General features: G+C 36.8%; 2 protein-coding genes and 1 long non-coding RNA gene across 6 annotated transcripts; 2 read left to right on the plus strand and 1 right to left on the minus strand.

Moving 5' to 3' along the window:
* Positions 1-11249: 11249 nt before the first annotated feature.
* Positions 11250-47616, plus strand: LOC149804264 (uncharacterized). 4 transcript variants are annotated; one of them, XM_089938205.1, is made up of 2 exons: positions 11250-11336; positions 30912-47616. In XM_089938205.1, the coding sequence occupies exons 1-2, from the start codon at positions 11290-11292 to the stop codon at positions 32932-32934; spliced, it is 2070 nt and encodes a 689-aa protein (XP_089794331.1). In that variant the 5' UTR covers positions 11250-11289; the 3' UTR covers positions 32935-47616. The 4 variants fall into 4 exon arrangements, with proteins under 4 accessions (XP_089794331.1, XP_089794332.1, XP_089794334.1 ...); XM_089938206.1 differs by lacking the exon at positions 11250-11336 and adding an exon at positions 12332-12583; XM_089938208.1 differs by lacking the exon at positions 11250-11336 and adding an exon at positions 12588-12728.
* LOC149804265 (uncharacterized) lies at positions 17868-22418 on the minus strand. Its single transcript, XM_089938203.1, has 2 exons — positions 19073-22418; positions 17868-19016 (listed from the first exon to the last, which is right to left on the minus strand). Exon 1 carries the CDS (start codon positions 22408-22410, stop codon positions 20446-20448), a length of 1965 nt encoding a protein of 654 aa, XP_089794329.1. The 5' UTR covers positions 22411-22418; the 3' UTR covers positions 17868-19016; positions 19073-20445.
* Positions 47617-59500: 11884 nt separating the features above from the next.
* Positions 59501-60821, plus strand: LOC149804266 (uncharacterized). Its single transcript, XR_016413850.1, has 2 exons — positions 59501-59836; positions 60477-60821. It is a non-coding gene; the product is annotated as an uncharacterized LOC149804266 (long non-coding RNA).
* Positions 60822-72089: the final 11268 nt, after the last annotated feature.

Consider the following 72089-nt stretch of genomic DNA (forward strand, 5'->3'; position numbering starts at 1 on the left):
TCAGAATGTGAGCTAAAGCATTTAGTGCTTGATACGGCCTGTTGATATTAGATTATTCACACTAAACAGTCATTGACACTGGATATGAAAAATACTGATGGTGATTCCTCAATGTTAACACTGTTTAAGAAAGCCATAACAGTGTACGATGATAAAATTAAGGTCAGCTTATACTGGGTACATTTTACTGTGATATACTGATGTACCTTATAGTAAAGAACCATTCTGTCAGTATCTTTAAAAGTTAAACAAAAATGTTTCATCTTGTTGGACATTTTGAGAAATTTAGCATTTTGACAGTAATATCTACAAATTTGCAGAGATATCATTTAATTAAATAAAAATGCCCAACATGTTAATTCAAGCAAAAACTTGTCTGCCAGCTGTAGCTGTATATTTTGGATATGTTGGCATCTGTAACAGCACACTGCTCATGGCAGAGGTGGCATCAGAGCTCTGATCTTCCTGACTGGAGTGTAATTACTGATGAATATTGTTAACCTTGTGGGAGGGAGAAATGCCACAAGAAAGTAAAAATACTTAGCAAAATACCATGGTAAGATGCTTGCCCTTCACGCCTTTGGTGCTCACATTCCACAGTCAAACTGGTGCCTAGATGCATGGAAATGCCACATTCATGTTTATTTTTTAAGCAAGACTTTGTTTTTTTAGCTGAAACTCTCAAATGTGATACTTTGCTTTTTTGTGCATTGTTCAGTTTTTGACCTTTTCTTCTAAGCATTATATGGTATACTTGTAAAATTTGTCGAAGACAATCACGTTTTGAGCCAGAATAGTAACTGGCAATCATTGTATTATGGAGTAATTTATAAGATGACTACAGCTGCTTGATGCACGAGCCAAACAGCTGACTAAACTGGTGAAAACAAGTCAAGCCCAACATATTTTATTTTTGGATCATCTATATATTTGAACAGTTCATGAATATTGAAGGAGAAAATTAAGAAAGAGAAAGTAGGTCTGTGATTGTTCACTTGTGAATTATAAGTGACTAAATTTCCATATTTCTGCATTATGTCCTTGAGGTTATATTAAGCTGAACTTGACTTCTTTAGCGCTACTGATCATCGACCATAAAAGTTTATGGGATGTTCTTTTGTCTGTTGTCGATACATTAGCAGTTTGTTATCGCCACCCCTCCTAAATTATTTGGGAGGTTTGCAATGAAACTTTGTACACACATTCATCCCATGATCTAGTTGGTGTAGAAAGAAAATAATGCTGCTAAGACTTCCAATAGGGCCACCACATTTGTCATCTTGAAAATATTGTTTTCACTTCTTTTTCAGGATGAATAGTCATATTGACATTGAGTGTTCGCCAAAATGTTTCTTACTATGTCAGGTTGGTACTAAATAAAACTGGTACAAATTTGTTATTAAATATGGCCACCTGTCTTGAAAATGTTGTTATTGTTCAAAACGGAAAGCCATTTCAGCATGGAATTTCTACCAAAACACTTCTTATTATGACATTTTGGTCCTAAATTAAAATGGTGCCAAGTTGACATCCAGTATATCCACCATAGCAGTTATCTTTGAAGAACATCAAAGATGGTTTCAACACTCCGCAGCTTGAATGAAGAAATGGTCTTATGTTATAGTCCCAGAACACAAATTTTGTTACATTTGGTCTTCATGTATAACAGATGTTTAAGGAAATTTACATACTAGGACAGATCAAACTGATCGTATGGTTTGAGTTTTATTTGGTGCATTATGGCACAGAAGAATTAAGTTATTTAGTGCCAAGGCAATTGGTGTAAAGTGCTTTGCCCAAGGACACACCATTATAGCTCTCCGGCTGGTCCAATAGTAGGATTCAAACCCATACCTATATAATGGTGTGTCTGGCACTCAAACCACTGAATCACTGTGGCTCAGCTGAGTATGGAAGGACAAGTTTGAGTCTTGCTTTATAACATTTGACACATTCGTTAGTACCATGAGTCAGACCATACTCCATAATATATCCTGCCTTGCTAAATTTTCTAGCTGAGGCTAACAGTATATAATTCTATCAAGAAGTAACCATTTTTGTGGAAAATATTTATTTTTGAACTTAAATAAGAAGACTCTTAATATCTTTAAGGACAACTATTTGTGTTCTGGCAAGCAAATAGATTAATCACATTCAGACATAATTGTTTTATGTGCTGAATGGTTGTGTAAATTTCTGCATTTTTTTAAAACATGGCAGCCTTAATTACTACCCCTGTGGGGTTTTGGAACTCCGACTACCAGGGTGTGAGTCTGCCATATTTCCTTTTCAGACTGTGATGCATAAAGTTCATTTTATATGCTTAGAAAATTCAACAAGATCTTTGGGGAACTTTGAGGAACAGTACCATCCAGTTCCTTTAAAACTTGGTAAATGGATTTATATCATCAAGATCTTGGATGACTTAGTTACAAGTAAAAGCGAGAAACAGTGCTTTCATCTTAAAAAAAGAATTTTATGGTTAACTATTAAGCTGTTTAAGCTAGATGATTGATACCCTCTTGGGCCTTATGTTGTACTACAGTCACCATGTTGGTATGAATGTCAGGTAAAGATCTGCATCATATGTATTGAACATGCCATGAAGGTAAATGATTATGATGAAAAATAACTTTATTGTAACAATTTAAATCACTGATAATGAAAAATGTGTATACTAGTATTGGCATGAAAAAGGTAATATTCCAGGCTTTTCTAATTGTTATTTGTCCTTGACTTCACTAGCTTCCTGCTTCCTTGTTGAATTTCCGGACATTTTCTTTAATCAATACCAGACTAGATACCATCAGAATAATGGAATGTGTTGTAGTGTAGTGAGTCTGCTATGGGGTGGCAAAGGAATTCTATCAGTCAGATACTTGTGATGTCTCATTGGTGTGAGGAAGAACATCACAGAATTTTGCACGATGTCAGTCTCATTGCGCGAGTTTTATTATAGAAATGTAAAGGTTCCAGGCTGATTTTATGTGTGATATATTTGGACCCAACGTAACACATTTCCATAATGAGATAAAACTGTAAGATGGAAAGCAACCAGAATCAGTTTCACTTTTCATTCATGACTGTGTACATATTCCATTTTGTGATAAAATATGAAACCCATCAAATGGAAATATTTCCTCAATTTCCTTAAAAGGAGATGACCTTTAAAAAATCAGATATCACAGGGTTTACTCAAATCTCACAGAATATTTTGTCAGATCTACTGGTCTAGTTCTGTGCCATTCTTATAGGTTTGCATTCCTTAAACCTTAGGTGTCACTACAACACCTGAGTACATGACAATCCCATTTTTAATGGAGGTGTGTTTATGGATCTCATTTCATTATTTATTATTTATAAATAAAATACCTCGGTACAAGACAACCTTACCTTCAAAATGGTCCACTTTTCATTGTTCTTATGAACAGCTTTACTGTGAAAGAATACTGTGGTTTTTTTTAAAGCAAACCCCAATATGTTTGCACAAGATACATTTACAATATGTAACACTTATATAAAGGACACTCAAAGGATCAGGTACGTCCTTTATTGATAGGTGTCCTTTATACATGGATTTAACATGGTCTATATATACCATATGTCATGGGCTAGTGTCCTTTATATTGAGGTGTCAGCTATAGCAGGTTTTATTGCAACATCCAAATACTATTTATGAATCATCTTTTCTATTTCATACCCATTTAATCTTACACGGTTCATCTGGCAATACAGATGTTTAATCCATAATTCAGTATCACACACCCATATTTCCATATCATAAATCCAAGTATGTTTTGAATTTAATTCATAATGTATTGCTAAAAGTATTTAGAAAGCATAAAATGTGGCATATATAATATTTATGCATTCTTGTTTTGTTTTGAGTTGGAAGGGAGAACTCATTTCATTTGGCTCATGAATACATATCAGCCTGATGGTCTCAATGTATCCATTTGCCATTTCAAATTTCTTCTTCCAACTGGCTGTCTATGTCTATCATGCACATATGTGCCAGCCATCTAATCAGTCTTTGTGTGTTTTGAGACTCAGAAAGTATGTTTGACAGTCTCTTTGTGTGGGCTTCATGTGGTCTTGCATCCCCCAAAATAGATGTCGTACAATTGAGAATAAGTTATGACTGGAAATTCAGATTTTGAACAACACAAATATGTTTTCTTTGAAGAATTAAACACATTTTCAAAGAGAAATAAGTTGGTAGACAAAATATTGTCAAATATTATCACCACACATACACAGAAACCTAATGTGTACATACTCAAATAATAACAACAATACAGACATATAAAAAAATATGTGAAGTTTTAAAATCCATTAGATAGAGGAATCATTTTTTTTTGGTACCTTTGCTGCTGTCATTAATTCATTGGTGGGGGGGCACCAAGGTAATGCAAGCATCATTAAAGTTCGCCTTTGAACTCATTAGAGACTTAATGGTTTGTTATTCAGACTTACCCGAATATCTTGTTGAATTGTTCTCAGCATAAAAAAATAACTTTCTGCAGCTGTGTTGTTGTGAGTAGGTATCAAACATACAATGGCCACAGTAGTTTGGGAATGACAATTTAATTTTCAAGGGGAGTGGGGCTTGGGACTTCATTGAGAAAGAATGTCTGACACTTAAAAATATATTCTTGGTCTTTTCTGTAGAAAAGAACCTCATAAATCCATTATACTAATTAAAGAAAAAATGTTCTTGAGCTAAAAGGAATCTAATTTAGGCTCAAAAGAAAATCCCAAGCCAGTTCCTTAGAATTTTTAAACGTTGGTTACTTTTGGCATTGAGCTTTGCATTTACGCATTGTCCTAATGGTGGGCAATGTTTATATGACGACAGATGTCATACAACCGAGAGTGACAGATGTTAATATGGTGTCTGCAGTATGTGCAAAGGTATAAAATGCTATCCCGTGCTGCTTCTCTGCACAAAGCCATACTGCATCATCCAGGAGTATTAAAATTTAGTTTGTCAGGCTTTGTTTGCATCCTGCTTCACAAGTAGCTCATCCCAAGCTTCATTCTTCAATGAATCACAGCTGCATTTCAACATTTTACCTTTCAAAATTAATCACATTTCTGCACTATTCCAGTTCCAGAATGATGTTAGGAGTAGAATTTGTTTTCAAAGAAACATCACTGTTGATCATGATCTAATCTTTAATAAAGATGGCTTCAACATTATCATTCAAGATAATGAAGAGCAATAACTTTTGTTTCTTCTACACACTTTTCTTTCATTTACCTATCTTCAGATGGATTCATTCCTCCACTTCATATAGTTTATATATGCAGATTAGCTTAATGAGTTCTTCCACAAAGGATTCTTGTTATAGGATGACCCTAATTGTTTTGAGGTTAACAGTATTAGCAACATACTGATTTACCATGGTATTTTGACCCAGTGCTATGTACCACAGTATTTTTTGACCATGCTGTTTCCATTACTATGGAATATTTGGACATTCCTGAGTAATCTTGTTACGAATTATATTAAATTATATTTAATTATATTAAATTATATTTAATTATATTAATTCGTAACAAGATTACTTTGGAATATCCTTGGTACCTACATTTTTGGGGGCACCAGGTGGCAGGGTGGTCAAAGGCGCTCACCATTACCAGTCACTGCCATCTCACCTCTTTCCACATGGGTTCGAGTCTTGAGTCAGCCATTTTGGGTGTGTGAGAAAGCTTGCTAGTAGCTTCCCATGGGTCAGTGGTACATACTAGGGTTATCTCAAGTTTTTCCTCCATCAGTTATACTCCTATGAAAACAAATTCATGACTTCATGAACAAACATGAATTATTCATGAAAGTTCCTCAAGTGACTGGCCATATTGTATAGCCTATCATGTACTGAAAAATGGTCTTAAACCCAAAACAACTAATATTTTTTATGTACCATCTTGCCAGCTGTTAATCTATTACGTAATCTGTGACATGAGGTTGTTAATCTCAGACAGACTAACATTTTAATGACCTACATGACAGTCCACTATATTAACATCCCCAAGGTGATAGTATTCCATTTGCATTTAGTACCCCTTTTTGTACTATTTATATATGTTAGGGGTATATGTCATGGAGTCCAAAAAAAGTCTGGGTTTTTATTTTAATGCTAAGACTGCAAATCATGTTTTACTAAACAAGACCATGTAAGAGAGAGGGGAAGCAAAAGGTGTTTCTCAAATTACTGTTTTTGTATCCTAATGTTATGGCTCCCATTTATGTTTGTAGTGTCCAGCATCTATATGTATAGTGAACCCATCTGTTGGAGACAACCCATATCATATTATTGTGCTAGGTTGTTGGCCTATTGCGACACCTTGACCTGATTTCTCTAAAGCGTAAATTGAAGTGAATTCATGGTATGTCAGGTTTTCTGCATTCTTTACTTAAAAGTGTGACAATATCGCTTAAGGAATAGCATCATAGGTGAATTTTGAGTCATATATCTTCATGTAAAAGAAAATGACGGTCTGTCCAAGGTACAGATTAAACCACACACAATTTTAAACCCTTATAGTTTTCATTATCAGAGTAATCTGAAAAGGAAGAGAGATTTGACACAGAAAATTATTTTACAGAACAGAAAGGTAGAGTGCTTTGTTATTTTTTAATTCAAAGCCCAGACAGCTATTACCGTTTTTCCTGGACAGAAAGAGAGTGTGTGTTTTGGATTTTTAATGTAGCTTTAACGATTTTCATCATGTTGCCATTATGTCTGCAGTGTGGCAGTTTATAGTAATGTTAGCACTGTGGCATCACGCCACAGACATGTACCATCATGTTTCATCCAGTCACATTATCCTGAAACCAGTCCGACCAGTTCTAACACTAACCTCTTAATGCTGAGTACCAGGTGAGGCCTTTGGTATGACTTGGCCCAGGTTTGAATCTGTAACTTCCCGCATCCGAAGTGGACATTAGCCACTTAGGCCACTAGAGCAATGCTGAACAATAAGAGACCTGGCTTGGAAAAAGGACAAAGAATTCATTGTTCTTAATGCAGCCTGTTAGGAAAAGATGTGATCAACGTCTGATTTTAATGCCATTAATATAAAACTGGTTTCTATTGTGTAAGTGATACTTAGTGAGTGGAAAATGCCCCAGCTGTATGAGAATTCATCTTTGCATTTGGTGAGCCAGAAGATTTCTCTACGCCAAACCATTCTCTGTTCCAGCTTTGGGTGATAGAGTTGTTTGAAGGTTAAACAACAAGCTCTCAGTTTTTGTTTCTCTAGTTACACTGCAGAGGACTTGGGCAGTGGAAGCTTTCAGTTTGCAGTGGGTTATTTGTTTACTTATGCCTTCCCATCCTTCAGAATCAACTCTCTGGTACTTTAAAAGTAAGGAACTCCACTGCAAAATTCATTTTGTTGGCCCCTACGTGGACCCAGTAATAATGGTTCAGTGATCTGCTGGCGGACAATCTCAGGAAATTGCCCCAGAGGAGGGAACTCGTGTCACAGCACAGGTTCGGTATCCCGTGCAACAACCCACAAATTCTCCCCCTTTCTTTTCTTTGGTTCATCTCACAGGATCTAAACATATTGCCAAGTTCATTATTCAGTTAAGAAGACAATCTGCATCAAGATTTTTTATGTCAAGTGAAGAATCTTTGGAGATTGATACAGTAGCAGGGTTCATACGGTCTTTGACAGTTTGGGAAAAATGAGGTAGCATTTTCTAGACCTTGAAAGTTTGTGAAAATCTAGCAGATTACCATGAGGTCTTTGAAAATTGAAAAAAAACTAAAGATTTTAATTTTTTTCTAGCATAACCACAAATAAGATTGTCCAAGCTTGTTAGATTCGGATGTAGTCAAGTTTTCATGGTTTCTTTCTTTTGAAATAAGGAAATTATTTATAGTTTGAATTTCATCATTAAACAATACTGTAGTATTTTGAATTCATCGTTTTTTCATATAACATAACTTGTATACAAAATATTAGCGAAAATAGGTCTTGGAAATCTATGTGGTTTTTGAAAGTTTAGGAAAAGACTTTGAATTTATCATTCATAATTCTGATTGAACCCTGATTAGGAAACTTGTCAGTCCTAACTATCCATTTATGAACACAGTTGCTGATTTTCTTCTCTTCCCTTTTGAAGAAAAACCATCATCAAAACTTTCATATCTCTTGGATCTTGTGATCTCAAAGAAAATGCCACTATGAACCACTGGATGAAGCTTTCTTCAAAAACCTTGCCCTTGTTTTCTTGCTCCCATTAGTGTGAGATGAATTTGCAAGCTACATGCTCTATTCTTGCATCCACGTGGTGTGAGGTTCAGTGGAATTATGAGTCCACATCTCTCTTTTGTCAACCAGGTTTTTAACAAACCTCAGCTTCCATTGATTGCCCCAGATCCCCACTCTCAGTCGTATGTCAGCAGGGGATGATCCAGCTAGACGTCTTGTCCAGCTTCCATTGATTGCCCCAGATCCGCACTCTCAGTCGTATGTCAGCAGGGGATGATCCAGCTAGACGTCTTGTCCAGCTTCCATTGATTGCCCAAGATCCCCACTCTCAGTCATATGTCAGCAGGGGATGATCCAGCTAGACATCTTGTCCAGCTTCCATTGATTGCCCAAGATCCCCCCTCTCAGTCGTAAGTCAGCAGGGGATGATCCAGCTAGATATCTTGTCCATTTCAAGCTTGATGCTTTTATTTGGCAGCTTCTAAAGGGAGACGAAAGGGTAGGAAATGACTTTTCCTCCCCTGAAAGGGTTCAACTGATCTTTATGTTTCCACCATTTGAGGTGGATTGCTTTTCCTATCGAGAGAGCTTATAAGACCCTTCCTAAAAGGGATCTTTCATTAATGAAATTAAACACATGAGGCTTAAGCAATTGCTACCTCATGTACCTGTTAAACACATTTTCTCACTCTACCTTCTCTATTTACCTTCACTCTACAGCTGTACCCCTAATACCTACATAGTTTTTAACATCATACAAATTATGCCACACAAATCTTCATGGCTGTGCATAACATTTGGTCAGCATTGGCTATTTAGGGAACAATGCTTTGGTTGAGTTCACCATGGCAGAAGATTGAGATGGATTACTCTAGGCTCAGTCTAAGTTTTTAACCTTCCCTTGATTTCATTACCTTTATATCTCACCCTCTTTGTATTTGTAATGTAACTTCAGTATGAATTGATCATTATGTTTATTCGGGTTCAAGGATCATCCATTGGATTGATGATTTTTCCATTTTTTTGCACAGTGAAAGCAGATTAAACTTAAGGGATTAACCTTGATGTTCAAGTTGTTACTTTGCTTGTACTTTGTAGCATGGTCAGTGTCTCAAGTACAGTTGGCCACTGAGAGTCGTGTTACTTCGTATATTGAAACATTTTGGTACAGCACCAGTTTATCAAAGTATGTCACTAGTGACCAGCATTTCACACTGCATGACTTCGGTTCAATTTCTACACCAGAAGAGCTTATGTGATGCCTTTTAATCCATCATCCATTGCCATAAGATTTGTTATCGTTACTTGTCCTAAATTTAGTAGATTGCCACCCAATTTTAAATACTGGGTCTGGTTTGTCTTGAATAACAGTGGTGCCCCTCCGACATCCTGTATGGCCATCACATCCACCATTTTGAAAATCACGTTTTTGATAGTACTAAGGTTACGCTTCAGTTTTTGGAGCACCATCGAAAGTGGGCATGGCACAGGGAAAAGTTGTTTGCAACTCAAATAATGTAGAGAAAGTTAATATCTATTTACGTGTAATTCACATACTTGGACTGAAATTCAACAAGTTTTTATATTTCAATATTACGTTTTTTTTCTTTGTCCATGTTTATTGTCAATGCTGGTCCCCACCCCCACCACCACTGCCCTCTCAGAATATTGTTCATTGAGGGACCACATAGGTTATGACACTGTATTACAACCCCAGTGGATTGGGATACCTTTATACTTGGTATCAAAATTGCTGCTGGTTATGGATAAGTTGCTTGAAATTTCACCACGCGAGAAATTATATTTCTGACCCATTTTTAATCATATCTGGAAAATATGTTTATATGATCAACATATTGGATTATAAAGCATTATAAAATTAAAAAGTTTGTATCACTGCTGAACAAGAATCATCTCCCTTCTATTGTACTTTCCACTACCCTTCAGATGGCAACTTTAGTATCATGGATACATGGATCACATACTTATCAGGACCCAAAAAAGCAACATAATCCTCCTAACATCGTATTTGCAGATTCAACACAATTTTTGTTATATAAAGTACAGGATACCGAGCAAAATATTACTCAGTAGACTTGCAAAATGATAAGATTTAAAATTTTATTCCAACCTCTATTGTGTTTATTCAGGTTTTTTTTTGTTGATCAATTTTGTTTCCTCATTCATGCAGTATTTCTAAATTTATGTAAGCATTGCTTAATATTCTTTTCAATATATTTCTCCTTGCCAGATTTAGGTATTACAGTTTTGTCCACCTGAGATAATACACGTTCACATACAAACACACTACATTTAGTAATTAAATTTAGTAATCGGGGCCTCAAGTGGCCGAGTGGTCTAAAGCACTGTCTGTTACGGATCACTGCCATCTCACCTCTGTCTGCATGGGTTCAAGTCTTGGATTTGGCTAATGTGGGTATGTGAGAAAGTTTGCCAGTAGCTTCGCGTGGGAAAGGGGTTCTTTCCAGGGTTTTCCCGGGATCTTCCCCCACCATTAATACTGGTCGCCATGTATAGCCTATCATGTGCTGAAAAATGGCATTAAACCCTACAACAACAACAACAAAAATTGAGTAATTAAATTCACTCAGTGTCAAGATAATAATATCGTGCAGCAGATGCAGCGCTCAGGTTCTCACTGCCAGGGCTGTGTTGTTTACCTGTGGTTCATGTTGAGGGAGAGAAATACTTAAAACATTTTTGCAAGAATCCATAGTCACTCTCTGAAATAAATATTGAAGTCTCTGTCTACTTTATGATTATAATGTGAACAAAATTAAATACCACTCTCATAAAATATTTTTAAAATGTGAAACAAAGTACATGGGGTAGGGTTGCATTTATTTGCATTTGTTGACTTGAAAAGAATCCATACCTCAGTTTTAATTAAATTCTCATTGTGTGTAGTGAAAACCAAAGTCATTACTTGTTTGTGTCATTATTTAACTTATGTCAACTATACACTGTACATGTACTTAACAATGATTCATTATTTTGTGCATAAAAGCAATTAGAGCAGTTACAGGTACGTTCTGTATAATGACAGAAGCCTTTAGAAGAAACTTTCTATTTGTCTCAGAATTTGGGTATGTACTGTGTTATTTAAACTTTTTAATGCATCTATAACATTTTTTAAGTTATATCACTATGATGACTGCAGTGTGGCAGTTTACAGTGATGTCTATCACTGGGGCATCATGCCGCAGACATGCAGCATGATGTCCCACCCAGTCACATTATCCTGACACCAGGCCGGCCAGTCCTGTCACCAACATCTTAAGTGAGGCAGCTGCTTGTACCATTTTGATCAGTCTTTGGTATAACTCGGCCAAGGTTTGAACCTGCAACCTCCTGCAACCAAGGCAAACATTCTAACCACTTAACGACTGTCATAAACTTATTGTTGCTGCTAATCCACTTGAATGAATGATGATTATGACATTTTCACAAAAAGAAGTCTGACGACTTTGCCCAAATGAAAATTGTGCCAAGCTGACAACGTGCAGCACAGCAGCTAATTTGAAAACGTTTTTATCATTGGAGATTATCACAGACGGTTCTTGAATTCCTGCATTGGGGAGGAGGTTAGAGCATCAGTCCCTTTGAGGGACTCATTATTTTAAAAAAAAAGAACTTTAAAGTACATGAATGCTTTTGTACATGTTTCTGTGCATCTGTCTGTACCTCTTTTTTGTGTCTCTGTCACCTCAGTGAAAAAAAATTCCTGTGCAGTTTTGATGTGATACACAGGAATAATGGGTGTTTTTAAGCAGAGATGAAAAAGGGGACATCTTGAGTATTTTTTCAGCTCTTTTTGGTATCATCATTGGTGCCCATCTGAGAAAGTCAGCACTAAAAAGTGTATATTATTAATAAGTTCATTTTCATGGTTCATTATTATTCCTGTCAGAAGCTTCAGTCTGCAGCTAAAATGCCTTGACCAAAAGGCATTAACCGTTACAGGGCTCTCTTTTAGTACGCATGTACCTAGCAACCATCTTCAATAAATTTAGCTGTCTGACCAACCAAGGACAAACTGTCATGTTGTTTACAAGCTCTAGCATTTCACACATGGAAATGAGGGCTAAAGACTTGTACATGGGTGGTTTTGTGTTGAGAAAAAAAACACAACTAGTGTTGCTTTTTCTGTACTTGTCATTCTGTAGTAACATAGCTGGCATTAATGTGCTGGGGCCTGATTTGGTACAGAGAGCCTACACCTGCTTACAAGCTCAGTCCCTGCTTGTAGTTAATACAGAAACCACACACTGATTAACAGAAAGGGAACTAAAAACAACACCTGTGGACTGCATTGTAATGAAGAAACTATGAGGTGGGTTACATTTTAGATATAAATAAATACTGAACAAATAGAAAGAAGCCTTTTTTTTAAAAATACATTTGCTGTGGAAGATATTTCAGAGAGCAAAGTGATAGGATGGACCATCCCTTTGGAAGGATAATAAAAATGTGTACAGGTTAGTGTCTAGACTGTATGATTGAAACAGGAAGATGGGATTGTCTTGTAAATAATCACCAATCATTGACACGCTAGCTCTTTTAAATTGCATTTATGTATCTTCAGTTATAAACAAGTACATTTTTTGTGCACTGTATGTGAGATTAAATTCCAGTTGGTTAGTTAGTGCAAGCAAAGAGGAAGATAGACCCTTCACATAATCAAGATTAGTGTTCCATGTATGGGAAAAAGATTTCTCATTCAAATAAGGAAATTGCAAAAGCTATAACATTCTAGCTGTTGTTAAAAGTTAACACGGGAATTAGTGGCACAATGCTGTGGGTATGTAACTTAATTATTTCTTGTCGCTCAAATTAATGGTGGTTGCTAGGTGTGAGAAGGAATATTGGAGATAGGGCATAATCATACCTTTTGACCACTCTTGAATTTTTTTCTTCTTTTAGATCTTGATTAGTTGAATTGAATTGCAAAGTAATTAAACCCCCACATTGATCAATAATGACCAGTTTGCCAGTTTGAACAGTTAACATCAACACTTTGGTTAGGGTCTTTATTTAACAAAGTTTCTCAGTCACTAGTGAATTCAGAGTTATGTAACATTATATTTCAATGCATTATAGGGTAATGCACCCATTAATCAATTCTAGGTCCCTGTTACCTACATTTCTTATTTCAGTAACTTGCATTGTGGTAAATTTTTCACTTTGCTGTTTCTTGGATACATTGCCTATATAGTCATGTAACTTGGTATGAAGATAGGTAATGAAGAAGACTGACATATTATTCATGGGCATTCGTGAGAGATTTTTCCAGGGAGTGAGGAAGGGTGGGGGTGGGGGGCAAGTAGAATTACCAAAACATAAGAAGGGCCCCAGGTGGCCAAGTGGTCTAAGGTGCTTGATTTTACACATCACTTACGCATCTCACCTTTGTCTGTGCCCAGTTCAAGTCTTGGTTCAACCATTGTGGGCATGATGTGAGAAGACTTCCCAAAAGCTTTCCATGGGTCACTGATTTTTCATGGGTTCTTCCTCAGCCACATGTACTGGCTGCCATATATAGCTATCATGTGCAGAAAAATGTCATTAAACCACACAAAACCAAGCGAAACCAAAATATAAGAATTAATGTAACATGTACATAACTGAACAAATTGCAGAGTTGAAAATACTGGAAGCATGGGATCTAATGTTGGTGTCCAAGTCCCAAGTTTATTGTTGTGTTTAGACAGTTTTGTGACCACTGGGCCAGATGTCATTGAATGAGCATGACAGTTAAGATGATGCCCATGTTTTAAAAGCCACTGAAGTTTACATTGGAAGAAAGCAAAAAGTCTGCCAGTACCAGTGAATAACATGTATTTTTGTTTGGGGGGGGGGGATCTCCTAGTTGGAAATGGTCTAGATAGATAAGTCTGTTGCCTTCATCAAGTCAGTTACAACATTGAGGATAAAACCTGACTGACAGATTGTCTGTTTTTTATGCTTTCAGTGTTGACTGATCATTTGGAGCATTATGTAAAAGCAAAGTTGACTCTAGTATTTAAAGATGGCTGCATGTTACAATACATATTTAATAGCAACAGGAAATTTTAAAAGGACCTTGAAAAGCAGATACCATATGTACTCACTTGTGAGTCCAACTGCAAACTGCACAGACCTGCATCTGCCATCACATAATGCTCCAGCAGATCTGGATTTGTGCATTTTGTTCAGAGTAATCAGTGAAACAAACAAGATAGACCCTGATATGCAGGCGCATTATGTGATGGAATTAAAATCTCTGTTGTTTGCAGTTTGACTTCACTTATAAGCCAGTATATACAATAAGTGAATAGAGCATAGTGGTGGGTTGATACATAAACTCCATTTAACTTTAAGGTAAAGGGAACCATTCGCATTTAGCAGGCTATACTTGAAGGCACAAGTGTACAGGTTTAATGCTGGCCAAAACCCAGGCTGGGTGCTTTGTTGGTAAATCTTTGGGCAAAGCACTTTACTCAAATTACCAGACTACTATGTAGCTCTTCGTGCTTTGATGTGTCATTAATCAATCAATCAGGCAGTATTGTATTCTCTCACCAATTTCAGTGAATGAGCATGTAAAACCAATAAATATATCTGCCCAATTAATTTAAAATGCATGGCAAATAGTGAATAGAGTAGACCCTGGTCTGCAGTACCATAAATGTGGCAGATAAGAATCTACCCTGTTTGATTGAAAAATATTACATTTCACAGTAGTGTAGACCCTTAATTGGCAAGCGCATTATTTGATAGCAAAGCTGCATCCGTCATTAAATCTGCAGCTGGGCAGCTGGGATTGCATTGGACCAGGCATAGGCATCTATTTGAACTGCTGCACCAGGTGCACTCAGTTGTAGAGTGCTGCATGCCAAGTCACATTCATCGCATTAATTTTATTATCATTTTAATACATACAATACAAAACTACAATTCATAATGCATGCCTTTCCAACGAGTCTGGCATACTACCATTGATACTTGTGCCATAGGTTGCCAACACTTGCTTTATATGGAGCAAACATGTTAGATGTCTTTATAATTAAATACTAATCCAGTAGCCTTGATCCATATTTACCACCAATGTATAACAGCTCATACGGGTTTTAATTTTAAATACAGCTGACTGTGCATGATTTTTATTCCTGCATGGTCAGTAATTTTGTCTTCTCACACTTTTGACATTAGAATTGGGCCACAAAAGTCTTGCATATTTGGGAGGTAGTGGTTCCTCATTGGTTGGTATACTGGTTTCTTGACTGAAAGGGTACAGGTTCAGATCCTACCATTGGATCAGCCCAGGCTAGCTGTTATGGTGTCCTTGAGCAAGGCACTTAAGGATTCTTAACATCATTTAATAGGAGTTATGCCAACTGATGTCCTTCTAACTTTGCTTTCCACAGCGTAACCTAGAGTTGTTGGATTTCCACCAAATTTGGTTAGTATGTGGTTTTTATACTGCTGGGATCTTAAATGACTTTGATTGTCAGCATTCCAGTTCATTTTTTGGAGTTATGGCTTAGATATCTGTTGCCCTAAATTTGTTTCCTATTACAATTTCCTCTGTTGAACCCTGCCAAGCAAACTGTAGAGAGTGAGGCTCATTGTGTTTAGCCTGTAGTTTAGTTCTTTCTGTTAAGGACACTGTCTGCTAATCCAAGAAAAGGTTTTATGAAAATGTGGCAATCATGAAAATGTGGCAATTATGAAAATGTGGCAGTCATGAAAATGTGGCAATCATGAAAATGTGGCAGTCATGAAAATGTGGCAGTCAATGAAAATGTGGCAGTCATGAAAATGTGGCAATCACGAGAATGTAGCTCATGAATCGGGTGTCATTTAGGACATTTTTTGTACTGTACTTCAGTAATCAATCTACATAAAACAAAACTTTAGTTAAGAAGTTATAAAATTGTGCTTAATCATAGCCTAGAGCCACATAATGAATTAATTTCAGATTTTTGTCAAATAGATACATGAACAATTCTTAACCTCACAACAAAGAAATGCATGTTAACATACTAGAATTTTGTTGTCATGTAAAAGGTTTGCTTCATTTTTGTCATCATTCATTGTCGTTGACACTGTTTACTATACCGTATATACAATGTGAGTCAAACTGCAAACAACAAAGATCCTGATCTGCTGTAGCACAGTGCACCTGCAGATCAGGGTCTGTGTTGCTTGTTCTAGTGATTACTCCCAACAGACTGCACAGACCCAAATCTGCTGGCATTTTAGTGGCTGCAGATCTGGGTCTGTGCAGTTTGCAGTTGGATTCATCTATAAGTGAGTACAGTGTATATACAGTATATCTTTGCCAACTTACGTGCTTTTTATCTTTGTGACCTCAAGCAATGTTTTTTTCTTTTTCATCATTTTTTGACTTTGGAGATCAGTTTAAAAATGGGTATACCTGAGGACACACACCCCATCTCTTGTATACATGAAATTAAGTCATATTTGTCTAGCTACAGCTAATGAATCCAGGTTTATTCACGTTTTCTTCATGGATTTACCTGACTTTGACTTTTATTACCTCTCACATTCAATTAACTGCATGTAATTCAAACTCGATTGTGCCTAATTTAATGAAATTAGGATATAATATTCAGCTAAAACCTGCTTACAGTCTTAAGATTTATGTACCCATTTTGGTCATGAAGCTATACACAGTAATTAGTTCTAACTGACAGGATTACCAATATTAAATTAAGGCAATTGTTTATAGGTACAAATATATACTAAACTACCACCAGAACTACCAGTTTATTTTCTGTTAGTTTCTAAAATATCACAAAAAAATGACCATATCCAAAACATATTGAAAGTTATGTTGAAAGAAAGACTGTATTGTAGAAGAAAGTACATGCACATCTTTACACCATAGTGGTCATTGCTGTTTTGGGTAAGTGGACTCCATTTTACACCTTTGTGGTATCAGTTAGAAAATGATCGTGACTGATCAGGGTGAGAAAAAAATTAGTTGTTCTAGTGGCAGTTGATTAAGTTACCTTAATGTAATCTAGGTGTTCTTGTTAGAACTAATTACAATGTATTGTTTCTGTTATGCTCGTTAAAAGTCATGTAACCCCAAAACGTGGTACAATGGGTACATAAACCATTAATGTCGTTCTTTTGTTTTTATTTGCTTGTTTATTTTTTTTTCTTTCATGGGAGGCTGCTCAGTAGTACTTATTGTGTTTATTTCAACAAAATTCATGTTTGAAGTGTTTGGTTGGAGTTTGTTTACCATAGAACAGTGACATGCTGACATGTATGAAAACAGTTTGACTCATTTTTGTTTAAACATGGTGGTTTGATACACATATCCATTTTGAGCTTTGAGAGGGAGTGTCAAGTAGAGAAACTTGCAAGTAGTATCAGCCTGGACGATAATGCTTTATTTATTAATAACTACTGGTAGTGATGCACCTATGTTCATAGAAATCATTAATAGGGTTCAGCTCAGATATATACAGTACTCAATCAAAAGTGAGTATCTACTTATGTTGATGTCATTAGAGGAAAACTAACAGTATTGCTTTTTCTAAAGATTTTCCTGACAAAAATAGAAAATGACACTGGCACTTCTGATATTTGGTAACTAAACCTTGGACTCATATATTGTGCTCTTTGGTTTTGAGCCTTAAAATCCTCTCATGTAAGACTTTTTTGTGAGAAACCTAAATATCAAGAACAAAACAAGTAAAATTAGCCCAAGATTTAATTTCACGTAGTCTTTTTTTCAAGCTTGGATTTATTTGCCTGCCATATACTTCCAAAACATATTGAAGTCCATGGTCTGTGATGGTCAGATTAAGGGAAATTGATTTTCCACTTTTTGTCCTGCTAGTAAAAAGAGGAGGACAGTTTTCCTGGTAATGCACCCCCCAGTACATTGCCAAAATATTCATTGACTGTTGAGTGTGTACTTCAAGACTCAGCTTGCCATTCTTTATCAGGTTTTCTATAAACATACAGTTCTGATCTGTATCCAACACAACATTAGTTTCATCAGTAAAATTACTCTTTACCACATGTTTTCAACTGTACACAATGAAACACACGAAACACAGTTTTGCTGAGAAATAATGTTTCTCTTCCTTCAGTGAATCTCCTGAATTGTTGTAAACTATTGTCTTCTTTGGTAAAGGCTTCCAACAACATTTACACCAACTGACTCGTTAAAATCCATAATCAGGTCCTGTAAAGATTTCCCAGGAGTATCAAATGTTGATACAGTGAACAAGATGAGAAGGTACACGATCATGCTCTTTTGCTCATGATTTTGGGTTCCTCATCACTTCTTTGTTGTTTTCTGTTGCTTCCTGTGACGTTCTGTCATATTGGGGTGGGGTTCTCCCAATATAATTTAATTAAATTAAATTGAAAGTTCCACCCTGGCTCGTTAGGTTAGAAAGTTAAATTAGTGATGATGTAGATTTACAGCTCTGAGCCCCCAGTCAGCAATGCCGACGGTTAAATTATAGAGAACACGAAGATGAAATTCAATCAATAACAATTTAATAAATGTGATAATTTAAAAACGATAACTTCCAATCACTCGTCTTTCCCTCGACCAAGTGACAGCCTAATTCATCCCGTGATTTCAGTGTGAGTTTGATTTTCCCCCTGTCCTTGCATCTACTCATCTATTCCTTCCCGCTGATTCCTTCCTTCTTTCCGTCCCTCTAACTCCTTCTTTGTCTCTGTTTCCTCTCTACTATCTCCTCCAGCTTCGCTCCAGACTTCAACTTCTCCTTTCTCTCCTTTTATTATCTCCTCCTCCAATTCCGCTCCCAGACTTCAACTCCACCCTCTTCTTCCCTCCTTTCCTCCGTCTCTCTATCCGAGACAACGGGACCAAACTTTAACTGGTCTGTCCCTCAAAGCTTCCTGTGAAAAACCACAAGGCGTTAACAAATGTTTAATCGAACCTCACCTCACACTATATCGACAATTAACCATCAGATAGCTGTCACTGTTTCGGCCACGCATGCATACACATCGAAATTCCCACACACTTCTTGTTGGGTAAACAATGGCGTAATAACACAGTATCAGCGAATTGTTATACAGACATCAATACATTGCGTCACGTCAGTATATACACATATATATTTAATCTCATCGTACTACAATCTGACAAAATCAGACGCATGTCTGTACATTACAAATATTCAACAATGGCAAAATCTATAATCATATGAACATATGTGTTAGTCTACTATAAAATACCCACATAGTAAATTACGATATTAACTCTTACGACGGCTAGCAAGCTATATAATTCTTTACAAATATCAACTCATTTCTTCAAAATGTGCAAACATATTAACAAAACAAAGTAATTCTTCGTACTACGATTCTAGTACTAATAAAGTATACATACGACCTACAATTAAAATGCAGTCGCATTCCACAAAGACCGAACAAATATCTACTGACCGTTTGAAGCTTTCTGTACTTAGACCTTCCCGCTCTAAGATTTTCCCGCCAATAACGAATGGCTATTCGGAGTTACGCTAACCTCTTCTCTGGGTAATTTCTCTCAGCGAACTAACTTTTGCCGGAAAACTCAGGGATATCATTCTACCCAAATCAAGGTCTCCCCCCATCTCGATTCTGATTGGATGGCGCTGTGCCCCTGTCCAATCGTCTTAGCGGCCAGTTCAACCTGTCTGTCTGTTTGCAGGGGAAAGAAGTTAGGACACTCCCACTTCTTCAGGCAATTTCTTTTGATCTTGGAAACATTTCGACACCTAGGTGATAATTGGCTGTGTGCAACTCCAATGTCTGGTCCGTCGATTCTAGCCACAACAATCTTACGTAACGGATTAGTGCTAGCCTTCGGCAATGTTCGACATCAAACAATGACCCGTCAGAATTACCTTGATTATACATGTTTCAAACTGGGCTGGTCGGGGTAAACATGACACCCCCCCACGCTTGAGAATAAAATCGGGATTTTATTCCCTCAAAATTACTTCAAATGCAATGGCATTAATACACGAAATAAAGAACAAAATTATCGCGACACTACACACTGAGTGCGAACATGAATATATATATATACAGCGATCTATAGCATTCCAGCGCTCCTGCTCATGAAATCGGCACCTACGTTCTCAGTTCCTTTCACGTATCTGATCTGCATCTGGTATTGTTGTAAGAACAGCAACCATCGCATCAATCGTCCATTCGACAATTTCGCCTGCGCGAGATACGCGAGTGGTTGGTGGTCGGTCTCCAAGATGAACTTCCGCCCGTATAAGTACCGCTCGAACCGTGATATACCGAACAGTATTCCGAGGCATTCTCTCTCCGATACGGAGTAGTTCTTCTCGGCAGCTGACAACTTCCGACTGCCGTACGCGACATATAACGAATCCCGTGCGACGATGCGGGTTTTATCGGTCCGATTAAATCCATCGCGACGCATCGAAATGGTTCATCGATAACAGGTTTACTCCCCAAGGGGACGGGTCGATGAGCCGTTTCCGGTGCCATTCTCTGGCACTTGTCACAGGAGAGACAGAACCGCTTAATGTCTCCCTGGACCCCTGGCCAGTAGAATTCTCTGACAAGACGGTCAAGCGTCTTGGCAATTCCCATGTGTCCACTCATGAGACTTTCGTGCGCGAGTTTTAACACTTCGCCTCGCTTCTCTTTCGGCACGACGACTTGCTTAAAGTGTTTGCGGCCTTTCCTGGCGTGGCGATACAAGATCCCCTTCTTGTACTCAAACTTCACCGCGCCATTCGGAGTCTCTTTCTCCGTTCCTGCTGCAGCGTATTTGTGCAACTGCGCCAGAGTTGCGTCTTCCTGTTGCAGCTTCCTCAGCTCGGCCGGAAGAACATTACTCACCGGTGTCGATGTAACTTCCATCGGCTTCGCTTTCGTCTGTCGACTCTTGGACCTGGTTTCCACAGCACTCACCGGCATCGGTGTGCAGGTTTCGGGGTTCGGTTGTGACAACACATAACGACATCCCAGTATGACGTCATGCGACAAACCATCCAAGCATGCAGCTTCAATTTTCCCCTTCACGTACGGTGAATCGAGGTCAATGACAGCCACTGGTAATGAGTCACGCGCGCTGTTCGCGTACTGAACTTCGATTACCTCCCCTGTGTAATCCTTGGGCTTAACGTACTTCTTGTCGACAAGGGCTGGGACGCTACACCCAGTGTTATACAATATGGTGGCACCTTCTCCGTTGACAGTAGCAGACGCGAGGTTGGCTGGGTTACAGCTTGCCTCCGGCTCACGCTCCTTCCTAGCGACGGCATTCACCTGGGTCTGCCTGCCCTTGGGACAGTCCCTGGCAATATGCCCCGGGCGCTTGCAGTTGTAACACATCGGCAGCCCTCGCCGACCTGCAAGTCCCGCTTTCGTGGGTGAGGCCTGTCCAGGTCTATGGTTGGCATCCCTACCTGTAGATCCCCCTCCGACCCTCCCGTCGCCCTGACGGTTACGGACAGCCGGCTCTACCTCAACCACACGGCGCGACTCAGTGGGTTGGGGTCGGTCCACACCCCCGGAACCTCCACTTTTCGAGTGTGCCTGCTCGTATCGCTCCGCCATACTAGCGATCTCTTCGAGCGTCCGGTGCTCTCTCTCTGCTAGAAAGACTGTCAACTCGCGACGGTAAGTATTCAGGACATGTTCCTTGAGTATAACCTCGCGTAGCCCGTCGTACGATCGTTCGACTTCGGCCATCTTCATCCACTTCTCAAATAACCCTCGAACACGGGTGTGGAATTGAGAGTGGGTCTCCGTTGCCTTTTTCGCCGAGTCCCGAAAAAGTTTACGATATGTTTCGGCGGTCAGCCGATAATGGCAGAGAAGGGCCTTTTTGAGCGCATTGTAGTCGTCAGCATCATCTGCAGCTAAGCTGTGGTAGACTTCACGAGCTGCACCTTGCAAAAAAGCTGAGACATTAATCGCCCAATGTTGTTCAGGAATTTTATGAGCGTGAGCGAGTTTCTCAAACTGAACAAGAAAATCGTCGATAGATTCCTCCTTATCGCTGAACCGCGGCATACTTATCTGGACCATTCGGTGGTCGATGAAAGGTCGTCCGGTCCCTCCAGAACTTGTGCTAGCGTCGTCCCGATCTATGTCCCTAGCGGCTAACCTGACCTTCTCCATTTCGAGAGTGTGAGAAAGCTCTAATTCTTTTGTGGCCGCTGATATCCTGGCCAACTCTTGGTCCGCTGCTATCTTAGCCAGCTCCAGCTCTTTCTGTGTTTCTCTTTCGGCGGCTATCCGGGCCAGCTCCAGTTCTTTCTGTGTTTCTCGGTCCGCTGTTATCTTGGCCAGCTCCTTCTCCGCTGCTTTTTCTGCCTTCCATTCCTTGATTCTTTCTTCAATAAATGCTGCCAGGCGATCTCCCTCGTATCCGAGATCTTCCGAGCCCATGGCACGGTACTCCTTTATCATTTGCCTTTCTGTAGCCATATTGTTATATTAATAGGAAGTGATACCTTGTCTCGACCTTACTAACAATGGACAGATATTACAAGTTCCCAGCCAAATACTTACCTGTCGACAACAACTAATTTCGTTCAGGTAAGATATTTGCTCGATATTTGCTTCACAATTACTGCAAGTAATTAAAGATCTACCAAACATGCAAATATCAAATATAACAAACACAAGATGAGAAAATCATAAAAATTCAAAATACATAGGATGGAAAATATCTCACACTGTTCACTAATACTTCCTAACAAATAAACTTTTAGATCGTAAAATAATATTTATGTCTAATTCAAATCCCGGACGAAGCGCCCACTGACGTTCTGTCGTATTGGGGTGGGGTTCTCCCAATATAATTTAATTAAATTAAATTGAAAGTTCCACCCTGGCTCGTTAGGTTAGAAAGTTAAATTAGTGATGATGTAGATTTACAGCTCTGAGCCCCCAGTCAGCAATGCCGACGGTTAAATTATAGAGAACACGAAGATGAAATTCAATCAATAACAATTTAATAAATGTGATAATTTAAAAACGATAACTTCCAATCACTCGTCTTTCCCTTGACCAAGTGACAGCCTAATTCATCCCGTGATTTCAGTGTGAGTTCGATTTTCCCCCTGTCCTTGCATCTACTCATCTATTCCTTCCCGCTGATTCCTTCCTTCTTTCCGTCCCTCTAACTCCTTCTTTGTCTCTGTTTCCTCTCTACTATCTCCTCCAGCTTCGCTCCAGACTTCAACTTCTCCTTTCTCTCCTTTTATTATCTCCTCCTCCAATTCCGCTCCCAGACTTCAACTCCACCCTCTTCTTCCCTCCTTTCCTCCGTCTCTCTATCCGAGACAACGGGACCAAACTTTAACTGGTCTGTCCCTCAAAGCTTCCTGTGAAAAACCACAAGGCGTTAACAAATGTTTAATCGAACCTCACCTCACACTATATCGACAATTAACCATCAGATAGCTGTCACTGTTTCGGCCACGCATGCATACACATCGAAATTCCCACACACTTCTTGTTGGGTAAACAATGGCGTAATAACACAGTATCAGCGAATTGTTATACAGACATCAATACATTGCGTCACGTCAGTATATACACATATATATTTAATCTCATCGTACTACAATCTGACAAAATCAGACGCATGTCTGTACATTACAAATATTCAACAATGGCAAAATCTATAATCATATGAACATATGTGTTAGTCTACTATAAAATACCCACATAGTAAATTACGATATTAACTCTTACGACGGCTAGCAAGCTATATAATTCTTTACAAATATCAACTCATTTCTTCAAAATATGCAAACATATTAACAAAACAAAGTAATTCTTCGTACTACGATTCTAGTACTAATAAAGTATACATACGACCTACAATTAAAATGCAGTCGCATTCCACAAAGACCGAACAAATATCTACTGACCGTTTGAAGCTTTCTGTACTTAGACCTTCCCGCTCTAAGATTTTCCCGCCAATAACGAATGGCTATTCGGAGTTACGCTAACCTCTTCTCTGGGTAATTTCTCTCAGCGAACTAACTTTTGCCGGAAAACTCAGGGATATCATTCTACCCAAATCAAGGTCTCCCCCCATCTCGATTCTGATTGGATGGCGCTGTGCCCCTGTCCAATCGTCTTAGCGGCCAGTTCAACCTGTCTGTTTGCAGGGGAAAGAAGTTAGGACACTCCCACTTCTTCAGGCAATTTCTTTTGATCTTGGAAACATTTCGACACCTAGGTGATAATTGGCTGTGTGCAACTCCAATGTCCGGTCCGTCGATTCTAGCCACAACAATCTTACGTAACGGATTAGTGCTAGCCTTCGGCAATGTTCGACATCAAACAATGACCCGTCAGAATTACCTTGATTATACATGTTTCAAACTGGGCTACTCTGGGTCGGGGTAAACATGACACTTCCATTTGTAAAATCAATGTTTGGGGGTTTTTTTCTCCATGAAGATCTTGCTTGGTTAACTGAATTACTGTCTGCGTCTGGCCATTAATGAGTTCATTTCTGTGGCAGTGTCATGTTTTGTTTACATCACCAGGAAGGTCTGAAATGGCACTTACTAAAGTATCAGACTAAAGTCAATATGTTCATTAGTGCACACATAAATCAGACTACAGTAATGATTCTTCTCCATGCCGTGACCATTTGAAATCATTTTGTTAATAGACATCGGTTTTTTTTATTCCTGTGCCTACCCAGTTTTAATCGCACATTGTATGCACAGGAGGAGACAATTCCAATTCTGACCAATTCAATTGGCAAGGATGGTGTGGAGAAAACTACTGAAGTTCACATTTGTTATTTTCCAGTGTAAAAACAAATGCTGTGATATTTTCACGTGCCCAACAATGTTTAGCTGTCCAGGATAACTGGAATTTGGAGAATTGTTGCATCCTGATTTGTACACAGCAGAGATCGGGAAAATGTGTGAACTGTCAGGAGCAGTTTTGGTTAGTGTCAGGACCAAGTTTTGGTCATTGTCAGGAGTATGTTTTGGTCAATGTCAGGACCAAGTTTTGGTCAATTTCAGGAGCATGTTTTGGTCAGTGTCACGTACCCTCATCTCCTTACCTACTGCACCTATCATCTTTCCTTTGAAAGTTTAATAAAATATGTCTCCACTTTTTTGTCGTTTATGTAGGTGTTGAAGTCATTTTGTAGCTTCAGAATTATGATTATGCTTCAGCTTGTATACAGTCCTGAATGGTTACAGTTGCACACAGTCCTGTATGCTTCAACTTCTAACCAGTCCTGTGTGCTTAAAGTGGCACACAGTCCTGTATGCTTCAACTTCTAACCAGTCCTGTGTGCTTAAAGTGGCACACAGTCCTGTATGCTTCAACTTCTAACCAGTCCTGTGTGCTTAAAGTGGCACACAGTCCTGTATGCTTCAACTTCAAACCACTCCTGTGTGCTTAAAGTGGCACACAGTCCTATATGCTTCAACTTCTAACCAGTCCTGTGTGCTTAAAGTGGCACACAGTCCTGTATGCTTCAACTTCTACCCAGTCCTGTGTGCTTAAAGTGGCACACAGTCCTGTATGCTTAACCTTGTACACAGTCCTGTTTTATGTTCTTAAAATATAGTTGGATGTGCAGACTTCATATCAAACAATATCACACCTGCCTTCTATTCCACACAACTGCACATTGTACAACTGATATGACATATTAACAGGGTTATTTTGTTGAATTGGTAGGTGTTACAAGTGGAAATTTTAATCTTCAATTTGTATATGGCGTCTGTAAGATTCAAAGGGAGGTTATTAGTCCTTTCCTTATCTTTTTCATATTGAGAGTTTTTCCCCTTGACATGTAGGTAACATAATGTTTTGTATTGATATTACTACATGTAGTTTCAGGATTGTCAATATTTTCCATTTTCATACATTATAGTATTTCCTTTAGGTTGAACATCTTGTATATAATGTCGCCCACAAAGATAGACATATATTTTGGATGATCAATTATAAAGTAGCACTCGAACCCATGCAGATAGAGGTTAGGTGGCAGTGATCCATAATGGTGAGCGCTTTAGATCACCCGGCCACTCAGGGCCCCTGAGATTAAGTGAAGCAGCTTGTGTGCCTGTACAGTACCACCAGTAGGTGTCACTTGCCACATTGGGGTCCTATAGTCAAGGTCAAAGCTTATATTTTCATGATACTTTCCCATCTACTTTATTACTTTAAAGCCATCAGAGATTAATTTTTGATACTTTATATACATCATTTCTAGAAGATGTCTCAAACCACATAGGGGTTCCTCTCTTCAGAGTTACAGTGCATTGTTTTGCTTTTTTTCATCACTTTCCTTTCTATTCTAAATTTAAAGCTATTTGAAATTAATGGATGGATCTTTGTATGTTCATACATCACTACAAGGTGTTTTGTGCACCACAGTAAGGTTGCTGTCTTTGAAGTTAAGGTCATGGCTCATTGTTTTAATCTTCCATCAGACTTTAAGTTGGCTCTTAAAACTTGATAGCCATTTTAATTGAGGTATGTGACTTTTATTACTGTATAGCATTATGTCAAATACCACATTTTGTTTTCATTTTGAATATCAGGATTATAGTGCAATATTTAAGTTTTCCATCTTACTTGTCCTTCTGCTCATTATTTTAGTATCTTTTGAGATTAAGGGTTGAAATTTGGTATGTATCACATTTCCTGTTTAGAAGATTTTTCATGAAACACCTTGGTGTTCCCAGTTTCAAGGTCAAGGTTATAGCTCAATGTTTTAAGTTTTCCATTACATACATCTACGCTTTCTTACAGAGTGGTTTGAGTACCCACCTTGGATGCAAAAGGTCATGGGTTTTGAACCCCAGCCAAGTGATACCAAAGACTTTTAAAAATGGTACTAACCACTGCCTCGTTAGGCACTCAGCATTAAGAGGTTAGTGTTAGGACTGGTCGGCCTGGTGTCAGCATAATGTGACTGGGTGGGACATCATGCTATATGTCTGTGGCATGATGCACCAGTGCTGGACATCACTATGAACTGTCACACTGCAGACATCATATTGACGCCATACTTTTATAGGTTTAAGTTTTTCATCATACTTGCCTTTCCACACTGAAATTTTAGAACCATCAGAATCAGAGGTGTGAAACTTATTATAAGTATGCAGCTTCACTAAAAGGTGTATTGCATGCCACATTGGGGGTCCTATCTTCAAGGTCAAGGTCACATGTAGATATTTCAGGTTGTAGCCTTATTTTCCCCTTTGCTTGCAACTTAAAAGCTGTTTACAAAATGGATATTGTCACTAGAAAATGTGTTGCATTGCATGTCTTGTCTTTAAGGTCAAGGTCACTTATCAATATTTAAGTTATTTTGTTGTTTCTGTTTCATATCACAAAGTCTACTTTTGGCATATGGATGAATCCTAGTACACTTGAAGTCTCAGTGTTAATGGCATCTCACTATCACAGTCAGGGTTTACTGCAATGTCAAGGTCACTGATTAAACACGTGTATATATACCTCTTTTCTGTATTTTCCTGTAATGCCTTTTGAGATATGGCAGTGAAACTTGTTACTTTCCAATATACCCATTAATATTAAAGCAATCTCTTCAAGATAATGTAAACTTTTGTGACCTCCTCATGGTAGGCAATTTTAGTTCTCCACTACCTCAAGCTACATGTATGTTTCTGTAGTGTAGGGCCTCAGAACCCACTTGTAAAAATTCTGGTTTTTAATTACTGTGCAGTTTATTTGTGTAATATTGCTTGGATTCTAAGATAATTATTTTGACTTTGTTTAGATAGCATAAATGCTGATAAAATTCTTTTTTCAAATGTTTCTGTTATGAGGTTTAGGAAGGCAGGTATAAAGTTTTTGTCTAAGAATCCATCATGACACTGCAAGTTTGCTGCATATGTTTTTCCTAACTGCTGTAAGATATTGCCAGTGGTGCCAATACTTCTTTTCTTGTACATTATTTATGTTGGAGGGTGTTACCTAGTTCCCCTGTGAAAGCAATACATGTTGGTGGTATAGTCATTGTGATGAAGAGGCAGCCTACATGTTTTATCTATAGTTGGACATTGACTTTGGAAGAGAACCATTTAACCTTTAACGGGGGAAAGGATTTTGTTTAATTAAACTTGCTACTCCCTGTTTTTGCTAAGCAGTACAGTCATGGTTGATGGTGGATTATTCAATGTGTGCATGACTTTTATTTGTTGTTTTCTGTGTCTTGTAGGAAGTGGCTAAAATGTTTGTTAGCAATTCCTCTTCACCCATAAAATATAGTAACCTTTTCCCAAAATTTGGTTGATGAAGTTAACTTCTATGTCATGTAGTTGCTGTTGCTGCCTGTAGTTGCCATGTGTAAAGCTACATTGTGTCATATGTGGAAATATATGGTAGTTTCAGCTTTGCAATGCGGATTATTACAATGTTTCAGTTTAACTAGGCCTATTCTAAATATTACCAGCAAACCCAAATTTCACAATTTTCTGTACCTATTTTGCCACATCTAAACCAACTTTGCATTTGGCAGTAGGGTTGCCAGATTTCTTTTTAAGAGTATGCAGGACACATTTCTTTTTGAGGTTTTTATTTTAATGACGTTTTTAGAAAACTGCTGGGGAGGAAACAATAAGATGAATTTTTGAGGAGAGCTCTATTATTATAATAATTATTCATACTTTTCAGAACTTTAGATCATTTTCAAAATTTTAGCCCCATCTTAAGACTTTGAAAATATTATTTGCTGAACATGTCAACTTTAAAGATGTGGGGTTTTGGGGCCAAATGCATGACATCTGGCAACCCTAAGTAATGTAAGACTTAATATAAAATTTAGAAGAAATAAATAGAAGCTACAGATCTAAATAATATTTATGATGACTGGGAAACCAATGAATTACATACAGAATTTTGTAATGCATCCTTGGAGCAAACAAAGACAACTCCACTGTTACTGTACGTGGCCTCTTGAGTTTCAAACTCTACAGTACACTTCTTAGTAAGAAACTGAACATAGAGAAATAAAAGCACGTTTGTGTAGTTAGTTGAATGGTTGGTTTTTAACAAAGTACTGGCTGTGTTATGCCAGGGAAGTCAAGTGCCATTCCTTGAGACAGCTTACATGGACTGGGTTTGTCATCGTCAAGAGACACAATTCAGTAATTTTTAATGCGACTAAAACTTTCGGAACAACTACATGTATAAGGAGTGCAGTTTTGAAATGTTTAGCACTTATTTCAAATTTAAAAATGCTTTCAAAAGCATTTACTTCCCATTTCCTTGGTATGATATAGCCATTAATGTGTTAAAGGTGCCATTAGATAACAGCCAGATTACCTCTTTTATATCTCAGCTGGTCATAGAAGGGGCAAGTTTATGAGATGGCCTGTGTTCCACCAGCCATATGTCCCTTAGCACATGACCTCAGTTTTGCTCCTTCTCATATCTGGAGGATTGCTATGAAACTTTACACACACACATTCATCCCTATGTCTAGGTCTTAATTGTAAATGAAAATCCAGTTTAGACACCACAGTAGCCATCTTGAAACTCTTACTGTTGTTACTCCTTCACTAAGACATGATGTAAATCCTAACTGAAATGGTGCTGATGTGGCACCCAATATGGCTACCATGGCAGGTGCCTGAAAAATTTTGTATTGCTGCAGATCCTTTCATTTGAACGTTTTAACAACATAGGATTTTCACCAGATGATTTCTTATATATTTGTGTTGTTGGTCCTAAATAAAAATGATGCCATCTGACGTCCAATATGGCCATGATGGTGCACATCGCGAAAACCTTGTGTTACCACTCTAAAATGGATGGTCATATTGACACGAGGTTATGACAAAAAGACTAATTATGATATCTAGTTTGTCAGATAGCAATCTTAATCTTGTAGGGGCCCTCAGGTTCCCTGGTGGTCTAAAGCACTCGCCTTTTACCAATTACTGTCATCTCAAATCTGTCTACGTCAGTTTGAGCCTCACGCTCAGCCAGTGTGGCTATGTGCAAAAGCTTGCCATTAGCTTCATGTGGGTCAGTAGCTCTTTCTGAGATTTTCCTGGTCTTTCCCTCCACCAGCTATACTGGCTGCTATGTATGGCCTATCGTGGCAGTAAACCCTAAACAAGCAACAACATGGTGGATCCATAATGCCCATAATTAGTTGAATGAAAGTCTATACTCTTCCTTGAAATTGAAGCTGGATTCCCTGAAATGTTCTTTGAGTGGCAAGATCTTGTGGATGGATTTTTTTTAAAAAGCCAAGTCATGTGCCAAATTGCTCATATTGTTTGTATTATCATGGAGATGTTTTCTGTCAGACAAACATGTATGGGTATATACATAATCAGTAGAAAATTTTATTTCTTGATCAAGACAAAAGTATATCTGACAAATTTTCAAATGGCTGTATCAAAAGAAGGTCACCATGCACATGTCACAAACAGGTAAATGAGTGAATTGTGACTGATAATGTGCAGTACACAGGCAGTGTATCTTCAGAAGGAAAATGTTTCATTGTTTTTCATCAGGTACAGCTTTAGTAAATGATAACTGTAATAATGACAATCATATGGATACTCTTCTTGTCTTTTAATAGATTATTATTTAAGAATGGTGTGGCAATATTTACTAAATATGGAATATATCTTTTGCAGTGAAGAAGAGGGTGACAGACACCTGCAGATGGAACAGCAGAGGAAAATGGCAGAGTTGACCGAAATAGAGACAATTCCTACTGGAACTACAGATATGTGTGAGGCAGTGTGTGCTCCTCATCAGTTAACGTTGGGGCCCAGCCAGTCTTTGCCTCAAAATGTGTGCTCTGAGAATATAGGAGGAAGCCTCAGTGAAGATGGTGGATATGAGAGCAACTCCAGTCCCTCATCCAGTAATTCCCCTCTCTCGTATAGCAACCACTCTGTTGAATCACCACCTGGATCATGCTCAGTGACCTTGACAGTGGACCAGGGCATAGACCATGGCAGTATGGATAGCTTTGACATGCCAGTCACATCATCATTTTCTTGTGCAGCAGATGGTCTTCAGTTCATTGCCCCTACAGCAGAAAATCTTGCAATAAACCTGGATCCTCCAGATGTCAGCACTGCCTCAGCAGTAGACTTCCTGGATATTTTTGGAACAATTGGAGAGGAAATTGAAATGATGGATTCAAATGATTCTGCTCTGGTGCAGGTTCCGACTTTTAATACTTTGAAATCAGATGAACTTAAAGCAACCAGTAATATTATGGTTACAAAGGAAAATACACCTATGTCGTGTGAAATGACACCTGGAATTTTTTCCCAGGAGACCACTCAACAGTCATTATTGAGAAATTTACTGAGCTGTGAAAAAGAGACTGGCTTCAGGCCTTTTCTTTCCACTAACTGCCATGATGATGGAAGTTGCACCAGTTCAGAAAAGATATCTCAGAACCATATACTTAATAGTACACCAGAGAGTTACAGTAACTGTCTGCCATCACAGAATTCTGAATTGAGAAGCTTTGATTCACAAGCAGGTGGGCAAGGTTGTCACCTAGATGAAGTCCTTATTTCTGACACAGAGACCTTCTCTAGTGTAAATAGCCAGATACCCAGGGTGAGAGCTACCAAAGGACTGGCCAGTGTTCAGGTATCAATGCTGAATCCCACAGACATTCCACTGATTCAGGACACCTCAGGTCCCACAGATGAATTCAGTGAGTTTGCCATTCAGTATCTTGAGTCACTAACTGAAATTGAGGCCCAGGCCATGATAGCTGAGCTAGGACAGGCTCCTGACTTGATGGACATCAGTGATGACTACTTTTCTTCCCTACAATGTGATGGTCCACAGATGGGCACAAGTCCTGGTGTAGCTAACTCTCCCTGTTCAGCTTCCAAATTGTCAAGGCCCATGACTACAAGTAATAATGGAACATGTTCAACAAATTCAGGGAGTGTGTATGCACGGTCATCAATGATTGATTCCAGTAATATTCATTTGACTGCAAAGAATGTTGCACAGCAACATTGTACATGTTCAGTTGATAATTTAAGACATTCTCAGAATGGAAGTAATGCTTTACAACTGCCTGTCACTGGACCTAACAATGATGCCATACGTCATGTCAGTTCCAATAACAACTGCTCTGTCAGTCTTAATTCTAATTTTTTTGCAAAGAGTGGTAATTCTTGTGTCACTCAGAATTGTACAGTATCTTTAAACTCGACCGAAAGTACAAATTTAATTCTTGATTCAACTGTTTTTAAAAAACCAGAACAGTCACCCCAAGCAGTTGTGTTACCCATTAAGCAACATGTGGCAAATCTGGATCACAGGTATCATCAGAATACAAGTCAGCCAGACAGGTTTTCTGGCTCTGTGCCAAGGAGAACCCAAAGCACAGAGGAACTGCTTGATGATCAACATTCAGTTCATGGCCTTAAGCCTCAGCAGCAACTGAGTCAGTCGATGACAGAACTGGAAAAGATTCTGCGTGGATATGTCTCAGATGAACCGCCAATTTTCAGTCTTTCAGTTACAAATAGAAGAGAACCTCGACCCCTTCTGGAGCTTTTTCTGACCAACCAAATGTCAAAGGAAATGTACCAAAGGATGGAGAGGGATAGACAGGTGACAGGAGAGTTTAGTAGAAGCTGTCAGCAATCAGGCCAGACAGTAGCGAATGGTTAATGTTTGCTGTATAGCAGTTGATGATACTGCATAGAATACAACAGTCAGAAAATTTGATCATGTGATATTTTGTTTAATGTAGTTTAGATGTAATGAAGTATGTATAAAATCTTGAATGACAAATTCAAGGATTTTGTAAAAATGATAATATATGAATGTAAAATATATTATTCCCTATCCAGCCTATCTCCACTTATGTTGGCTAAGCATAGGGCAGAGTAGTTGGGTGGAAATCTGGGCCAGAAAGATAGTCATACCAAATGCTGTAATGATAGTCCTACCAGCTATATAATGATAGTCATACCAAATACTGTAGCACATTACGTGATATCTTATTGTGGTGAGTGTATCTACTAGAGTTATGTCCCATGGATGTACTGAAAGTTTATATTATATTTGTTGAGATATGTACAGGTTCCTTATGAATTCGTGCCACACAATTCTGCAGAAGTTTGTGTTGCATGCAGCAAGTTTAATAAAAGACTTGACCTCTCTTCTATTTTTGTCAACTCCATAGACAGCGTTATGGGGCAACCAGATATAGCTGACCATGAAATTTGACTTCAACCATAACCATTTTCAATACATATCATAATGAATGATCTCATTCATGTCTTACACTTGTTTTCACACCAATATTATATGATGGTACACTACTTCATTATATGATAAAACATTATTCGTTGTTGCACATATATCAGCGAAAGCTTAGTTTAAAATGTATGCAGTACATTCTATTTTTAGTCCTGTTAAAACTATTAATGCATAACTGTTTGAACATATTATCTGATATCTTATTTTCATCACAATCTTCATAGATAGAGGTGTATTTAGATTATGCCGTCTGTTGAACTTTTTTTTTGTACAAACATGACTTCCAACACTGACTGTTAGCTCTGAATGAAAAATGTACTTGCTAGACAGTCTAAGACTTCTGATGTTTATTGTGAGTTAGCTTGCTAGTTCAGTGATGGAAGAGAATTGATATTTTACCAAGGTTCATACAAACTTAATAATTCTTTGAATTTGAGGGTTGCCTTGAAAATTCCATGCGTTTTGGCAAAGTTTGTTATCTTTGGAAAGTCCTTGTTTTTGTTGAAAAGCTTATAGACTTTTCCGCCAGACTTTAATTTATCAGAGGGAATGCAACACAGTAAAATGAAGAAATATATCATATTTTAAATTAAGAATTTGTGTTATTTACTTCCTTTTTAAAAAACAATTGAATAAATAGATAAGAAAGGGAGAAAGTTGTGTGGTTAAAAGCACATGAAATCTGTAGTTAACAGATGGACCAACACCCCTTTACAATAGTGGTATTCTAATTATCTATTTTTCCTTCTGCTTATGTACCTGTTTATTCAGTGACAAACACAATAACATGCAAACATAGGATTTGTAAAAAGATTTTTATTAAATCCTGGAAAACTCCTTTGATAAAGAACTTAAAGACTGTATGAACCATGTTCACTGTTTAAGTGCCAAGTTATTTACTGACCTTGCTTGTTTGAGGCACAAAGTTTAAACTACGATCTAATAAAAATTAAGTAAACCCAGTGGTGCAGGTGGTGACATGAAGTGCCAATGGAAGTATGAAGTGATGAAGGTGTGAGGTTGCCACTGATATGGAGGAAACAGAATTTGAAGAAAACAACCAACTATGGATGATTGGTGTCAGTCTTAGTGTTTCACATTTGTAGTAGAGGGACACAGTTTTATTGCTTTGCCATGTAATCAGCAATAAAGTTGCACTGTATCATCATTTTTTTCTTATCACAAAGTAAGCAAAAGTAACTTCACAGATCTTTTTTTAAATATGACAGATACTTACATTCATGCTGCTCTCTGACTGAGCTATACAAACCAGGAGATGACCCTCTAGTGAAAAGTCATGGTTCATTTAACCCACTAAAAGGCAAAACTAGATTCACCACTGATTATAAATTTGTGTTTGCATCTTTATTGTCCATAACTACTGTACACACCAGTACATGTATCTCATGCTAGAGCTAATCTAAATGTTACTAAGATAGTTTTGACATAGAAAGGCTTTGCCAGTGTGTATTGAGTGTCGGTGATAGTTTTGATGAGGATACAACAGAATATTACATGTGGAGTTTTAATACCCAGTTATAGCCAGAATTTGATTTATGAAACACTCAACCTTATAATTCAATCTTTCTTTTTAAAGATATAACAAATTAACTGAGAATGTAATAAAAAAGATCTAATTGGTGTATATACTGCCTTATATGTCAAGTCAGACTGCAAACAACAAAGATTCTGATCTGCCGTAGCATAATGCACCTGCAGGTCAGGCACGATGTTGTTTGCTCAACTGATTATTCCTTACAAACTGCACAGACCTAGATCTGCACCGGTAGATGTGGGTCTGTGCAGTTTGCAGTTGGCAAGTATATATGGTAAGGATAAAAGATATAATAAAGTAGCTTTAAAATGTAGGAAAATATAAGATTTAACTTGAGATAACAGGTAGTTCTAAAAATGTAGGCCAATATACTCATGCCATAATTTCATAGTATTGAATGTCTATGAATGTAACATGTAATCCATTTTGCTGAATATAAAAAACAATATTAAATCAGATGCTTTATGATACAGCAGTAGCACTGCAACAAAAAATGGAACATTACAATCCAAAGACTTTTCTGCAAATATTCTAATAGAAAATTGAATATTCGTTTATGTACATAGTTTGGAGCAACACCGAAAACCAGATTTAGCAGTCAAACATGTTGATCATGAATTGCTTTGGTATTTTCTAGCATTTTGTTGTGCTTTCTGCACATGATCACTATAAATACAATAAAAGGGCATTATTTCAAAAACAAACTTACAAACCAATCAATTCATCAAATGTGTGCATAAAATGTCTTAATATAATTGAACTCCAGTTAAGTTACATTGCAAGTCAGTTTGTGCGAATTTCATCTAAATGAGATTTACGTATAGAATTTGTTCAGATATCACCACATTTAACTGAACAAATAACTGAGAGTGACTTCCCTTTTTTATCTTTAGTCCATCTTCAGCAATGAGTAAACCTTTTTGGTTGTACAGAGTTTGAACATAACACCTACATTCATTGGATTAGTTTGAAGAACAATAAATGCACGCAAGACCCCAAAAAATATTATTTAGATTTGGATGATGGACTTCACAGTCTTTTCAGTCCTGGGAGTGTCAGTAAACACGGAATAAGACAAAACAAGGTGGATCTGAAAGTATTATCATCTGTAACATCAACAAATATTTTGAATTCAATCTAAATACATGTAATGAATATTTGAATCGGAAAATTTTGTTTTGTTGCAGCTGTATATAGGAGCAGCTAAATTAAGTAGTGATATTAATTGCAATCATATTGTCTTGAACCATACCATAGAAATTATCTGACATAAGTAAATCATGTGCTGTATATAATACTGAATAATTGATAAAACTAATCATTGATGAAACATGTCATCTTATGATATTGTACAATATTTATTATTTACAAATTAGCTGTAATTCATACAGATATGTAGAGGAATTCATATTTACATTATTTGTGGCTTAAAATTGTTATTTTTAACATTTTTTGGCACAGGATATGTTGTTACTGTATTGTTACAATATAAGTTGTATATTCATTGTAGAGAGAATATATTTTGTTGAAAACTATCCCTTAGAGATTGTTTTGAGAATTGCTTGAATCGGAAGAATAGGCGAATTTTCAAGCGTCATTTGTACACATCTGTCTGGAATCATTTTACATGTAAATTATGTAATGCCATATGTCTTGTTCTCCCCAACCACAAATTTTTCCTTAATTTGGTTTGCAGTGAGTTATCCAATGGACTGTTAGTAGCACTTATGATTGCCAAACTTCAGGTTAATATTCTTCATTGTTTTAAATGTTCACACTTTCATGTTTGAATACTTCAGAGTTTTAGTTTTCATTAAACAAAAGTATTTTTTATTTAGTTAGTTGTATTAGATTGTTGTATGAATACTTTTGGCGCACACTTTTTTTTTATTTCAATGTTTATTCAGCCGATAACAGGATTTTGTATTCAGTAATATTAGGTCAAAGAGATTCTGTGATCTGGAATGTATGACTGATTAAAGTATGTAATCTTGCTATATCAAATCAATTGATGAAAACTCATTCCATTTTTTTTATGTTTGGATGAAAAGATTGAAATCACATAAATCGCTCAAGAAATGTGTATTTTGGAAGTTGCAAAAAGTTCACTTCCTGTCAAACAATTGGAACTTGAAAGCCAAATATAATTGTTATTAAAATATTGTATTTGGTGGGTTTTTTTGTCTGAATTGTCTTGTGTGTTTGTGTTTCAGAGTCTTCTGACAGTTTTCAGTATTTGATAAAATAATGGGCTTCAGTTTAAAAATTGTTGTTTTGATGCTTTTCTCAAATTAATTTACCTTTTTTCTTTGTGGGCATGTTTTTGAAAATATTGTTTCACTATTGGGAATGAAGAATTGCATATTATGTAGACCACCATATAACAGGTCCGAATGATTTGAAAAAATATAATTATAGTTGATTTGAACTGGCATCATGAATGGTACTTGGCAAAACATCTAAAAATTATTAATGATGCAAACTGCCTGAAAAATGGATCAAGGAAGTTCTTTGTATGTGAACTTTAAGAATCCCTTATTAATTTGTTGTTTGTTAATGCCAATATTATCTGCATTCACCTCATCCTCTTCATCATCACTTACCATGGGCAATAATCCACTATGCTTCATTATCACCCATTGCTTCCTGTACAGAGAATTCATCATTTCTCATGAATATACATATACCTTCTTTACCAATCATTGTTAAAATGATAAAAAAATGTCTTGCCTTTATGACTCAGTATAACCTTTCACACTGTTTGAATGAGCCAATCAAAGTTTCTCTTCCAGATACAGTCACTTATCATGTGATAAATGGGAGACTACTATATTATGCTGTTGATAACATATTTATGTCTCTGCATACATAAAAAATGAGGTCGCAGCACAGGTGGCCATGGGTGATGGAGGGGCATAGGGGATTGTTGCCGATGGTTTGTGATTATGCATCCTCAAATGGTCCAGACACTCCTAATATTAAAACCCATTTTGTTTTAAACATTTTTTTCCTATAAAAGACTGACAAATAAAAAAAAGCAGATGACAATAAAATGATTGTTTTAAGGGTGACCACCCCTTTACGGTTATACCTATTGCTGACCATTCTTTTTATGTGCTGAAAATTTTCATTACAAGAGCCATGAATTTTCCAGTGCAAATCATGCACATACTGTTCAGGTTAATTAAATAAAGAAAGGTAGAAAATAAAGAAAGGTGTGAAATATAAGCACACGTAAAAGAACCCTTGTATCCATTTTTCAGACTGTTTAGATTAACACATTTTAGATGCAGCACTGGACTCCATTTTTGATGCCATTTCAAACCAGCTGTAAATGACATTTCCCGATAAATTATGAGCAGTCATGCTAATATACGCTGGTTGTAATTGACAACTCTTTCATGTTAAATAGACATATAATAAAAGTTGTGCAAAAAAGTTGTGTTGACTTGAAATGTTACAAACAATGAGAAGATGAAGCTATTCACTAACAATGTTGAGAACTTACGAAGTCCCTCAAGGGAGCTCACTCATTGCTGAAGCAATAATATATCTACTGGTCATATTCCAGGATAGCCTATGGGGTGGCCTATTGTTAGTTATCCATCCATCTATTAGCACAAGTTTGTTATTGCTAACCCATCTGCCTACTTGGAGGATTCTTGTGAAACCTTATCCCATGGTCATGTTGGTCCCAAATGGTGCTAACAGAATTCCAATATAACTGCTACAGCAGTATTCTTGAAAATCTTATCACTACTTCTCTTGAATGGATGGTCACATCAACATGTGGTTTTCACTAAAAGACTTCTTATGGGGTCTAGTTAGTACTAGATAAAAATTGTGGCAATATGATATCCAAAATGGCTGCCACAACAGCCATATTGACAACATTGTTATTGCTGCTCCTAAACAGAAAGTCATATTGACATGTGGTTATTGCCAAAGGATTTCTTATGATGCCTAAAAGGGTCTAAATAAAAATGATGCCATTCTGTCATCCAATATGGTCACCACAGTAGCTATCATGTAAATCATATTACTACTCCTCCTGAATGGATGGTCATATCAACATAATGTTTTTGCTACATGACTTCTTATCATGTTTTGTTGGTCCTACATGCGGCTGATCTTATTTCCAATATGGTTACCACAGGAGCCATCTTGAAATTATTATCCTTCATCTTTCTGAGTGGAATTAAAATTAACATTGGGTTTTCACCAGAGGACTTCTTATAATGTCTTGTTGGTCCTAAATGAAAAATGGTGCCACTTGCCTATCCAATATGGCCACCACATTGGCCATCTTGAAAATCTTGTTATTGCAACTCCTCCTGAATTCCTTGACTCCAAGACTTGTGATGTCTGTATGGTCAAGAATGAAAATGGTTCTAATTTGATGTCCAATATAGCCACCAAAATAGTCATCCTGAAAATCTTAGCAGAATGAAAAGTTCTTTGGACTTGAGGCTTTCACTTGAATTCTTACAGTATCTAATTGGTAAAAAATTTAAATGTTGCCACCAGAACATATAAAATGGCTGTCACAGTGGTTGTCTTGAAACTCTTTTTATTGCTACTCCTCCTGAATGGAAGGTCATATCAGCATGGAAATTTCACTAAAAGAATTCTGATGATGTATTGATGGTCCTAAATTAAAATGGTGCCACTCACACATCCAATATGAATGCAACAGTGGCCATCTTGAAAATCTTGTCACTATTCCTGAATGGATGGTCATATCAACATGGGTTTTTCACTGAAGGCTTTTATGAAATTGGTCCTAAATGAGAATAGAGCAAGTATGATATCCAATTTGTCCACAATGTAAACTAATTTAAAAATCTTGTTTTTGATTTTGATCAAATGCCTCTATCATCAGGATCTTGGTTGATTGTGATTATGAATGAAATGCATGCATTTTAATGATGTGATTATGCCTCTGACTGGCTGAGCTTATCAACAATGTAGTAACTTTTTTTCTGATCAGATTTTGTTCGAACTTGTTATATGGTCTTATATTATCAAGCTGTTATATTATCAAGATGTTTGATGAATTTAAGAAAGGTCTTGTATCTGATGGGCCAAGCTTGTTACAACACTGGAGACTAAATTCCAATCAGACTTTGTTTGGCCTTAGCCAGCATTAATTATATATCTTGCAACTGGCAGGCTGAGCTTCTCAACAATCTGTAACTATGTTTCAGATCAGATTTTGATCAGGCTTGTTAAATAGTCTCTTATAGTATCTAGATGTTGGAAGAGATTGATTATGAGAAAAGTATCTTTGCTTATTAATGAGGCAGTCTTGCATCTAATTGACTGAACTTGTTACATCTCTGGAGAACAGAGCTGAGTTGCATTTTTGCTCAGTCTTAAGCTAATAATAACCACAGTTGTAGACAGGATCTTCAGTAAATGAGATCAGTAGAGGTCAATGAGATACCATGCATCTAACTTGCTGAACTTGTTTTATCTCTTCATCTAGAGACTATACTTCTCATCCAGTTCCTTTAAAATTTGATAAGTGGATTTATATCATCAATCTCTTGAAGGACTTCAGTTATGAGGAAGAGAATATTAATATTGCCTATATTTTTAAATAGAATTTTTATCAGGATATACTCAGATAGGTCAAATTAACATGTTATAAAGTTTGGGAGGTGGTTTATGTTGAATGTGTTCTTAAATGCAACATAAGACTGCTTATGAAATGGTCAACAGTAAATCAGGTAAGCAGTATCAGGCCCACTAGGGTATCATGTTTTGTATGGTCGTATTTGCTTGACTTTATTGGTTTTTTAATCCCAGTTGCAGAAATCGAGAGGCAAAAGATAACAACTTTGAATCGATCAGACCATATACTAAAGAAATTGTATCACTTGATTCTGTTTTAATTAGAATAATATGGAGGCATCAGAATTTTTCTATATGTAACATGTCACAGATAATGTCCTAAGTCATACAAGGCAAAGGAAGAATGACCAAAGAATCCAATTGTAATTCAATTTTCTTTAGTAGTTTTGTATTTTTTAATCATTTTTCATTATATGGTCTTGCATTTATGCTCATTTACAATGAAATCTATGAAACTTGTTGAATAATTCCAATTATTATCTTTAAGTCCATAATTGTTTGTTACCTGTTTAGAGTCAATATTTCTGTTCCAATTTCAATCAAACTTGGAATAGGGTTTGATATCATTAAAATCTTGGATTTGTTCCAAAAATGAGCAAGATCCATTAAAATTATTTGTGATCTTACATGTGATTGGCTGAGCTTGTTAATTATTTTGAAAGTTTGGGTGATAGTTTACATAAATGTCAGTTGCAAACTTACAAAACAAAATTATACTGTTTAGTGAAATGGCCCACTGTTTAATTATGTAAGCCAGTTGAGTGATATCAGAACCACTTGGGCCTCTTGTTAATTTTTGTGTTTTATATTTGTTTCTTCTGTAATAGCTAAGTATTTCCTGTTTAGCACAAAATAATCACTTGAGAAGAATTTAATGTATTCATATAGTATATCTCTTGCAATATGTTTTTTTAAAAACTTTTTAAATAATTACTGCTGTTATCAATTTTTGTTTTTATTGTGCTTTTCACTCTTATTTGCCCCTGCCTTTATTATTATTCTGTTTTTTAAGGGGAGAATATCCTTTAGGGTAAATAAATATCATTTGTATGCTTCATTTAACCCAAGTATGTTGGTATGATAAAAACTACTCAACTTTTCTTTACTCTGCAATCAATGTGAAAGGAGCATATTTGAGTTACTCTTGTCCATGATTGTCAGTCCTTATTACATTAGTAAGTTTTGCTATGGCCGCTTTCTTGTTAGATGCAGTCATGCAGTATTGTGTTTGGATGCATGTATATTTATGAGAACAAGTTCTTGCTAAAACTGTGTCACACTGACGTGTATTTCAGTCTTCAGTGATTGTCCATAAAGATTTGAGTTTAGGTCAGTTGTTTGGGACATTTTTAGCCCGGCTGAGAGTCATGCTTTATCATCTATGGATGTGTATACACCACAATCCAAGAAAAACTGATGACTGTTATGAGGCAAGGATGTTTCATGAACACATTTGTAATTCTTGTGCATTCCTGTATATTGTTTTTTCAAAATGATAAAAAAGTTTCACAGCTTTTGCTCATTACACAGGCTCTGTACACCTATTTATTGCTTTCTATGTTGAACTTGTTAACAGTTTTAAAATCATTGTAATTATTTACCATAATCATTCTTTTAATTATATTTTTGAGCTCTTCCAGTAGATTTCTATGGAGACATCTTTATGTGCTACACACACCCGTCCCATATCACCTCATTAACATTTATGCAGGGGCCGCTTATATAAATGAAATGTTGTAGGCATGCTTCTCTGCATATATGGAAGACCTGATGTAATCATCACTCCTTTTAAATGAAATCTGAATCTTTTATCCTTCTTGTACACAACTTGAGCTTAGACTGTTTTAAGGAAAACCGTGTTGTTATGATTACTTGTAAATACTTTGACATGGAAAGATGAAATTTCACATGTATTTTAAAAGAAAATGTGAATGACTTGGTAAGATCATTTTAGTTCTACTGGTCAAAGACCAGAAGAGCTTATGGGGTGGTCCTTTAGCACAAACTACTAGGAGGGTTGCCATGAAATTTGACATGCATTCATGCCATGGTCTAGCTGATCCTAGATAAAAATGTTGCCACTTAGTATGGCTGCCACAGTGGTCATTTTATTATTGCCACTCTTAAGTAGAAGGTCTCATCAACGTGAGATTTTCCCTAAAAGGCTTATTATGATTTCTACTTGGTCCAAAGTGAAAATGGTACTGATCTGATTTCAATATGGTCACCAGTGGCCATCTTGAAAATCTTATCATTACCACTGCTGAACAAAAAGTAATATTGCCATTGGGTTGCTGCCTAAGATTTTTTATGATGTCTTATAGGTATTAAATAACAATGGTGCAGATCTCCTGTCCAGTATGGCCACCATGGTGGCCATCGGGAAAATCATATTATTGTTAGTCCTTCTGAATGAAATGTAATATTCTAGATGGGGAGTCATGTCAACATTGGGTTTTCACCAGAAGATTTCTTGTGATGTATAGTTGGTAAAAAATGAAAATGTCTATCTTTTTGCCTAATATGGCCACCAGAGTGAACATCTTGAAGAAGATGTTCTAACTTCAACTCCTTCTGAATGGATGGTTATATCAGTATAGTTTTTTTAACTAAACAACTTCTTGTGGTGACTGGGTGGTTAATATGGTGCCATGTGGATAGTCATTATTCCTGCCACTGTGAGTGGCCATCTTGAAAATGTTATCACTATTTGTCCTGAATGAATGATCATATCGGCATTGAAAGACTTCTTATGATGTCTAGTAGGTCATAAACGAAAATGATGCCAATTGGACTTCTGATGACTGCCACAAATGACCATCTTAAAAATTTCATTATCACTTCTTATCATAGATGGCTGGTCATATTAACATTGTGCTTTCACCAAAGGACTGGTGATATCTAGCTGGTACAAAATAGAAATGGTGACAATCTGATATCAAATATGGCCATCATGGCATCCATCTTGAAATTCTTGTCATCATTACTCTCAAGAAAGGGAAGTCATATCAACATTGGGTTTCCAGAAGAATTCCTATGATTCCTTGTTGAGCCTAAATGAAAATGATGCCAAGCTAACATCCAGAAGACTTCCTATGATGCCTTGTTGAGCCTAAATGAAAATGATGCCAAACTAACATCCAGAAGACTTCCTATGATGCCTTGTTGAGCCTAAATGAAAATGATGCCAAGCTAACATCCAGAATGTCCACTACAGCAGCTAATTTGAAAATGTTTGTTATTGCTGATGAGTATCAAGATGGTTGCAACACTGCTGTTGCAAGGAAGAAATAGACTTGGATTGAATCCTTTACCCAGTAGAATGTGTTTTTGTTATTTAATTGAATTTTACCAATGGGGGGGGGTGTAATTTAATGTGCTTTTGGAGTCTGCAAGGAGTTATATGTTTAAATCATTTTGTTAGTTACCCGGTAGTCATTTTTGTTTGTCCAAGACTTTATATGATAGAATTGGCTTCATTTTTAGCTCTACTTGCTAGTTATAGATGAGAAGAGCTAATCTGGTGGTTTTTTCATCATTTATACAAACATTCATTCCATGGTTTAGTTGGTCCTAAATGAAAATGCTGCTGCTCATACATCCAATACAGCTACCATAGTGCCATCTTAGAAATCATGCTATTGCGATTCCTCCTACAGTCATATGAACATACGACTTTCACAAAAATGCTTATTATAATGTTTTGTTGTTCCTAAATGCAAATGGTGCTAATCTGGCAATCCAATATGGCCATCATGACAGCCATCTTAAAAATTTTGTTCTCGCTGTTCCTACTGAAAGGATGATCACACAGTATGTGGTTTTCACTAGAGGACTTCTTATTATGGTTGGTCAGAATTGAAACTGGAGCTGACCCCATTTCCCAATTGAAAATGATGTCAATCTGATGACTAATATTGCTGCCAAATCAGCCATCGTGAAAACCTTGTTATTGTTATCACCACTCCTGAATAAAAGGTTGTATGAACATGCAATTGTCACTAAAAGATTTCTTATGTCTTGTTGGTTCTAAATGAAAATGGTACCAATCTTATATCCAGAATGGTCACCACAGCAGCCATCTTGAAAATCTTTTTACTAAAACCCTTCTTAGAATGTTTTATCCTGTCTTAAAATGGGACTGAGCTGATGTCCAGTATGTGGCTGTCATGACAGTTTTGTTTTAACCATACCTTTTAAATGGAAAGTCATTTTGACACTTATCTTTTCTGAAGGTTTCTTTTGGTTTCTAATTGGTCTTAAATGAAATTGACTAACCCTTAATATGGTCATTGTGGTGGCTATCTTAAAAATATTTGTATCTCTACCCATCCCAAAATGGATACATCCAATATGGATGTCACGATGGCTGTCTTGCCAATATTCTGTCTCTCTCTACTCCTGAATTGATGATCATTATTACATGGGATTTTCACTAAAAGACTTCTGATATCTGCTTGGTCCTAAATAAAAATGCTGCAAGTCTGATGTCCAGTATGTCAACCAAGGCATCTGTTTTGAAGGAAAAAAATTTCGTTACAGCACCCAGCAGTTAAGATGACAAAATGATCTCGAATTCAGTAGCATACCAGTCCCTTTGAGATAATCTCATTATCTGGCTTAACTTAGTAAATAACATACACCACTTGCCAGTGGTTTAACACACGAATTGTCACTGTGGATATCATAAACTTGTGACACTGCATGGCTACATTTTATGTCAAATGTCCAGTTTAATTTGTGTTGGATTTCTTCCAGATTGAAGAGGAGTCTGTTGCAATGAGTTTAGTGTGAGGCCTGTGATACCAACACATGCCAGTAAATAAGTTTACGTTGCATGCAGTGGACATTTTGGACTAGCTGGCAATGGATATAAGTAACAATTATGTAGAGACTTCTGTCTCAGTCTCCACCACTTTTTGTTGGTTTTGTTTGAGTCTGAGGTGGAGGGAATGGCTCACAAATCAGCTTGCCCATTCAGAGTTCATTCCAGTGTGCTAAAGGTGTTTTGTATCAGTAGCGTACTAACCTGCGAGGGTGTGTGTGATTGGAACAAATGCCTTGGGTGCCAGAGGTCTTGGGGTGCCAAACCCCTTTGGGCCATCATGTCTTCCCAGGCAACATTTACCCTTAGTACACCACTGTGTTCTATCATTAAAACATGAAACATATGCTAGAACAAAACTACTTACTACTTAACTTTAATAACTCTTTCTTTTTCTTTTTTTTTCTTTTTTTTTGCCTTTCAGTAATGTTAGTATATTTTTTCTCGTTTATTTTAAAGTAATTTTTCTTTTCAACTTGTTCAATAGCTATAATTGGTTCCTTTTTTTAAATTCAGTAGCTATAATTGGTTCCCTATTTTAAATTCAGTAGCTATAACTGGTTCCCTATTTTAAATTCAATAGCTATAAGAGGTTCCCTATTTTACTATAATTTAGAGCAAGAATATCTTTATCAACATGTGTGCTGTCCAGAATTTTTTCTAAAATAAATCCCAAGCTATGTCTCTTTCTCTCTCGCCATCCCCCAAGAAACTAAATTAAATGGCCAGTCCCAAGATCTAAACTTGTACTCTTCCACAATATTTTTCACTTCGCCATCAAAATGATACTTTGGTTTTCGAGTTTCAGCCACCTCGAAGCTTCCAGTTTATGAGTGTGCGAAAGGGTGGCGCCTACATGTGTGTATTTTGTCAAATGAAAACGTGGAGAAACTGGAGCGTTGCGCCCATTTTGACTTGTATACCCACTCCAGAGAGTTACTGTAGTTTTATTGGACCTCTTATAATTAGCCAGGGTGAGTACCTATGTCTCAGGGGTAACTGGTTGACTTGATCGAACATCGCTCAGTTATTTCTGGCAAGTCAAAGAAATAACCTCGAAGTAGTTGCAAGAATAGACCTGAATTTGATGGACTTTGGGTACTGCATACTCTTGCAGAGTACACCAAGTATGTTGCGACAGAAAAGACCGAATAAGTTTTGATTGTGGTTTGTCTCCTAATTGTGCGATATGAACAAAATCCTTGACAGAAGAGACGGAGGTTGTTGCGATTGTAGTTGGCTGTAAAATAGTAAATGAATCGATTAGAACATGGCTTGGTCATTTTCGTCAGATCTCGATGTAAAAGGCGGATATTTAGAGTAAGGAACATGAAAGCAGTAAAATAAACTGATGTTCGTATATATGTTATAATTAAGTCAAAGTGGAAAGTTAAAGCATCAGTTGCATCGGTTATAGAATTTATAGACAACTGAACATTTACATTTTGCAGTTGCACAGGCATTAAATATCTCAGTTTTCGTATAAAGCTGACTATACTACGTCATATTGCGCAAGCATTAAAAACTTAGTGTTCACATAATCTTGTTTAAACGTTAGAACAGATGCAAGCATTAAAGTTATGAAGTAGCGTACAGATAAAACTTAGTAACAGCCAGTAAAATCCTCCAATAAAGCTGATTTTATCATATAGTTATGCAAACACTAAAATCCACAAGTAAACAATGCATGTTCCCATAAAGCTCTGTATTGTATAAAATTGTTTATTACATGGTGTAATTCGCTTTATGCAAACATTATTTATTTTGTTGATGCTTGTTTTGGGTGACTACTTTACAGACCTAATTATTTACGATTAAATTAAGCAGACATGTCCCTTTAAGTCGTTGGTATCCGGCACCCAGGGAGTGATTCGGATTACGAGACAAGGTTATCATTCAGTGTTGTAGATAGTGTATTGATCCTGTTGTTCCATTGTTTATGTTGTTATTACCATCTTCAATATTGTTTCGTTGATTGTTATGGCTTGTTATGTGTACATCAACGGTGGTTTGAAATTCGTCCAATTGTTAAACACTCTGGATCTGCAATAATAAATTAACTTGATATTTACTTTTTCGGTGTAATTTGTTTCAGCAATCTCACACGCGCAACAACAACAAAAAACACACCGTTTCTGTCCTTCAGATATGAAGAATATTGATATGTTCACGAAAACATTTCCCCGCACGACATTATTTGCTAACAATGCAAAGAGAGTTTGTTAATTTTTAGTTGTTGTTCTTCTAGGGTTTAACGCCATTTTTCAGCACAAGATAGGCTATACATGGCGGCCAGTATAATTAGTGGAGGAAGAACCCTGAAAAAAACCCAGAGAAGAACCACCGACACACGAGAAGCTACTGGCAGGCTTTCCCACGTACCCACGCTAGCCGAGCATTGGACTCGAACCCACGCAGGCAGAGATGAGATGGCAGTGATCCATAACGGTGAGCGCTTTAGACCACTCGGCCACTCGGGGCCCTTAATTTTTAGTGGCAACACTTAATACCAGTCAGTTCCAATAGCCTGAACATCTCTCTTACCCTAGAATTGGCAAAGGTTTCAGCCTCCAAAATGTTCGTACATGATGTTCATATCAAGAATGCATGTTTTTGTCTAATTTTAATTCCATATGAACAATGTGACATGGGCAGGTAAAATTGTAACTGAGTTATGTACATGGAATGTATTGTATTTTGAAGTAATGCCGCTGTGCCATGTGCTCCCGAGCTGCACGGGCATTTGAAACTTTATCACTGTAGTAAAAACATGTCAGAATATTGGAGAGAAAAAATTCAGGATAAATATTTTACAGACCTCCGACACACACACGTATGTACGTGTGTGTGTGTTCGTTTTTCTCAGATATTTTGACATTTTCTTACCACCGTGACAGAATTTCAAAAGCATAAGCAAAGCTGTTGGCAAACACGTACTGGGTTGATGGCCATGTAAGCAAATTAAAACGCTCTGAAATTTTCTCGATCAGTATTTCCATGCTTTTGATTTAAACTATTTATTTGCAGAAATCAACGTGGAAGGTACATAAAATCACTCAAGAGATACAGAAGATTGAACAAAAAGCAAAAGCTGTTTTCAAGCTTTCTTCTCATTAACAATAACATTTACTTTTGTAACGAGGCTGATGTGATTAATGACGACAAAACTGCAAACATCGAACACACTAATGCAATAATAAAACAAAACTGTACACTATTTTATTAATGCTAGTAAATTGTAAGTATTTACAGCAGTAACATGTTACTGTCTACTTGCAAAGTATCAAATTAGAAAAAATGAAGATTTTGGCATTTAAGGAGTGTGCATTGTTCCAAAGAACTCTCGCATTTCTCCCGTATAACAAGGCAGAGAATTCGTATCCTTTCCTTCTAGGTTACGATCTCAGTTGTTGGCCCAGCTGCAGGAAACGAATTTTGTCTGCACAATTTTGGGAAAAGAGCTTTAGAGGTTTATTTGAAAATCATGTTTGAGCTTAAGAGTCTCATTTTCTCATGCTACCATTTAGAGATGGCAGATTTATCATATCCATACATCAGTTTTAGATAAAGATTAATAAACGATGGCAGATGCATGTTGCTTATACACAAGTTTTAGAAAATTATTAAGTGATTGAACAATTAGAGAGAAAAATATACGTATATTATTGGGCTTGGAGAGAACATCCCATCTACAGCTAGTATGATGAAAATGGATATATCTTGCGGCATAAAATTCTTGCCAAAAGTTTAAATAACAATGGCTTTATACTCGTCACAATTTCTTGTACAGGCAGATGTCATAATGTATTTGAGCGTGCATCGTTACATAGTTTAATGCTTCAACGGTATTATTCCAAGAAATCTTATAACTGACCATTGAAATGGAAACAGGTCCGACAACAGGATCGAAAATCTTGAGGGTGTGACAGGACATACCAATAAACTGCGACCTGTATAAGCGACAGACATCGATTCTGACGAAAAAGAAATCTGTAATTCTGTGCTTAGAGCTGAAAACACACTTGGCAGAAACCGCTGTTCAATTTTGTTTTACTGTATTGGTACAAGAAACAAATCTTATTCGCTGGTTTTCTTTTATGCTTTGTAGAAGCAGCATAGTTTTGTTTACCTGTAGCATACTATATTAGTTTTGTTTGTGTGTGGGGTGAGGTCCTGATCTGATCAGAACGATCATTTTGGGATAATATTTTAATGTATACAGGACTGAAACTAGAGAACTTTTTGCATCACAGAAAAATAGCAAAATGACGTGTAATGAAGATACGGACAATTTTTACAATCCACGGGCAAGAGAAGCGAGAACAAGAAAACCAGGAATATGTCTAAGTTCTCGTCAAATATTTTCATCGAATATATATATATATATATATATATATATATATATATATATATATATATATATATATATATATATATATATATACTGGTATAAAATAAGATTCCATATACGATAAATATGAATCAAACAATTTCGGTGAAGTGAGATAAACACCAGCGTATTCTTGCAAAGAGTTTAAGCAACGCTCGATATAATAGTGCTCGGTTCCTATTTAGGTGCCCGTATTGCACACAAGAAAAATTGCAACAGATCATTTTGTATTTGAATGGCATTATACAGAAAATCTTGCAGTTGGTCATTTAAAGGGCAACAAGGCGGACAACAGGATTGAAACTCTAGAACTTTTAGCATCACAGAAAAATAGTAAAATGACGTGTAATGAAGATACTGGCAATTTTTACAATCCACGGGCAAGAGAAGCGAGAACAAAAAAACAGGAATATCTCTATGTGTTCTGGTTTGACCAACGCCTTATTCGACAGTCCACAGCGCTAGATACACATGTAATTTTGCCTGAGCGTCACACAATTTTTGTTTGCTATATTTTGTATTTTGTATTGCCTAGATACGGTTCAACTCTGCAAAAACATTTGGCTCTTGCCTGTCTTCTGCTTTATTTCTGAAATGTCGGTGGACTCGTGTGTGGATGCCGTCATATACAGTAGGATGTGTTTTACTATCATTTTTTGTACTCTTGTCATAGAACTTGTTATCATTATCGCAAGTAAAACCAAAAAATCAAACGTGTCCTTCATTGCAAACATGTCCTCATAAACGTCATCTGTCCTTATCTTATAACAGAGCTAATCTTTATCTGTAAGAAAGACGCATTATAGCTTTGTTGCTATATTTCGCTTTGACAACATTGTAATACAATTATTCATGTGATACTCTGACAACTCAACTCAGCAAGCCAGCATATATTGTCATATTTAATTTTGGACCAAGTTCTCGTCAAATATTTTCATCGAAACAAAAGCACAGTCTGCAACTAGTTTGTCACTCCAGACGACATCGTTTACAAGTTCTATATTTAATCTCTTCCTGATAGTCTCTATGGTGAGACAAAGACATTTATTCATAAGCTTAAAGAAATCGAGTTCAGAGTTACCTATCGAAGCTGTTCTCGTGCTTGCATTGAAATCAGATGACCAAATGAAGGAAGGAAATAGTGAAGCTGAAGGTACATCAATCTCTGAACAACTACACACTTTATCAGAGGGCCCGACAGCCGAGGAAGTAAAGGGGTTCAAAAACTCGATTGGTCAATACGAAGATATCTTCTCACAAGGTGACACATATATTGGTCTTGTCAAGATTCTCAAAACAAAATCATGCCGACCAACGAAACACATTCTAAGCAGAGACACAGGCAAATGCCCGAAGACTGTCTGATTAATTGCGATAGCACCTTCAACAGTTTAAATCAAGTGGGGTAATTGCACCATGCCATTCACTTTGGGCATCGACTATGGTATTGGAAAGGAAAAGGAATGGGTCATTCCATATGTGTGTTGACTATCGGCAACTGAATCAAAGAACAGTCAATGACTCGTAAGCGCTTGCTGGGGACCGCTATTTTACAGTGCTTCACATGAAGACTGGATTACACCAGAATAAGGTTGAGGAACATACGTCACGTACAAATTATACAGCTGGTCATTTTGAACTTTCTGAATTCAACTGACTTCCTTGGGGGTTAGCCACGTCACCAACCAATATCATCGCACCATGTAAAATTGTCTGGATGACCACACACGATGATACTTTAAAGTGGACGTCGAGATGAGAACTCTTTTTTTGGAGGTGACTAATATGGGAGAGCAGCAATTGTAAGACTAACTAAAAATGTATGAAAATGTTGAAAAGTTATGCAATAACAAAGAGTCAGCTAGTATAACTAAAACCTTGGAGACGACGGTGAGAAGTATACCGAGACAGCTAAACAACAAAGCCCTAGAAACAATTGTCGCGATGACCAAAACAATAAAACGCAAAAGAAGAAAAGGATCATAATGATGACTACGATTGCGTGGACAAAGAAGTCGAGCGAACAAAAACTTATAAATAAACTGCTGAAAAATCAGCATAAACTCGGCCTAGAATACGATGATGTAGAAAACAACCCTGCAGATAATGGAATTGCTTGATAATGAAGATGGCGAGACAGTTGATAATTAGCCACAACTGGTGCGTGAAGAAGAAATTTCCATAACCGAGTCACCGCTGCCACAGCTAGGAGATTTTTTTTTATCAGAAAGGCCTGCTGAAACTCACTATTATATATATGGGTACGCCAGAATTCACCCGTATGATGTTAATATTCATTTGGAATCAATTTCAGCCGCCAACGAGCAAACTAATAACGTTCTATCAATTTTGTCTATTTACTCCATATCATATGAAAGAAAGAAAAAGAAGAAATTTCAGACGAGATGCTAAAATAAAATAACTGAAGATGTTGAGCATCCATAAAAAGATGAAAGCCACAAAACGATGAAATTCCAGATGTTGTAACATAAGACAGCTGAAGCTTAATATCACATAGTAAGATATGGGAGCGAAAACGTGTGTAAAGACAACGTAATTGCAGTGGCTGTTCAGTACGTTTGGACAATAGCTCCAAAAGACAAACTAGCCCTGGCTACGTTAGGTGCCATGATTGCATTTTACCTACTGCCCAATGTAATATTTAGCGGTCACCAGATCCAGGTAAAGAAATAAAACATTATTTTAGAGACCGCTTGTTTGATAAGACGCATCAAAAGAGAACACAATATTTCTGATCATATGCAACAACTTGTAAGTGTTTTGCTCAGATTGGATCTAATGAAAATATTTAGTGCATAAGATGCGATGATCAGATATCACGTAATGTAATATACTATGAATCAAAACATCTTGCTGGTGCGATTGCGTATCTTAACTCGAAACCAGATGTTGGGTTCGGGATGACAAGTACTTGTTATGATTCAGGAAAAAAAAGGTTCTGCATTAACTATGTGATTACAACCTCTTAGGTCGAACAGAACAGATAGAATAAATCTTTAACAAAATACGACTCATCCATGACAAAATTATACCATGGCAATGTGAAGCAAACATTTCCTGCATTTTACAGATGTATTACTAACTTATACGGACATTTAAGGCTGTACGAAATATCGCTCGTTATATCCAATGAGAGATATTAATCAGATTAGCAGCCATCTTGAAAACGAACAGCAAGAAGAACTCGTTGCATAATACTGCAGCTATCACAACGAGCTTACTGTTTTAAGCAGCCATACAGGTATTAGAAATGCTTACGGTTTTAAGCAGCCATACGAGTATTAGAAATGCTTGCTGTTTTAAGTAGCCACGCAGGTATTAGAAATGATTGCTGTTTTAAGCAGTCATGCAGGTATTAGAAATGATTGCTGTTTTAAGCAGCCATACAGGTATTAGAAATGCTTACTGTTTTAAGCAGTCATACAGGTATTAGAAATGCTTACTGTTTTAAGCAGTCATACAGATATTAGAAAAGCTTACTGTTTTAAGCAGCCATACAGGTATTAGAAAAGCTTACTGTTTTAAGCAGCCATACAGGTATTAGAAAAGCTTACTGTTTTAAGCAGTCATACAGATATTAGAAAAGCTTACTGTTTTAAGCAGTCATACAGATATTAGAAAAGCTTACTGTTTTAAGCAGCCATACAGGCATTAGAAATGCTTGCTGTTTTAAGCAGCGACGCAGATATTAGAAATGCTTGCTGTTTTAAGCAGTCATACAGATAATAGAAATGATTGCTGTTTTAAGCAGTCATACAGGTATTAGAAATGCTTGCTATTTTAAGCAGCCATACAGGTATTTAATGTTTTAAGCAGTCATACAGGTATTAGAAATGCTTAATGTTTTAAGCAGTCATATATGTATTAGAAATGCTTAATGTTTTAAGCAGTCATACAGGTATTAGAAAAGCTTACTGTTTTAAGCAGTCATACAGGTAATAAAAATGATTGCTGTTTTAAGCAGTCATACAGGTATTAGAAATGCTTGCTATTTTAAGCAGCCATACAGGTATTAGAAATGCTTAATGTTTTAAGCAGTCATATAGGTATTAGAAATGCTTAATGTTTTAAGCAGCCATACAGGTATTAGAAATGCTTGCTGTTTTAAGCAGTCATACGGGTATTAGACATGCTTGCTATTTAAAAGCAGCCATACAGGTATTAGAAATGCTTAATGTTTTAAGCAGCCATACGGGTATTAGAAAAGCTTACTGTTTTAAGCAGCCATACAGGTATTAGAAATGCTTGCTATTTTAAGCAGCCATACAGGTATTTAATATTTTAAGCAGTCATACAGGTATTAGAAATGCTTAATGTTTTAAGCAGCCATACAGGTATTAGAAATGCTTAATGTTTTAAGCAGTCATACAGGTATTAGAAAAGCTTACTGTTTTAAGCAGCCATACAGGTATTAGAAATGCTTGCTATTTTAAGCAGCCATACAGGTATTTAATATTTTAAGCAGTCATACAGGTATTAGAAATGCTTAATGTTTTAAGCAGTCATGCAGGTATTAGAAATGCTTGCTATTTTAAGCAGTCATGCAGGTATTAGAAATGCTTAATGTTTTAAGCAGTCATATAGGTATTATAAATGCTTACTGTTTTAAGCAGCCATACAGGTATTAGAAATGCTTGCTGTTTAAGCAGTCATACAGGTATTAGAAATGCTTGCTATTTTAAGCAGTCATACAGGTATTAGAAATGCTTGCTGTTTTAAGCAGTCATACAGGTATTAGACATGCTTGCTATTTTAAGCAGCCATACAGGTATTTAATGTTTTAAGCAGTCATACAGGTATTAGAAATGCTTAATGTTTTAAGCAGTCATATAGGTATTAGAAAAGCTTAATGTTTTAAGCAGCCGTACAGGTATTAGAAATGCTTGCTGTTTTAAGCAGTCATACGGGTATTAGACATGCTTGCTATTTTAAGCAGCCATACAGGTATTAGAAAGGCTTGCTGTTTTAAGCAGTCATACAGTTATTAGAAATGCTTAATGTTTTTGTTGACAGCAATGATGCTAGCATCCTATAATGCTGCACTTGTTTCAGCATTGTAAATATTTGGTGGTGGGATGTGAACTGTTTGTACCATGGCATTTGGGGATGTGCCAACCATTAGGATGCCTTTTTCAAGCCGGGTATGCGTTCACGCGCACGTGTGTGTGTGTGTGTGTGTGTGTGTACACGTACATTTTTTCTATATCGCCACCTCGAATGGATACGCGAGATACTAGAACACCAAAATCAAAATTAAACATCACCAGATCGTTTATTTTATGTTCATCGCCATTTTGTGTAGTAATTCAAGAACACTAAAAATAAAAAAGGTATTAAAACCTGCATATCTGACAACATGACTTTTAAAAAAATGCATTTACTAGACCAGCCAACCTTAGATGTTCACCACAGAAACTGATACTTAAGTGGAGCAAGCAACCAACTGGGTGATAAAATACATGTAACTACTTTATTTATACGTGGTAAACAAGCACTCTGTGAAACTCTCAAAAAAATCCCGTAAGCGATCAGGACCAGTAACATGAAAATACGACTGGTCCTGTCCATAACCAACTGGTCCAACATTTCATTATATTAGATGACAAATTGCAGTCAAGGTTAAAATAAGGTATTTATGTTACACTTGTTTTATGTTACACTTGTTTTTATGTTACACTTGGTTTTATGTTACAATTGTTTTTATGTTACACTTGGTTTTTATGTTACACTTGGTTTGTGATATTCCTATTAATATCATAAAAAGATATTTTAAAATAATTTGGTTAAATTTACCCGATATGCCTAAAAATCCAACTGGCCAGACGGACTGGCTACTCATTTTTTGCCCCACATTGCCGTGACATTAACTGGCATTAGACCTGAGGGCCGGCAGCAATTTCGCACACCGTAAGCAAAGCTTCTTTGTCAAATAGCAACATGCAAAATGTCAGTCTTGAAGGCATTATTTCACAAATGAACCTAACAAAATTAAAGACCAGTAACACTAAGAGGGACAGAAGAGATGCTGACCGGGAAACCATTTTCCCAATGTGAAAGCCCGATCGGGCAACAGAAAGTGACTTTAAGAAACGATCATTTTGAAAATTATAATGAAGTTTATATATATTCCAGGGCCGCACATAATCATGAAATTATGCCTAAGCGTACCTACAGCACAGTACATGAAATATCTTCCGTAAAAATTTTTATTTGAGCTATTTGTAAATACTAGCAGTAGGAAACCACGCGAATCAACATGTGTTAGTGACTCATTATCGGACAAGGTAATCACAGTCTATGATACAAGCTCTTCTGAGTGAACATTAAGGAAACAATACTCATAAATGTTTTCATTTTGTCAACACACTTCCGCATGATAGCGTTATCTTTCTTCTTTGCCTTGACATACTTGATACCTACGATCTACTTATTACGCCTTCGAAATGGTCTGTTTAAGAAATGTACACTCTCTGTTGAGCCTGTTACAGCTGTGTATGTGGGCTGATTTTAGCTCAAGGAATCTAGTACATTGTAATAATAGAACCAGTCACAATTGTTGTTGCATATTATGTTCGGAGTGGCAAAGTTGTAGCAAGCTGATGGAAAACAGGACAGCGTCAATTGCTCGTTTATCTTTTATTAGCTGATTTTAAATAGATTAAACGATATTGATAGTGAGTTACATGTATTGTGTGCAATTAGGAAGAACTATAAATGTGACAAAAGTTGTTATGGGTTTAACGCCATTTTTCAGCACACGACATGCTGTGTATGGCGGCTAGTATAACTGGTAGAGTAAAAATCCTGGTAAGAATCACCGACCCACGGGAAGCTTATGGCGAGCTTTCTCTCACACCCACAATGCTCGAACCTGAGACTCGAACCCCCACGGACAGAGTTGGTAAAGGTGAGTGCTTTAGACCACTTGGCCACCCTGGGCTCCGACAAAAGTTGTTGAACAATAATCACTGGATGACGTATCTCAGACATGCATACCCTCCCTTTCAGCAAGAGCCGAAAAACTGTCAGTTTACAAAAGTAAAAGATAAAGGTTAAAGGTTAAATAAATGCAATACTTCTTATTATATCCGAATTAAAATGAATCACAAAGTACGAACGGCAAAGTAAAGCAAAATGTAAAAAAGAATGAATAACGAGATAGATTTTACGCCAATTCCAGATCATATGAGAACATGTATATAACCCCATAAAATGCGTTTTGCAACTACAAAGTAATTATATAAGACATACAAATACAAATAATTTTAAACGCAATCATTATGATTAGGGATTCACTTAAAAGATACACAGGCAGACATGAAATGTATCATATCACTGACATCTAACAACCGAATGCACGAAATCTAATTTTGGCAACTGCAGACATATTCGATGGCAGACCAACATCTTCCGGTAAACTTTAAAGGCCTTTTTACCGCATGATTTCAGTCAATTTGGTCAAACTCTGTTGAGCGGTTTTAGAGAACAAATATGAAGTTTTGTATTGTTTAGAACTGGCGGCAATTTTGATGGCAAATTAGCATAATTTATATAAATTTGAACAGCATGCTTGAAGAAGTCATTTAAAGGTGTTTCTTTTCTAGCAACGGTAGATCGGCATAATTTATATAAATTCAAAAGCCTTAAATGCCCGAATGCCTTTTATAAAATGTGGTCAAATTCTGCTCTGCGATTTTTTAGGTATTGTTGATAGTGGTTTTTCTGTTTTAGCAGCGGTCGGTTCATTCTTGGTCAACATCTTTGCAGGATGTTGTGTGCCACGTTTGGTTGAATTTTTTGTCTTAGTTCTGAAGAAAAAAAAATAATCTTGAAAACAGAAACTGTTGTTGGACGCAGGGTCGTTCCGTACTCTCAACTGCCCCTGTTGGACGCAGGGCCATTCCGTACTCTCAACTGCCCCTCAGATCAAGTCAGCCAAAATCAAATCCATCAATCATTACCACTGAACTGTATTCGATAATTATCATTCGAATAATTGGAAACTACATCAGACCTGTTCGAATAAGTAAAATATTGAGACACGTATTGGCAACTTAACTATACTTCGATATGGTGGTCGTAACGTTTATGAAGATGACCGAAAACTGTGTTGGAATTACGATTTTCATGAATCTTATAATCAGTCACAGGTGATATAAGATTAATAATTGGTATAAAATGCTATATTTTTCTATGAGACCAGAAGTTATATCAGAACACAAAAGAATAAGTAACATTTTAGATAACATCATAAATATAATTCTCGATGTATGCTCGGTTATAAAGTTCATTTTTGAAAAGATCAGTTAAAATTTATACGATTGGTATAATGTAATTTTAAAATTCTCATTGTGCCACAGGTACAAACATTTAGTCAACAATTACGCCTACGGTAATATGTGCTGAATAAACAATCTGAACTATACTGGACAATCAAAGCATTCAAACACTCCCAAGCATGTTTGTATTTGCATCAGATCAATCCACATGAGATATAAATCAACCATTGCCAGAGTTACATGCTATACCAAAGTATTTTACGATGCGTTGAGTAAAATCTAAAAACTCGTGCCTGAATAAACAAGACAGGAAATTGCTAAAATATTAGACGTTGACGGGCAATAGTAGAGAAAACATTTTAACAAATAGACGTTATAAATATGAATATAAGATGCACGTTTACAACGATCAAAAGCGTGATCACCAAAAGCTAAATATAAATGTTCAGCATTGTCACGTTACAAGTAAGGAACAATAGCCAGATTGCAACATGTATATGCTAGACCCTGTGGCTAATTATTCGCTTCATAAATCTTGAGAGTGTCAGCCTTGCGAACAATGAGTGTCAAAGCGATGTGTACACAGCTGGCTTATGTTACGATAGTGTAAGCCGACATCAAAAGGACGGGTGGGAAGCCAGTTGTATATAAAATGGCCATAGGAACTTGTTACTGGCGGCTTATTTGGCTGCGTGCGATTCACATGTAAGTGTAACACAGACCCCACCTCGAGCACACTTGTCTTAATTGGAAAAACACGAGAGCGATACCATATAACAAACATATAAACCAATAGGGTTTTAATTTCACAACAACGCAACGCTATCTCGTCTAAATTCAAAATTATATAGCCTCCCAGTAGAGAGGTGATAGGACAACTGGGTTGAAATTTGAACACAGCTGAAGTCCCAACATAGAAACAGTATATAGCACACAAAACAAATAGCACCAACAGATAACACACACGATACATAGGAGACCACTAGCAAGGTCACTAAAAGAACAAAGAGAAGGAAACCCGAAATTAGGTGATAGAAATCTGTTTCGGAAGAACAACCCTTTTAGATACACTAGGGTCTTTGGAATACGCCGACAAAATTCTAAATAAAACTTGTTTTGTAAAATTCTTTTTAATAAAAACAACAGACACAACAGATCATTGGGGGAAACACAAACACATAAACAAACTTTCTCTTTGTTTAAGTGGGGGGGAGGCATCTGTCTAGTGCCCCCCCCAAAAAAAAAAAAAAAAAAGAATTGCCGGTGTTGGGCTCAAAGGAACATCAAGTGGGGGTCGTAAATCCACCCTTGACGGACTGCCGGAGAGGGGGTAATGTCTGCCAATTATGTAGACCATGGATGAATCGACATCCACTCGGAACTGAGTAAGGCGTGACCACCATTGGAATAGCAAGTTTAAATCTAGTGTCTTGAAACTAAACGTCAGTAGTCGCTAAACCATCGTGCGGGAATTACATAAGGAAGTTATAAGCTACTCCGACGTCATTCGAAATTGGCGGGAAACATTGTTATTCTGGGAATTACAAAGGAGCTTCGGACAGGTCAGTGACTCATTCGACTGTCGCAATCTATTACGCAAGGTAATTGTACTTTAATTGTGTGCAGTATGTGTACTTCATTACTACAATCGTTAGTACGTGTAATTACCATTTGTAGGGTTTCATTTATTTGTAATGTTTCATCTACGTGCATATTTTGAGATATGAGCAATGTTTATGTAAATAATTAACATTTAATTCGCTTTTTGGTTAATTCGTAGTAACCTCGTGCATTTATTCATGTAATATTCTAGATTTGTAAATGTTGAATTGAATTATAACTTTGTATAATGATTGCAGTGTGGAACATTAGTTAATAGGGGTATTTAACTATTTGTGTATACTTTGTAGGAGTATAATGTGTAAGGATATATCAGCGCATGGATATGTGGATATATGTGTACACTTTGTAGAAGTGTAATGTACAGAAATGCGTCTGATTATGTGATATTGTTCTGTATAATAAGATTGAGAATCTATATATACCAATGTGATGAAATCTATTGATATATGCATGATAAGCAGTTGATACCGTGTATACCATACCAGAAAGTATGGGTATTTCGATGTGCATGAATGCGTGACCAAAGAAGGTAATGGCTTATCTGATGATAGATTGTTGTTTAGTGTGAGACTAGATAGCTAGAGAAATATTCTAATGTCCTTGTGTGTGTTCGGACAGGAAGCTTTTAGGGATCAGAGGAGATGTGGGAGACAGAAGGGAAATACCCTGGTACAGTTGGTCCCGAGTCTCTGGGAGACAAGAAAAGGAGAGAACGGAAGTGGAGGAAGTGGAAGGGTGAAGGACGTGGATGTTGGACTGAAGGGGTACTGGGTACCAGTCAAGAAATACTACAGATGAGTAGAAACACAGGACAGGAGGAAAATCTATAACACTAAGTCAGATTTATGAAATAGGCCGTCACGTGGTCGAGTGAAAGACGAGTGATAGGGTTTTGAATATTGAATTTCATTTGAGGTAGGACTATCTGTTATTGAATGGCATTAAATTTGTTGTTTATTTGAATTACACCTTTTGTGTATTCAGTAATTTAACTGTCGGCATCGCTGACTGGGGGCTCATAGCTTTGCATCTCTATCACTACTTCAATTTCTAACAAAAACGAGCCAGGGTGGGTCTTCTGTAATAATTAAAGATAATACTGGGAGTACCCCACCCCAGCCTAAAGTAGTCTACGAGACCTTTACCAGCATATATTTATATATAATTTAAAAAAAAAATATAAATGGTTACTACTAAGTCGTCGTATTTCAACAAAACTTTAAAAATACACCTCAATACCATGCAACTTCAAAGTTAACAAAGAGGAACAAGAAAAACAAAATCAGGTTTCAATATTTGCAAAAGCACTGACAAATTTACGATATATTAATCCAAATATGAGGAATGACATTTACTGATACTAACTCATGGATACTTTATAGCCAAATATATATGGTTCAAATATACAAAAAGATGATTACTCATATGTAAATGCTGTTATGGGACATTTCGACTTATCCACTTTGAGATTCGCTTGACAATTACGTTTAAAAAAACGATACATTGATGATATGTAACGCATTGCTTAAGGAATTTAGGAATCTCACCAGAAAACTTACTCTATATAGCCTGCACATAACTAAATTACTTCTAATTAGCACATAATTCAAGTTTAAGCATATCAAATGTTCGTTTGGGACTGATGCCAGACATGCACATATTTCTGATAATTAAGTGGATTGCAAGGTAGAATCAACATGATTCCGTAGTATATATATATATATATATATATATATATATATATATATATATATATATATATATATATATATGCATGTGTGTGAGAGAAATAGAAATGATGAGTACAAAGGACCATGGTGCAAACATATATGGGTTTTTCTTGGTCATATACTTTAGATGGGCAGCTGGAGGACGAATTAGATGGATGAAGAAAAAAAAAATGCTATTCGGATTGAAACCGGCTTCATCGTGTATTCCTATAGCTATGTCGAACAGTCTAAAATGTCCTGTTAGTAGGGCATTAATCTCAGCCGCTACACGTTTTAAGATGTAAATGTGTTGCAATCTTTTCTGATCTTGATTACCGTGAATGCATGTTTACGTGGAGATATAAATGATTTTGTGTTCAGTCTGAATAAAAAAATAGCTTATGTGCTCTATTATCGCAGTAGATGGCCACGTAATGAAAAAAAAATCACATTCTGAAATACAAGTATCCCTTATATTTGTTCTACACTTGAAAACACTATTCTACACACGCTGAAATGTGCGAACGTGCGAATATAATATATATACTATACTCAGGTACTTATTTCTTTATAGTACCATTTCAACCACTCCAGTGGCCTAGCGGTTTGAGCGTCCGCTTCGGATGCGGGAGGTCGTGGCTTCAATCCCCGGCCGAGTCATACCAAAGACTTACAAGCAGCAGAGGGGACGAACAGACCACTTGTCTGAAACCTAATTTGCTTAAAGTATAAACTTCTTCCGAAATAAAAAAAAAATAAGGTCACTACTAACCTGACCGAGAGTTGTGTTTACATACCGGAGGTCCCCGCCCCCTCTGCTGCTATCAATTAAAAAATTATCGTATTAATAATGCCACCAGCCAAGGAATCTCACACTGCTAGATTAGCTCGAGAGAGACTAAAAGCAATCAAAACATTTCTTCCTGTTCGTGATTCTGTTAGACAAAAATTGCAAGAACATCAAGAAGCCCAAGTTGAATTTGCAGAAGGCACAGAACAGTTATTTAAACCGGTTACAAAAATTACTGAAAGTGTTGCAGAGGCTACTGAAGGTCTGCTTCCATCGGTAAAACAAACCGCTGAGCAAACTGAAAAAATAGCGGCGAGAACTAAGAAAATAAAAAAGATTTTACGAGATCATCCAACTGATATAGCTGCAGCTCAACCTCCACCAGTCGGCGAAGAAATGCTTAAAGGTATTGACAAAATTCGTACTGAAATAGGTGATATGAAAGATCGTGTAACAGAAACAGGGAAAGCCAGGGCTAAAGTTGACATAAAAGATAAATTTACCGGAAAAAGTATTGACGCCATAAAGAAAATTAAAGACGTGGATGAATTAGCTAAGTTTGCCGTGCAAAGTTATGATCAACGAGACAGTTTTAAAACCCGAGTATGCCAATGATGTTATAAGTCGTAAAAATTGGAATAAATGGATATATCGCATGTATTATGGAGTTGATCAAGCTAGAGACTCTGATACTGAATATATTGCATTTATTAACGCAGTAGATAATTATTTTACATGAATACAACAACAAGTGCAATTTTCCTCACCGCAACAATCTTCTTCATCAGAAAAGTCAAAAATCTCTCGACCAGCGCAACAATCTCCATAAAAAGAATCTCATGATGCACCAGGTGCTAATGGAAGTGGTTTGGGGAGTGGTCTTTTATTGCCTGTCCTAACAGTGTTCTTTCTGACGTAGAACGACCAGAAATACTGATTGGAGGAAAACGAGCTGGAAACAATTCTTCAGAAATTGTTAATGAAATATCTGATATTTGTCGAAGATTATTTCAAGGCGGTATTATGGATCGCAGTATTTATCGTTCTCTTGTTGATGAAATTGCTGATGATTATCACAGCGACTAAACAATTAATTAATCAGTATAAAAAATGATTATACACACTGCTCAACGTGGACCAATCATGGTCAGGGTAGTAAACTCACGACTGCCAAATTACAAAACAATTTACGGAGATGGACTTGGTGATGTTGTTCAGGGTCTGTTTAGAAGGATGGCTCCAAAAGCAATACCGATTGCAAAACAATTAGGGATGAAGGCTATTGAGCATGTTCGTGATAAAATTCCTGGCGCCATTGGTAATCTTGCCAGCAAAGCGTTCTCGACAGTCAAGGACAGACTATCTCGATTAGTACGAAGAAAACAGCAACAACCAATGAAACTGGCCAGCACTGAAGTTATGCCCGCAAATGTCAGTAAAATAATAAATCAAGCCGCAAATCAAAAACTAGCGGAATTATCTGAAGAAGCAGAAAGAAATATAACTGCAAATTTAATGGCGGGAAGTGGTCTTCATGTCAGACAACGATAATTTAGATCACCATTTGGAAAATTGGTAATTATAATAAAATGTTCAAGCGTATGTCCGACCCAGCATTTGACATGGATGTTTCGGTCCTCAAAGATGAATCAGTACGTGATTATCAATTTTATTCCTATGACGCAAGACAACCAAATCAGCGGGGGAGAATCGAATTACAGGTTCAGGATACAAGTAGATATTTCTTGCCCGCTGAGGCGTTTATTGAAGTAGAAGGTGAACTTGTAAAGGCGGATGATACTAACTACGGCGTCAATGACCGAGTTGGTTTTGTCAACAACGGGATTATGGCACGGTTTAATAGCGCCACATACATGATTGATGGAAAAAATATTGAATCAATTCAGAATGATGTTGATGTTGCTACAACAATAATTGGTCTAGCGAGATATTCTGATGATTACATAAGATCAGCTGGTCCAACAATGATGTTTGCTAAGGATATTACCAACAACGCCGATCATGTTTAGTATATTACGTTACAAACACCACGAGATACTGCAGTTAATCAACAACCAGGTGATTTTGAACATGAAGATGGACCAGGTGCTGCTTTTGATATTATAAAAAGTGTTAATGCAACTTACAACTTAGAATTTGCAACACGCCGAGCAGTGTTGTCAGGAGATAATAGAAATTTTTCATGTGCAATTCCACTGTCTAACATCTTTGGATTTTGCAGAAATGTTAGAAAAGTCATCTTTGGAGCTAAACTCGCAAGAAAAAGTGATGATAATGATGCAATCTGGCGAGGTGCTGCTGTTGCTGATGCTGGTAAAGTAAATATAACGAAGCTTTCATTGTGGATGCCAGTAATGATTCCATCTATTGCTGAAGAACAAAAATTACTCTCTTTTACGGATCAAGGCGGTAAATCATTGCTATCATGGTTAACAGTAACCACAGATGCTGCTCAAGGTAATGCTAATGGTTTATTTACATGGAATATAGCATCACAGCAAGGTGTTTCTGCGCCACGACATATTTTTATTGCGCTGCAAAATAATGATCGGACGAATAGTCAAGAACGTTCACGTATGATATTTGACAAACTTGGAGTTGATGAAGTTTCCTTGCGGATAAATGGACATCAAGAACCAGCTGAAGATATATTGTTAAATTTTGGTCAAAATCACGTAGCGCGTGCATATCATCGTTTGATGTCATTTATGGGACGTGATGAAAACGTGGATACTGGGCTGCAAATATCACAGTTAGATTTTATAAATCTGTATCCGATTTATTACTTTTCGCTGGAGCATCTTGATTTATCCAAGCAATCTGTCGTTGATATACACTTTCGAGCTCGTGTTACTGACCCTCCTCCTGATATAGCTGGTCCACCCCTTATTCGCGGCACCTACAGAGCAATCGCGGTCATACTTAGTGATAAGGCAATGTTACTTGAAGGTGGTAGTGGTCGAATGAGGGTTATTGATGCACCAGTGGAAAATCTTTAATCACCATTTGGATAAATGGCGAGTATTATCATAAAATGCCATATCATCACGTTAGTGTCAGTCTGACTCCTGGTCAGATTAAAAACCTTCAATCAAATTTAGCAAAAAACTGCGGAATGAAATTATCACTAAAGCGAGATCAGATCACGGGCGGTCAAAATAAATTATCATTATCAGAACGTCAACTTAAGCATTTCAACAGCGTTAAACAATCAAAAACAGGCGTCAGACGTAATCTCTCTGCGGGTGCGGTTAAAGACTCAATTAAAACAGGCGGTATTTTTCCACTTCTCGCGACTATTCCAGCATTAATTGCCGCAACGGCACCTGCCGTAGCAAAAGCAGCCGCATTAGGTGCTGTTGGAACCACTGCTGGAATGGCTCTAAAGAAAGCAACAGGGCGAGGATTTTAAAAAAGAGAGACCGGATTAAGATTACCGGGATCTCGTTGGGGAAGAGGTCTGAGGCTTCCAGGATCACTTCGTTAATTATTCCAGCATCAAATTTTGATTTACTTGATGCTGCTAAACAACTAAAAATAAAAAACTTAAGAGGTGTTTTATGCGAGATCAATTGCCAGACCGACCAAACAGCTCTGAAACAGGTATTATTAATCTCGATGATAATTCAGGACCTGGTACTCATTGGACCGCATACGCAATTGATCCACGTGGAATCGTTTATTTCGATTCGTACGGGTTAGCTCCACCTCATGAGTTTATCAAGTATGTCGCGCCACTTCACGCAGCGGTTTGGTATTCAACGCTACCAACACCAAACAATGACGGATCCGCCAATATGCGGCAGTGAAGTAATTAATGTACTCGACGCTATATCCAAGTCCTCCGCGGCACCTCATAAAGTTATGCATGATTACACAAGTAACCGCTTCGTTTTGAACAGATCTTAAATTATAATGGTTGATATTTACGGAAGATCTTCTACCAGTAAGGAAAAAAAATCCGACATTAATTTGTCAAAGTACGCGACTAAAGATGAACTCGCTGATATTATGAACCTGGCTGGAGTTGACCCAGATGAGGTTGTTATTTTTCAGGACCGATACGGAAAACTAAAAACGAACAACATCAAATGGAATGATATAGTTCGACGAGTACTCGGTGCGGTCACGGACAACATTCCTGTGTTTACTGACGGCGGTAGAATCAGGGATTCAAGTATATCGTTTATAATCATCAGAGATGAAATTACAAAAAGTGTTGCTAATCGTGTAAGAAACACCGGCGACACAATAACAGGTGAACTCAGCATGAACGGAAACAAGATAGTAGGTTTAAGAGATCCAACATCCGACGAAGATGCCGCGACAAAAAAATATGTAGACGTTAACTACAATACCGTTGACGTTAAATTATCCACGTTGCGGGTCGAGCACAGCACCGTAGATGGCAAATTATCCACGTTGCGGACAGAGTATGGTGTGCACGTAGGCGCTTTTGGAAGATTTCTAAGAAATTTTCAAAAAACCGATGAATCCATAGATAAATTCTTCGGCACTCCGCACGCCGTTGACATAAAACTTTCTGATATCAAAACTAACCTGGACACAACTAAAAAAGCATTAGAAGATATCGTAAGTGGAATTCCTGATATCGTTAACAAAATTAGCCTGATTAAAATTGCAGCCGGAATAACTCCCGGGCATATTAGCAATATCGTATACACGGTGTCATCTGGATTCGCAACATGGTCGCAGCAAAATAAAACTATTAAATATTCCGCAACAGTCACTGGCGTGTACAGGTTGTCTGTGTTCAGTGCTGCAAAATTCGAGATTTTTACAACGTACCCATGGTGTCATTCCACCGACAAGTTTTCTGGAGTTGTTTCTATCATATTAAATAGCGGAAACGAAGAAATATTTATTCTCGAAGCAGCTGATAAGAAATTAACCGCAGCATCTTTCTGGTGGTGTCTAGAATTTGTAGCTGAAACACCTCAATTGGTTACTGTATAAAATATAATGAGTACCTCAGCATTGCAACATTACAGGTACAATCAAGCACGTGAATGGCAAACGAACTTAAAAAATCGAGTCGAACAATATACGGTAAAAATAAAGAAATATCGACGACGACTAGTTATCGTTGACGTAATCGTTTATTCAGTATCCGCTGTTGTTGTGTCCACCGGCGTATTATTATCAACGATAACAATGATGGCGCCAGTAGCCGTAACAATCTGTATTTCAGCTAAAACATCAATTGCAGGTGTGCTCAATATCACTGCAAAAAAGATAAGTACTTGCACGAATAAAAAATTATCCGATTACATGATAAAGTTGCACACGGCGACGGTAGCATACTCGAAGTTATCTTCGTTGTTATCAACAGGTCTTAATGATGGAATTATATCTGATTTTGAGTTTACAGAAATGATTAAAATATACAACTGTGCTGATATTAAAGGCACAAATATATTAAATAATGACATCACTAGAGCTACTCCAGCAGATCGTGATAAACACAACTCCGCTGAAAACAGCGATGATCTCAGTAAGTTCGATTAATCCTGAATTTAACGTCAGTTTTCCAACTGCGATTCCAGTAAAAGAAATTGCACTAGCACAATTACGAGTATATCACAGTTGGCCAAATATCAGATCGAAATTATTTAATGGTACATCAGCAAATAATTCGCTTGTATTTGCTAATAAAAATAAAGATGATGGAACACCTGACTGTGTCGTTGTTGGAATACCAACTGGCAGTTATGAGATTGAAGAGATCAATGAAGAATTTGCACGTAGAATAAAATCAATAACGGGAAAAGGAGCAAAAATATCAATTAACGTTCATGAGCCAACTTTATCAGCAACGATTGAAATATATTCACCTGATTATGCCGTTGATATTTATCAATCATCGATAAGATCAGTACTAGGTTGGCCTGATATTGCGCCAAAATATCAGGGACCACCAGAACCACGTCGGGGTGATTTTACAATAAATGAAAAGAAATTTATAACAGCTCCAAAATATCGAGGCAAATACCGGTGAAGACAGACTGGAATTATCAGGATTACTGTTGCTCCTGATGGTGAACATCTTCCCAAAATAATAGAACATTTGTAAACCTATGATGATAAAATAAATCCAATCATCGATGAAGGATTTATTCAGTCATTTTCCGATCCTGTTCATTCTGAATTTAGATAATCAATCAACAAACTAAGAAATTTCTTTTCTGACATCACAAAATACTACAGTGATGATGTGAAACAACAAATCGTTGAGACGATAAAACATCTAAATCACGTTATATCAGATCTTAGATACGTCAATAAAACTGTCATTTGGAATATATTTTACCACGGTGATGCTGATCATTATACAAAACCACTTACAACAACGACCCCATAACGGTTGTTTCTCAATCATTACAAAATAACTGAACAACAATTACCAACATTTGTAATACCAGGGATTAATGCTGACAAACTAGTAAAATCACTGAACGATATTATCAATGAGAACTTTCCTAAAATCATCGAATCATGGAGAAAAATAGCACCACCTCCAGTTGTTCTCAAACATGATAACGATCCATACGGCGGCGGCAGACATGTTTCACCAGGAATCGTTAATATAACATCGACAGTCGCGGTTAATCTCGTTTGTGATGTGATCAATGGCAGCTATCAAATAGATCTTGGAAAATAAAATCAGGCTCAACAAGGATACATTTTATACACGTTCACACCACAAGTACCCCCTGGGGATTTGATCGTGCAAGTACCAACCAATCCTGTTTATCTGCGGTGTCATAATAATATGTTAACATGAATAAATTTTAAACTAACTGACCACCTTGGACACTTAATTGACCTGAGGGGAGAGAAATTGATTGTGACTCTATATGTGAAATCTTAATGATTTTTCAGAAATATTTTATTTATTCTAAAATATTCTATTTATTCAGAAATATTTTATTTATTCAGAAATTGATGGGGTGGTTTGGTACAAAATCGATCGGTTTGTTAATTCTGATGGGGTGGTTGGTACTCAAAATCATGTAAATCAATCAGTTTGTTGATTTTGATGGGGTAAATGATACTTAAAATTGTGCGCAAATCAATCAGTTTGTTGATTTTGATGGGGTGGTTGGTACTTAAAATTGTGCAAATCAATCAAATTGTTTGTTTTGATGGGGCAAACGGTACTTAAAATTGTGCAAATCAATCAAATTGTTTGTTTTGATGGGGCAAACGGTACTTAAAATTGTGCAAATTGCAATAATTATATGAAATATTTTATTCTGAAATAATTATTATAATCTGAAATATTTTATTCTGAAATATTTTATTTATTCAGAAATTGATGGGGTGGTTGGTATTTAAAATTGTGCAAATCAATCAGATTGTTTGTTTTGATGGGGTGGTTGGTACTTAAAATTGTGTAAATTATTATAATCTGAAATATTTTATTCTGAAATAATTATTATAATCTGAAATATTTTATTCAGAAATATTTGATTTATTCAGAAATTGATGGGGTAAATAATACTCAAAATTGTGCAAATCAATCAGATTGTTAATTTTGACGGGTAAAGTGGTGCTCAAAATCGTGCAAATCAATCATATTGTTGATTTTGATGGGGTGGTTGGTACTTAAAATTGTGCAAATTATTATAATCTGAAATATTTTATTCTGAAATAATTATTATAATCTGAAATATTTTATTTCTGAAATAATTATTATAATCTGAAATATTTTATTCAGAAATATTTTATTTTTTCAGAAATTGATGGGGTAAATGGTACTTAAAATCATTTATTTCAATCAGTTTGTTAATTCTGATGGGGTGGCTGGTATCTAAAATCATGTAAATCAATCAGTTTGTTAATTCTGATGGGGTGGTTGGTACTCAAATCGATCAGATTCTATGATAAATCAAAAATATTTCAGAATAAATAAAAAATATTAAAAATATTTCAGAATAAATAAAAAATATTTCAGAATAAATAAATTTTAGCAAAAATAAACAGTAGCAATGATGAGCGGTTATCAATTTCATGGGTTTTCCTGCACTGGCCTGTGTGTCTCCATGGGATTCTTTGTTTGAGACCTTTCTTATGGTCTTTTCTCGGCATCCCATGATCGTTTGTTTTAGCCAAACATTTTTTCTAAATGTTTTTTTTTGTGGGTACCCATGTGACTTAGAGCTTATGCATCCACGCTATTATTTATTTTGGGGACATGATAGACATATCTCCGGAGAATTTTTCTAACCGAAACGAAATGCTAGAATATTTAGAAGATTGTCTATGCGCCATGTACACCCCCCAAGAGAAAACCCGGGGTTACTAAAACGCACCCACACTACGTGATTTCGTAGTGTGAGATGTACATGGGCTGCTCCCGCCCCCACTTTTATATAGGAAAAACCCTACCATAGGTACCGTCGACAGTATGTCCGTTACGAGATTCGAACCGCAGACCCCCAGAATGAGAGTCAGCTGCGCTACCATTTGCGCCATGGTTCCTAATCTGATTGTATACTCTTTAAAAGTTATTATATAGTTAACCATCACTGAAGAAATCAGTACTGGGTATTTATCTCTACATTTCCTATTGCTACAAACTTAATATTAAATCATTCGATAAAACAAATGAACTCGCCATAACTAATTTTTCAGTTCTGAACACAGATAAAACGTATTTCTGCTTAATAAGTCAGATTTAAAAAGTTAGTTATTTTTCGGGATAATATATGTACCTGAAAAACGTTCTGGCTACTTCTATTTGTTTTACTATCGCAGAAGACATATGCCACACTGTAGACATCGTAGAGAACCAGGAAAATCGAACGAATTTAATAAAATAAATATATTGTTTGTGCTAAATACAGTCACTCTGACATAAAATAAGGGAGATAATTGATACTATTCCTGTAAGACTTTTCAGTTCTGAATACAGATAAAACGTACAAGTCAGATTTAAAAAGTTAGTTATTTTTCGGGATAATATATGTACCGGAAAAACGTTCTGGCTACTTGTTATTATCGCAGAAGACATACATCACTATAACACGAGTATCGATAAATAGACCATTACCGGATTTTAACTGCCACACTGTAGACATCGCAGCGAACCAAGAAAACCGAACGAATTTAATAAAAAAAATATATTGTTTGTGCAAAATAGTCACTGATATAAGGGAGATAACTGATACTATTCCTGTAAGACAACGGAAAATAACTGATATTTTTCCCGTTAGCCAGCTCTAGAGAGATCAAAATTAAATACGGTTTGTCGAACTCAACTGACTTTAGAAATACACAGAAAAAATATTATTTACAAATTTATATTTATGTGCAACAGTTTTCCGCTTACGATCGTAAATAAGTCTGCGTGGTGAAAGGGAAGTAACTCAATTACATGAGTATGTTCAACGGAGTTATCCCCCTTCTTCAGGTAAGTAGTGTACTCGTATACTACAGACCCAAATATTAAATAAATAGTTAATAAATATAATTCGAGGTAATTTGACGATCTATCTCCATCATTGACTTTTACACAATTGCGGCAGAGTTATCTGTATCTAACACCAATGGAATATAAGAGAACGAAATCCAGTTTCCAAACCGGTATGAAAATGATGATTTGATCATCTTATCTGCAATATGTTGGACTGAACGCCGGTGAATACCGAAATATTTCCCAGCCGCGTTCATTGACTGAAATATCAT

The sequence above is a fragment of the Sinohyriopsis cumingii genome, chromosome 2 (genome assembly GCF_028554795.1).
Source record: "Sinohyriopsis cumingii isolate HCF-2022 chromosome 2, ASM2855479v2, whole genome shotgun sequence".
NCBI lineage: Eukaryota > Metazoa > Mollusca > Bivalvia > Unionida > Unionidae > Sinohyriopsis > Sinohyriopsis cumingii.

Bases quoted from the DNA above. Each gene is read 5' to 3' on its own strand.
- LOC149804264 (XM_089938205.1), top strand. From the start codon at position 11,290: ATGACAGAAGCCTTTAGAAGAAACTTTCTATTTGTCTCAGAATTTGG. The intron at 11,337-30,911 runs GTATGTACTGTG...TATCTTTTGCAG, and splicing joins CTATTTGTCTCAGAATTTGG to TGAAGAAGAGGGTGACAGAC.
- LOC149804265 (XM_089938203.1), bottom strand. From the start codon at position 22,410: ATGGAGAAGGTCAGGTTAGCCGCTAGGGACATAGATCGGGACGACGCT.